General features: G+C 43.0%; 4 protein-coding genes across 4 annotated transcripts; 1 reads left to right on the top strand and 3 right to left on the bottom strand.

Moving 5' to 3' along the window:
* The first annotated feature begins 15180 nt into the window (after positions 1 to 15180).
* On the top strand, positions 15181 to 15627 carry LOC136463073 (RING-H2 finger protein ATL32-like). Its single transcript, XM_066462115.1, has one exon. It carries the CDS (start codon positions 15181 to 15183, stop codon positions 15625 to 15627), a length of 447 nt encoding a protein of 148 aa, XP_066318212.1.
* Positions 15628 to 42066: 26439 nt separating this feature from the next.
* LOC136465394 (uncharacterized) lies at positions 42067 to 53060 on the bottom strand. The gene is made up of 4 exons (XM_066464142.1): positions 52806 to 53060; positions 42621 to 42803; positions 42430 to 42523; positions 42067 to 42140 (listed from the first exon to the last, which is right to left on the bottom strand). Exons 1-4 carry the CDS (start codon positions 53058 to 53060, stop codon positions 42067 to 42069), a joined length of 606 nt encoding a protein of 201 aa, XP_066320239.1.
* A 5399-nt stretch (positions 53061 to 58459) lies between these two features.
* Positions 58460 to 59053, bottom strand: LOC136465392 (putative RING-H2 finger protein ATL69). The gene has a single exon (XM_066464141.1). It carries the CDS (start codon positions 59051 to 59053, stop codon positions 58460 to 58462), a length of 594 nt encoding a protein of 197 aa, XP_066320238.1.
* A 3227-nt stretch (positions 59054 to 62280) lies between these two features.
* Positions 62281 to 62838, bottom strand: LOC136464941 (E3 ubiquitin-protein ligase EL5-like). The gene has a single exon (XM_066463879.1). The coding sequence runs from the start codon at positions 62836 to 62838 to the stop codon at positions 62281 to 62283; it is 558 nt and encodes a 185-aa protein (XP_066319976.1).
* Positions 62839 to 72089: the final 9251 nt, after the last annotated feature.

Raw genomic sequence — 72089 nt, 5'->3', positions numbered from 1 at the left:
TTATATATTATTTAACTTCTCTTTTGATTTACAGAAGAGTTTTTTCCTGACCCTTCATCTCAAAAGGAGACAATTGTGCATGTTGGAAAGATGAAAGATGTGGTTCAGGAGCCTGCTACTCTTGCTGAGGCCTTGGAGACATTTCCTGATGGAGTTGATCGTGAGGCTTACAAGCGGTGCCTGGAATATTGCCAAGCTCAAGGTGTGAATTTAGATACTTTTAAATTTGTTAGGATCGGCTTGGACAGATTTCGCATTCTGCCGAAGAAATCAGAGCTTAGATTATCAAGGTTCCACTACATTGATGCACAACGTTGGACCGAGTTGCTCCAATTATTCTTTCACTATGTTGCTCTTCTAGTAATAACAATCTATCTTCTCCTACTTGCATGATATCTTGGTTGAACACAGTAGATTTATTTATGCTAGTGTAGCATACCCATTGTCCTTTAAGTGGCCTTTCATCGCTAGGCGTAGGACAAAATCCCCAGTAATCCTAACAATTAGGGAGGTATGGAGGGAAAGAAATTATAGTTTTCAACCGTAAAAATCAAACAGTGTATGAAGTCATCAACAACATTATACAGGGTAGGCAAGAACATGGTACGCAGATAAAAATATTATCAACTACAGACTTATAGATCATGTTGAGAGCTACAACTTTGATGTAGACCACATCAACATCTGAGGTTGTTCGAAAAATTCAAAATAAATTAAATTCAAAACTAGAGAACTTAAAATGAATATTTACACTTGTAAATGATTTCAAATAAAAACTGTAAACTACAAAGTTGTAGATCTTATTGAAAAATACAACTTTGATATAGACTATATCAACATCCGAGGTTATTGGAAAAAATAAAAAAATCAAATAAGTCTGGTAAATTAAAATGATTATTTGAGCCTCTTAAGTATATTAAATAAAAAATTTATGAACTACAAAGTTGTAGATCGTCTTGAGCTCTATAATTTTGATATAAAGTATGTATTCATACAACTTCATTATGTTTTTTAATAAGAGAAAGAGAGACCAAATGACATGTGGGCTGCACTGCCACGTCAACAACCACCCAAGAAACCACATTGAAATGGTGAAAGGGGCATTTTGTCTGGTTTTAAAAGTTCATATGTGTATATTGTCTAGTATTGAAGTTTGAGGGAGTCTTTCAAATTTAGCGGCTAATTCACGGAGTGAATTGAACCATCTTTTTTTATCTTGTGTTTTCTCTAGTTTTCCTGTTGTTTTGTTTAATGCAATTACTATTGTAAGGGTTCAAAATCTCTTATGTACCCTTATACGTATATAGCTTTGGTAATGCTACCACTCGGATGTCTAGACAGAGCACATACATTGGACGTTTAGTCCACCGTACAAAAAAGTTTTCCCCATAGGTGCCCCCGTTAATTATTAATTTCTTTTTAATACCGCACTTTGCATATCCGTATAGTCGCTTCTGTCTCTTTTACTCACCTCTGTGAGGAAAACGCTGTTGGACAACTACACGTCGCTGGAAGAAGCAACACAAGTCAAAGGTGCAACAACAACTTTCACAAGAGATTAAATCAAAATAAAAACCTCTGGAAATCTTTTTCAATTCTTAGATTTAACGAAATGTAGCATCAAATAATCAATTACTTCAACAAAAAAGAGATGAAACATCTCAAATCATATGAGAAATCATATATTACCTCAATATTAAACATCATGTAGTGGAACATCTTAGTTTTGTTGTTGCAACACGAGAAATGATCTACTAAAACATCTCAGTTTGTTGCTGCAACATAGGAAATCAATGAAGTGAAACATTAAACATTCAATTAGTGCAACATTAAAATAAAGCAGATGGGACATCCTTAATCTATAGGAAAAACCATATGTTCCTGCAACATCAATCGTTATATAGTGGAATATCTCAGTTTTGTTGCTGCAACATGTGAGGAATTATCTACTGAAACATCTCAGTTTGTTTGTTGCAACATGGAAGGTCAATAAAGTGCAACATCCAACAACTAGTTACTGCAACATGAAAATAAATTAAGAGATGAGGCATCTCTAATTAACATGAGAAATAAAGGAGATGAGACATCTCTAATCAATATGAAAAATCATCGCTTACTACAACACCAAACATTTATGTAACTATGTTAGTTTTGTTGTGCCAACATAAGAGATCATCTGCTGAAACATGTAAATTATTTGTCATAAAAATATAAGAAATCTTCTAACGCAACATTGGAAAATAATAAATGCAACATCCAAAAATCATTTGGCAAGCAACCTTAGCCCTAGAGATCCAAAGAGGAGGGTGCAGATTTGGGCCTCTCGGAGCAGGTGGGCAGCACAAGTTGTTAGACTTGGAGCACGAGGATAGCAGCAATTGAGTCCCCAAAGCCAAAGAGTGAGGTGCAGAACATACTTTATAAGGCCAATCAATGGAAGGTAGCAGAGGTTGGTGGGACCATCGAGAAGGAAGATGCACGGACATGACGACAAAGAAGATATGCGGGTAGAGGTGGCGGCGCATAGAGCAACTGGGTGAAGGAGAAAGATGGATGGACACGATGATGAGGAAGGAATGTGGGTGGAGGTGGCGACACAACGAGCGAGCCCTCACGGTGGACAACGAGCGAAGTTGAAGTAGACCATGACGCCTAAGAGGAAGGGTGAATTAGGCAACTTAAAATTCTACTTCTAAACTATGGCCACTTTTTCTAACCTTAGCAAAACCTATGCAAAAGATAAACTACCTAAATGTGCAACTACGGTTTTGCTAGTGTGTTGCTATCTCTACCGCAAAAGAAGTAATACAATCAATGTAAATGCAGAAGCTAAAGAGCAAGGTAGAGATATGTAAAGTCCCATCGACGACTCCGGTATTTTTACCAAGGTATCGAGAAGCACGCGAGCTTCCCCCTAGTTCTTGTTGGAGCCCCTCACAAGGAATCCCTCGCAAGGGCCAAGCTCTAGGTCGGGTAACACCGTGGATAGCCTTGGGCCTTCCCCACGCGCAAGTGGGTCTCCGACGTGCCTTCCGACAAGCCTCTCCTGGATGCTCCCCGCCATCTTCACTATCAAGCTTCCGGCCAAAACGCCATGGGCCTTGTTCCCTCCGGTACACAGTGGCGGCCACACCACAAACACAGTTGGTGTGATCTTCCAAGACTACAAGCCCCTCCGATGTACAACAATGGTGCGCGCAAGCACTGAGTGGTAAGAGGTATGCAAACTTCATTAAACACTAGGCCTAAACCTAGAGCAAGCGCATAAGCGGTGGTCTAATCAACCTAAGCACTTCGCAAAGTACCTACGCTAATCACCTAATGAAACACTAAGCACTATGCAAGTGGAGATCACTAAAATAGTGAATCAACACCCTTGATATGTTTCCTCAGCTCCACTCTCCTCATTTGGCTGGTTGGGGGTTGTATTTATAAGCCCCACTGAGAAACTAGCCGTTGGGGATGAAGTCCCGCTTTTCTGCTACTGACCGGATGCTGATCACGTCCTTACCGGACATGTCCGGTCGTCTCGACCGTTGGAGCCACGAACAACTGATCGGACACTGCCAGTGTCTGGTCACTTGCCACCGGACGTGTCTGGTCACAAGTTCGCCGCTCTAGAACCTCTCTATACTTGATCGGACGCTACTGTCCTACGTTCGGTTGGTTTGCCGCCAGCGTCCGGTCCAACGTCTGGTCGCTACTGCTGTTGCCGAGCCTCTTGATCGGAGCGTCTGGTCGCTTTCCGTCAGCGTCCGGTCCAACGTTCGGTCGCTGCTGTGAGCTCATTTCTTCGTGATCTTGCGTGCGGCTTGGTTCCTATCTTCGTGCTTAGACTTTACTTGATATCTTGGGTCTTTTCTTGTGCTCCTAAGGTCTTGCTTAAGGTGTTGAGCATCGGATCATCACGTTGGCTTTGTCCAAGTCACGTCTTGCATCCTATTGAACTACAAAACAATCACTTGCAAATTCATTAGTCCAATTTGGTTGTGTTGGTCATCAAACACCAAAATCCAAAGTAAATGGGTCTAGGGTCCATTTTTCTTACAATCTCCCCCTTTTTGGTGATTGATGACAACACGACCAAAGCAAGCAAATAATATAATTTTGAAATTTAAAAACTACCTACTTGCTAGGATGCAATGCAAGGGGCAAGATTATATGATGCTAAAAGATACTACTTGTAAGACTATATAAAAACTTATCTTGCCCTTGCAAATGTCCCAATATGGTATTATGGATTTAAGCCTTGCTTCCTATAAATTTTTCACATTACATAGGCTAATCCATAATCCACTATCCTCCCTTTCTCGGACCATTACCACTTGTAGACACCACTTGTAGACCATTACCACTTGTAAATGATCTAGCTTTTGGTCCTATAAATTAATGCTTGCTTTTGGTCCTCTAAATTCTCCCTCTTTGGAATCAAACACCGAAAAGGAAGACATTGGTAGCACAAGGGAGGGTCAAACTTTGTGATCCTTTGTGTGTAGAGTGAAATAGATCACAAAATTTGACTCTCACATTATATAGATTAAGCTCTCCCTAAATATATGCATACATATGATAGAAGGCAAAGCATATGGATAATTGGCAAATTATTGCACAAGGGAATTTAATCTATATAATGCATGGAGAAAAGCATGTAAATATCAAAATGAAATCAACATGATGATATCAGTTTAGAAATACCACATGTGGAAGCCAATTTGAATTCTACCACTTGCAATAGGTGGTGGATATTTGAAGTATGATGCTTAATTCCGAGGACTCCATTTTCCTTGCAATAAGACTACTACACACATGATAAGCTTGAAAAGGTGTTAGTCTCAAAGCATCCAACTTGTAGAGTAATCTCCCCCTAAATTTGTGCACACAAGTATGGAATACTTGTAGGAAACATGCACATTGATTTTAGAATAAAAATACCACTTGAAAGATGACATCACATAAACATGAGAGTCATTTTCGAAGATGATATTTGAGAGAAAATATTTATAATTTGGACTTTGGCACATATTAGATGAACAAAACAAAAGATAAGCTATGTGCCGTGCTTCTAAACAATTTTAAACCATGTAGGATTGCTCCAAGAAATAAGAATGAAACCGAGCAAGCCTACCATAAGATATACCTAGTGTATGTATGACAAAAGATATAAGCATGCAAATGCAAACATAGGCATGAAAAGTAACTAGATGCTTAAAGATACCAATTTGTAAGAGATACCACTTGTAGGAAATGCAAATTGATACTACTTGAAGGAAAATGAATCTAGTTACCTAACATAGGAAGGGGAATTTGGGTCCATAGTATTCACTAACCCACTTGGCAATGATTTTGTCCATCATGATGCACCCCATGAAATGCACCCATACTTTGCCAAGTCTCCAAATTCCCTGGCATCCATTGGACTTCTCACTTCCCTTTCGGGATCCAAACCTTTTTGGTGCTCTTCATGTTTGAAATAATCTCCTTTGGCACCCAAAAGTGTTTGACCCCATTGTTGGCTTGCTTGTTCACCTTGATGGCCACCACCTTGTCATTTTTCTTCTTCTTCAAGAGATAAGGTGTGGAGGCCTTCTTGTCCACCTTGTTGGTGTAGGTATTGGAGAGCTTGCTTGTTTGCTTTTTCTCTATCTTCTTTGCTCCTCCCCCATTCTTCACCTTGCACCCATAGGACTTGTGACCTTCCTTGTGGCACACGTAGCAAACCACGGTTTGTCCTTCATCAAGCTTCTTCACTACCTTGATGGTGTTATCTTGATGAAGTTAGGCTTGCTTTGCCTTGCCTTTAACTTGAGTCAAGTCCTTCGTGAGGTGAGCTATTTCTTGCTTGAGTTGCTCATTCTCCTTTGCAACCTCTTGTGTGCATGTATCTACAATAACTTTCTCAACACACACTTGGTTGCACAAAGATGAGTCTAAACATAAATCATTACAAGAAGTAGAGGCATCCTTTTTAGACATCTTAAATATAGAGCTTTTCTTTTTAGATGCCTTGATGGGGATTGTACTAACGGTTTCAAGATTAGCAACTTTATTAGTTAGCTCATCACAATGTTTGCACATGGTTTCCAATTTAGCAAGCAAACTTTTATAAGCATCTTGTGAGCTAGCTAACTTCTCTTTTAATTTTTCATTTTTCTTTACAAGTTACTCATCATTGATTGTGCATGCATTTGTTGTTGCACTAGCCTCAAGTTGCTCAATTTTAGTAGATAGTTCAACATTTAGATTAGCAAAGTTCTCATATTGTTCAAGCAAAGTTTTGTATTCTTCTTGTGAACTATCTAGCTTTTCTTTTATTTTTCCGAGCTTCTTTTGTTGACTAGTGCAAACTTTAGCATAATGAAGATTTTGTTACACAATTTCTTCATAAGAGGGCATTTCATCATCACTATCACTCTCACTAGAGGATGAGCTTTCGTTACCTCATGCCATAAGGCACACACGAGAAGAGCTTGATGATGAGTGCTTACGCCCTTGCCTCTTGTGATGGTGTTCTTCTTCACTTGAAGAATCATCCCATGACCTTATTGATGTGAGGGCTTGGTTCTTGCATGCCTTCTTCTTTGTCTTGGGTGTGGGCTTGTTTGGACAAACTTCCACAAAGTGCCCCAACTCGCCGCATCCATAGCATCCTCTCTTTCTTTGCTCATTTCTTTGATTGGTGAAAATGAGGTCTTGGATTTGGATGGGCACACTCTTGACATTGAGCTTTTAGATCATCTTCTCCACCTTATTGATTAGTTTGATTGATTCTTCATTAAGGTCGGAGGTAGAGGAGGAAGATTTATCATCATCACTCGAATCATCATCATCATCATCATCATCATCATCCTCATCTTCTTCTTCATCTTCACTTGAGGAGCTTGAGCTTGAGCTTGTCTCAACTTGCTTGCCCTTCATCTTCTTTTTCTCGCTACATGCGAGAACTTTGCCTTTGCTTGATGAAGAGGCTTCTTCTTGACCCATCTTGCATGACATTTCAAATGCCACTATCTTGCCAATGACTATGGCCGGGGTCATGGTGCTTAAGTCCTCCATGTTGTGAAGGATGGTGATGATGTTTGCATATTTCTTTTGTGGTAGCACGGAGATGATCTTCCTCATGATGTCTGCATCATCTAGCTTTGTTAGTCCTATTGAATGGAGCTCATTGATAGTTAGATTCAAACAAGAATACATATCATGAACAAGCTCATCATCATTCATTGTAAAGGAATCATAATTTTGCTTAGCTAGACAATGCTTTTGCTCACGAACATTAGATGTGTCATCATGGAGCTCATGGAGCTCTTGGAGTTTTAACCATATTTCATGTGTCGTATTTAAAGTGAATACTTGGTTAAAAACATCCATGCTAAAAGATTCAAACAAGCAATTCTTAGCTCTAGCATTAAAATGAATTTCCTTTTCATCACTCTTTGTGGGTTTATCAGGATTCTTAATGGGTTTCATTCCATCACGAGTGACTCTCCAAACTCCCAAATCAACCGCCTCAAGGTAGCAAACCATTCTAGCTCTATAATAGGGGAAGTTAGTGCCGTCAAAGTGCGGAGGCCTAAAGGTATCCATCCCAACCACTCTAAATAGCGTCGGCTCAATGGCGGTTAAGCCAAAGGTCCAAATTGAGCCAACCGGCTCTGATACCAATTGAAGTGGACCGTAACACCTAAGAGGGGGGTGAATTAGGCAACTTAAAATTCTTCTTCTAAACTATGGCCACTTTTTCTATCCTTAGCAAAACCTTTGCAAAAGATAAACTATCTAAATGTGCAACTATGGTTTTGCTAGTGTGTTGCTATCTCTACTTCAAAAGAAGTAATACAATCAATGTAAATGCGGAAGCTAAAGAGTAAGGTAGAGATATGCAAACTCCTGTCGACAAATCCGGTATGTTTACCAAGGTATCGAGAAGCATGCGAGCTTCCCCTAGTCCTCGTTGGAGCCCCTCACAAGGAATCCCTCGCAAGGGCCAAGCTCCAGGTCGGGTAACTCCATGGATAGCCTCAGGCCTTCTCCATGCGCAAGTGGGTCTCCGACGTGCCTTCCGGCAAGCCTCTCTCGGATGCTCCCCACTGTCTTCACTATCAAGCTTCTAGCCGAAACACCGTGGGCCTTATTCCCTCCGATACACGGTGGCGGCCACACCACAAACACGGTTGGTGTGATCTCGCAAGACTACAAGGCCCTCCGATGTACAACAATGGTGCGCACGAGCACTGAGTGGTAAGAGGTATGCAAACCTCACTAAACACTAGGCCTAAACCTAGAGCAAGCGCATAAGCGGTGGTCTAATCAAACTAAGCACTTCACAAAAGTACCTACGCTAATCACCTAATGAAATACTAAGCACTATGCAAGTGGAGATCACTAAAATGGTAAATCAACACCCTTGATATGTTTCCTTAGCTCCACTCTCCCCATTTGGCTGGTTGGGGTTGTATTTATAAGCCCCACTGAGAAAGTAGCCGTTGGGGATAAAGTCCCGCTTTTCTGCTACTGGCCGGACGCTGATCACGTCCTTACCGGACACGTCCGGTCATCCCGACCGTTGGAGCCACGAACAGCTGATTGGACGATGCCAGCGTCTGGTCACTTGCCACCAGACAAGTCTGGTCACAAGTTCGCTGCTCTAGAACCTCTCTATACTCAATCAGATGCTGCTATCCTGTGTCTGGTCGGTTTGCCGCCAGCGTCCGGTCCAGCATTCGGTCGCTGCTGCTGTTGTCGAGCCTCCTAATCGGAGCGTCCGGTCACTTTCCGTCAGCGTCCGGTCTAGCGTCCGGTCGCTGTTGCAAGCTCGTTTCTTCATGATCTTGCGTGCGGCTTGGTTCCTATCTTCATGCTTGGACTTTGCTTGATATCTTGGGTCTTTTCCTGTGCTCCTAAGGTCTTGCTTCAGGTGTTGATCATCGGATCATCACGTCGCCTTTGTCCAAATCACGTCTTGCATCCTATTGAACTACAAAACAATCACTTGCAAATTTATTAGTCCAATTTGGTTGTGTTGGTCATCAAACACCAAAATCTAAAGTAAATGGGCCTAGGGTCCATTTTCCTTACAGAAGTGATGAAACTTGTTAACACTGGATGCAACGTTCGACCAATGGAAAGTTGATCGTCCGGATGCCTTTGCCAAGTACTCCCTCCATTGCAAATTATAAGTCATTCTAACATTTTTTTGGAGAGTCAAATCATCTCAAGTTTGACCAAAATTATTGACAGAATTACCAAGATTTATGACATCAAATAGGTACACTATGAAAATATAATTTATGAAGAAAACAATGATACTTATTTAGTATCATAAATATTATTATTTTATTATATAAATTTGGTCAATGTTATGATTTTCCAAGAAAAATTGGAATGACTTATAATTTTGGGATGGAGGGAGTATTTCCGTTTTATTATCATGGGCTTCTTCTCTTGAAAAAAACATTGGGCACCTCTCCTGCTCGAGTGCCCGTTAGTTGAAAGAAAAAACAGGAAACAGGTAATTGTCCGTGTTTTGGAGAAAAAAGCCACATCAAACCCTCAAAAGTTAAAGCCCGTGTCTACTAAACCCAGGCCACTAGGGCAATTCACGGTGGCCCTAACTATGGTGCCTCACCAACCAACAAGACCATGAAGCACCCAAAGTTAGGATTGATCTCATCCGACTTAGTCCAACGACTGAGTCTAACCCCTTGACTGCATCCTGATCGAGGACACACAACCAACCACTGGTCAGTGGGCCCCTATCACACAATGCTATAAGAGATAGGTGGGGGCTGGGGCACTAGACACGAGGTTTGACGCCGCCACTGGCCCACCAAAGTAACCCTAGAAGGTCCCTCCGATCATGGGCAGCGCTGCAAGTGATGGGAAGCCCCACCAGCAGTGCCCCCGTCCTCTAAACTCTACTGTGCTTCCTCCTCTATCTCCTCTGTCAATCTCGAAGGTATGGGTCTCTCTCTTTCTCTGTCTCCCTCTCCCGATTCATGTTCTAGATCAATTTGAACCAAATAGAGATGAATCCACCCATGAATCTACACCTAGATGATCCTAAGAATCTATCAATGGTATTAGAGCCATGGTTGCTAGTGGGTAGATCCAGTTTGGGGTAGAAAAATGAAAACAAATCGAAGAGATAGAGAAGCAGAGGATTCGATCCAGTTCAGATTGAAACCCTAACCCTAATCGGGGGAAGAAACAAAGATGTAGAGGGTTCAACCAAACCCTAACCCATTGGGGAAGAAGAATGATGTATCAACCAAAACCCTAACCATAAGGGAAGATGAACAATAACACAAACCCTAACCTAACCCTAACCCTAGATCGGACTAGCTCCGAGAAGAAGAGAAAGAAGAATCAAGTAGAAAGAATAAGGGGAAAAGTTTTAGGGAGGCACCTTGCCGGACTCCACTCACCGGAGCACTTCGGCAAAGACTCTGTGCCAGCGCACCGCGATGCGTGCTAGGGTGCCACCGCTAGACCGCTCGACAGCGGAGCGCTCACCCGCTGGGGAGCGCACGCGCCAGCGAGGGGGGCGATGACGGCACCACCACCCCTCTACTAGCTCTGGTGGCCGCTGCCGCTCTAGCACTCGGTCGCTACCGCTAAGAGAGAGAAAGGGAGAGAGAGCGTGGGGTCAAGGGCAACGGGACAAGGCCGCTCGACGATGGTGTGCTCAGCCTCAGGCGAGCGCGCTCACCGGCGAGGGGCCCCATGGTGGCGCCACCATCTCCGACCATAGAAGTTCTAGAGTGAGAAGGGAGAGAGAGCAGGTGATCATGGGTGAAGAGAGAGAGAAAGGGGAAGAGGATGAGCTAGGGTTCTGAGGGAGTGTCGCCGTCGCCGGTTTTGATAAGCCGAGACACGCGTGTGGCCGTCTGATCTGCATCAACGATGCAGAGGCGATGGGCCGGAGGCTGGCCTAGGCGGGCGTGAGCGGGCAAGCCACTTTCTTGGCCTAGGCCCAGGTTGTGGCCTAGGAGGGAGCCACGCGCGCGTGCAAGGCAGGCTAGGCCAGTTTTGCTGTCGGGCCAGGCAACAGTAAAGAATTCAGTCCATTTTTCTTTTTTCTTTTTCTAGTAAATTGTTATTTCTTGGAAAATGATTAATGGCTCAAAGAAAATTAGTAAAGATAATTTTCCTATGGGTAAAATTCACTAATTATGTTTAAGTTTTCGCTACAAAGTTTAATGTTGATTATCTTCTAATTAAATTCGAATCAACGGGAGAATTTGATTTGAAGAGCAGTTATATTTAGTAAATTATGATTACGTTGATCCTCTAATTAAATTGGTACCAACAGGAAAATTCAATTAGAGGAGTAGTCCATTTTTGTTTATGTAATATTATGGTATTGTCATTTTCTGACCAACGTTGATGATGATAATATTATAATGAAGTTAAGTTTGAAGTTTAAATCTCTGATAAATTTTGCACCAACGTGATCCATTTTTCAAAGAGTAGATAGGGACCAAGAAATGCTCCTAAACTAATAGAATGTATTTCATTATCAAGTTTCCACTGCCATGATATTGATTATCTTCTAATTAAATTCAAACCAATGGAAGAATTTAATTTTAAAGAGTAGTTATATAGATTTCAAGTTAATTTATGAGTTTTATGTATTAATTCTATTTTCTGCCCAACAGTGATGTAGAATTGATGCAGAAGCATATTGTATGTTTTATTTTAACCGACGAAATCATTCGGCTGCATGTCAACGAGATGCAATGCTAGGGTATGTGGATGAAAAAGGCTTGAGTCAAGCCAGTTCACGATAATTTTTTTGTTAGTTTATTAATTTTTTGATTAAATTGGAACCAACGGGAAGATTTAATTGAAAGGTGAAAGTATAAGTGAATGTTTTAGTCATCATGACTAAATTTTGAATAGATGTATCCGACATGGGGAGAAGTTTAGTATAATCAATCCTGCATGGCGGGAGAAGTTTTGTGATGATTCATATGTTTGTATCCCGCATAGCGAGAGAAGTTTGGGTAGCTCTTATGCTGTTCTAGTATTGACCGTGGCATAATAGAAATGCATCGTCATGGTCAATACTGACCAAAGGATAAGAAAAAGATGCAAGTGTGACTTGCAAAAGTACTGCTAATGAAAGACCTCGTTGAGTTTTTAAAGTGAATGAAGGAAAGTGTACTCCTAAACAGATCAAGAAATAACTTTGTTTACATGACACAATCATGTGAATGAAGTAAGTTATATATGTCTCCTCGTTCACAGTTTTTCTTAATGGTTCTCGAAATTATGGCAGTAAAGTTCATGCCATATTTCGAGGGGCAGAATATTAAGATTAATTAAGAAAAATACTCTTTATTAAGAGTGAGATAAAGATTAATTAAGAAAGATACTCTTCATTAAGAGTGAGATAAAGATTAATTAAGAAAGATACTCTTCATTAAGAGTGAGATAAAGATTAATTAAGATGTATGCGACCGTCGGAGGAGTACAACGGTCACAACAATGATACCCCTATGCAGAGAAATAGCTAAATTCCTAGACCTTTTAAAGTTCCAACAGGAAAATAGCGCAGTCAGCCTCAAAGATGTTAAGGCGGTGCTTAAAGCGCCATATGAAGTTTTTAACATATTAAACCCAAAATAAGATATTTAAAGATACACTATCTTTAGAAAAAATGGAAAGATCTAGGAGAGCATAGTATGTAGAGGTCTGAAGAGACCTAAGACTTGAAGAGAAATAGGACTGCGTGCCCACTTTAGTGATTCAAAACAACAAATTTCTCAATACCTGTTGATGTTGTATGACTTATACAACACCCATTGTTGGCTCTTAAAAGAAGATGAATAATGTAAACAAGGATCTTGTGATACAGGAACCTATATAATCAATTGCCTCTTGGCAATGAAGAGCAACAACAGCCTCATATGAAAGTGCTAGTAGCTGAGGCCCCAGAAGGTCTCAAAGAATTAGTAAACCAGTTTTTCTAATGACTATGAAGTCTATGTTAGTAAAGAACTTCAAATGGAGGGTGATCCTACCTCATTTGAAGAAGCCATGAGAAATGTTTACTCGTTTAAATGGCAAGAAGCTATGAAAGCTGAAATGAATTCGATGAATACCAACGATGTTTGGGACATAGAAGTAATTCCTAATGGAGCCAAAATAGTGGATTGTTAATGGGTCTACAAGACAAAATGTGACTCCAAAGGGAATGTAGAGAGATATAAAGCACGACTTGTAGCAAAAGGCTTTGCGCAAAGAGGATAAATAGATTACAATGAGAGTTTTCTCTCCGGTCTCATATAAGGATTCTTTAGAATCAAAATGGTGTTATTGGCATATTAAGATTTAGAGTTACATTAGATGGATGTAAAGACGGCATTTCTCAACGGGGATTTGTATGATAAATGTTTACATGGCACAACCCAAAAGGTTTTATCATGGAAGAAAAGAACATATGGGATACCACCTGTAAAAATCATTTATGGATTAAAAGTAAGTCTCTAGACAGTAGTATTTGAAGTTGATGAAACAATAAGAAATTTTGGGTTTTATAGAAAATGAGAAGGACAATAGCATTTATGCGAAGTTCAAGAATGGAAAGTTTATTTTCCACATCCTGTGAATAGATGACATTCTACTTACTAGTAGTGTTGTTAATCTATCATTGGAGAAGAAGAAGTTTTGTCCTCAAGTTTCAATGTGAATGATCTTGGTGAAGCATCATTGGTTCTAGGAATCAAAATTTATCGAGATAGAAGAAAATGGGGTATTAGGACTATCGCAAAGGCATACTTAGAAAAGATTCTAAAGAAGTAAAGTATGCATGCGAGTAAACCTACGCCTGCTCCTATAGTCAAGGGTAATAGATTTGGGAACTTTAAGTGTTCAGGAACTGATATGAGATCAATCAAATGAACATGGTTCCATATGCTTCAGCTGTTGGAAGCTTGATGAGTGTACAAGTATGAGTAAGTACTTACCCTGACGTAGTTTACGTATCCAGGATATTTTTTGTAGAAGTCCAGTCCAGATATGGATCACTGGAATGGAGTAGAGAATGTCTTGCAATTTAGCAAAGTATCATAGGTCTCATGCTGAGTAAGAAAGAATAAGTACTGTCAAATAGTTGAGGGTACAAAAGTTAAGTCTTGGCGAGATGTGTAGTGAAATCCACAACAGTTGCTAACACTCGCAATTGGAGTATTATTGTGGAAAAGCTCCAAAGAAATAGTTGTGGTGTCATCAGTGATGCATACCATAGTATAGCGTGACATGAGGCTTAAGGAACAGGCAAAAGGAGGTTAAGGGAATTTGTACTCGGATTTAACAATGGTAGACAACAGCAATAACCATTTAAAGTCAGTTAACTCCTAAGACAACAGGTCAAGTGTGCTGCCAAACAAATTGACACTAAGTTATATGTTGTAAAGGAGAAAATCCAGAATCATTTTAAAAGCATTGAGCATATAAGTATCGAGTAAGTACTTGCAGATCCGCTTACCAAAGGCTAACCACCCAGTGCGTTCAGAGAATACACGGTCGACATAAGTTTATGGGAAAGCCTATGATTTCTGAATACTAAGGACCTAGTTGAGTATCTGTTTCAAAACAAAGAGGTGCATTGTAGCTGTTAAGTCTAATGGCAACTGACCATGATAATGAGGCACGCTCTATGCACTGATCTGTTATAGAATGGGAACAAGATAAAGTAAGTAAGTTAAGTTTAAGTCATAAGGTGATATTAAAGGGGAGAATGTTAGGATTGATCTCATCCGACTCAGTCCAACGACTGAGTTGGACCCCTTGACCGCGTCCTGATCAGGGACACACTACAGACCACTAGTCGGCGGGCCCTTGTCACACAACGCTATAAGAGATATGTGGGGGCCGGGGCGCTAGACACGAGATTCGAAGCCGCCACTGACCCACCGAAGTAACCCTAGAAGGCCCCTCCGATCATGGGCAGCGCTGCAAGTGACGGGAAGCCCCGCCGGCAGCGCCCTCGTCCTCTATACTCTACCGTGCTTCCTCCTCTATCTCCTCTGTCAATCCTGAAGGTATGCGTCTCTCTCTTTCTCTGTCTCCCTCTCTAGATTCATGTTCTAGATCGATTTGAACCAAATAGAGATGAATCCACCCACGAATCTACACCTAGATGATCCTAAGAATATATCACCCAGCTGCCCGGCCATGTCTTCCTACGGTCCCACCGGTGCACTGGCAGACGTGATGGAAGCTGCTGTCGCTGCCGTCGGCAGCTACCGGGTGTGCGACACGGTGGTGCTCGTCTGCCTCGCCTCTGCCTCCACCCTCATCATCCTCACGGTGGCCTTCTTCTTCCGCCGCGCCTTCGCCAACGGGTACGCAGCCGCCGCCATGGCCACGAACGGCGCCGGAGCCACCGCTGCCAACGGCAGAAGCCGGTGTGGGCTGGCACCATCCGCGCTGTCCGCTGGCGCCTGGTGGGCGCAGTGCGCCATCTGCCTCGCCGTGGTGCGAGATGGGGAGACGGTGCGGTTGCTGCCAGCATGCGGGCACCTATTCCACGTCGAGTGCATCGACCTGTGTCTGCGCTCTCACGCTACCGGCTCGCTTTGCCGGCGTGACGTCGTCGAGGCTCCCGCCGAAAAGGTTTGAGCTCACCGCTGGTGGCCCAAGATGACATGCCGGCTACTAGTTCAACTTGTTTCCTGCCATGATATTGGGCATCTATACCAAGAATTGTACATGCTAGATAGGTCTTAGGCGAAGTTTCAATATTTTTGTCACTGGAAATCGAAACTTTTGTTTCTGCCATCTAATTCTGACTGGGGAAAACCCATCTTTTTATGATACACTTGGTTTTGTGCTTTTTATAATCTGCAATCATGGAGGCAAGATGCTAATTGAAATATTAAACATGTCTGTCAGGGGACTTGGCAAGGGCCTCTGATAAGGATTGGATTAGATTTGAGTCTAGACAGACAGTAGGATGATGAAATAGGTGGCAACATTGGTCAACTCTGGATGTATATTTTACGAATCTATGCCTATCATAACGATAAATTTATTATAAGAACAATGATTTGCTTTATCGTGCATGCTGATTTGACGGTAGGCAAGTGAAATATTGTTTGAAATGTATGCTTCTGTCTTGCTACACGCATATAGTGATGCTATTTTATTTCTCTAGAACTTCTGTCCTGCTTATACCTCAAGGACTCAGCTGCCAAAAATATAATGTTATCATATAGGACAGACTATGAGATAAAGGAAATGATGGATACAATAATCCTTACTTAACCTTAGAAGATATTTTGCTTACCGTATTTTGAGCCTGATGGTTGGGTTGATAATAGACTTTAATGATCGATACATATGTAATTAGGGCATCTGGACTTTAACAAATAAGTAGAGGAATTAATTCACTTACAATCTCTTATAATTCATGGTGTCTCTATAGATCTCTTATAATCCTAAACCTCGCTATAAGTCAATCTGAACATGCAACCATCCACATCAGCAACCCACTAGCACATGGAACTATGACACATATCTATTAATGCAAGTTATCCACGTCATCAAGCCACATCATGCACTAATTTGTCCACACCAGCATATCGTACAATCCACCAAAATTTATACACGATCCCCAAAGCAACACGCGAGGCATGCTTCTAGTTTTAAATGTTTCGGTACCTTATAATTTAGGACTGGGGGACTAGGATAATCTTGACAGCTCTTCGATATTTTAATTTGTTCCCATTACTATTTTTGGCCGAAGAAAGAGCGTGACCTAAGGGCCGGTTTGGCAGAGCTTCAGCAGCTTCAGATCCATCCAAATCCATCACATTCACCCAGATCCACAGAGGAGCAGCTCCACCATGGATCTAGGGTTCATCGAAGTATTTGGCACACCTCCAGCTCTAAGTCTCCATCCTCTCATCTATCCTCACTGTCACCTGGGGCTCGCATTAGCTCTTCATTGTCTCATCTTTCTTCTCCTTCCTACAGATCGAAGTAGAGCCAGGGCGGGGCCAGCGCTCGCGGTCACGGGTCGAGGCCGGCATGTGCAGCTGAGGTTGGGCCCGAGCTCGCGGCACACTCGACCGGAGCTCATGGCGCCAGTGCACGCGACTGGTGCAATGCCAGATCTTGCGGTCCGCGTGGCCAAAGGTCATGGTCCTAGAGCGGCAGTGTGAGGCGCGGCTGTAGCTTGCAGGCCGACCCACAGTGGCGGCAGCGATGGGGCGGCTCCAGCGTGACAGCGCAGGGCGTGCGCAGCGGAGAAGACAATCGAGCTTGGGTCTGCACGTGCGGAGAACTCCACCATGGATCTAGGGTTCATCGAAGTATTTGGCACACCTCCAGCTCTAAGTCTCCATCCTCTCATCTATCCTCACTGCACCTGGGGCTCGCATTAGCTCTTCATCGTCTCATCTTTCTTCTCCTTCCTACAGATCAAAGTAGAGCCAGGGCGGGGCCAGCGCTCGCGGTCACGGGTCGAGGCCGGCACGTGCAGCTGAGGTTGGGCCCGAGCTCGCGGCACACTCGACCGGAGCTCATGGCGCCAGTGCACGCGACTGGTGCGATGCCAGATCTTGCGGTCCGCGTGGCCAAAGGTCATGGTCCTAGAGCGGCGGTGTGAGGCGCGGCTGTAGCTTGCAGGCCGACCCACAGTGGCGGCAGCGATGGGGCGGCTCCAGCGTGACAGCGCAGGGCGTGCGCAGCGGAGAAGACAATCGAGCTTGGGTCTGCACGTGCGGAGAAGACGAGAAATTAGAACGTATCGTTTTTGTGTAAGCAGTAATTGTGGTGGGTAATTTTTATAAACTCTAGCAAACTTGAATTGGTGGCTCCATGAATTCCATGGATCTAGGGGCAGATTTATGGATTTCGTGGAGCTGATCCATGATGGAGCTGCTGGATCTAAAAGCATTTGGCTTGCAAAAGTAAAACTAGATCTATTTTTCATGAATCCGGTGGAGCTCTGCTAACCAGAATCTAATTGTGTGTTTCCTTGCTCCAATAAACCTCGACAAGGTTAGGGTTCGGCTAACCTACAAACTTGTATATAGACTTAATTTTATAGGTTGCCGTGCGTCTCTCCTCGGCATGGCATGGTTAAGCTCTGCCGGCCGAGCAGGGTTGGAGACGGCCCCCTGGCCTGGCCCGATGGGTTTCTTAGCCGTGCTATGCCGGGCTCAGGCCAGGTCATCCTATGCCGCACATCGGGCCATCCATGCTAGCGTGTCATTAACAAGCAGCGTGTCAGGAAGTATACAACTAATAGGACGAGGAGACGTGCGTGGGGATTCAAAGATATCAGTCATTTTCGTGGAGAGAAGTAAATGGACCACGCATTGCCGTGTAAAATATCTCGTGTCACTGTTACATATTCCTTGTCACGGTTCAGTAAGTTGTCTCAAATTGATAGAACAGTTCATTCGTGCAGAAACTCTAGCCAGCTTCTCGGAAATAAATAAACCATGAGGAAAGGGCCAAGTTGATAGAAGGCCCATCACGATGTGCCAACTGCCAAAGGATTCGCTACTAGAAAGCGACATAATTAATATCTTACTAGTAATTGTTAAATCCACTAAAAAACTAGTAATTGTTAAAGAGATCTTGCATAAGGCAAGGGATCTACGATACTTGGACGAAGCAAATACTCCCTCTCTTCTAAAATACTCGATCTTATAGCATTTATAAATTTTATCCTATGCCATTCTCACTTCCTAATGTAGTTTTCTCTTCTCTCAATACACTTTTTTATTTTTCTAATACAATTCTATCTCTATTTTTAAGAGATATTTTAGTCTTTTAGCTTCTGCACTAGGTAGCGTGCCCGTGCGTTATTACAGGATAGCTAACATTTTATACTAAAATACACGGATCGCACGATAAGATAACAATACTGTAAAAATTAAAGAGTTAAAATTAAATATCAACGTTAAAGTTACAGTTAATCCAAAAAGCAAAGTTTGTGAAATTAACAGTCACGAAAAACACGGCGTCACAGGCTTACAAACTCTACTTTATAGGCCTCGTTCGCTTCGCTGAAAAAACAAGCCGAAATACTGTTTCGGCTGATTTGTTATGAGAGAAAAATATTGTTCCGACTGAAAAAAACAAGCTGAAAAAGGCGGATTATAAGAGAAGCGAACAGAGCCTATGAAAAACACTGTTCCGTGATGCGCCTAAGATAATGTTTTATATCGGCAGAAAGAAATCTTCGTATCAATTTCTTTTGTGCGCCAATAAATCCACGAATAAGTTCTGTTGCATCTTCATACCGTCATGTACACAGGGTCGAGTATATATGTCAATATTAGTGCCTGTCGCATGGGTAATACCGTGTCTCTTGAAAAATCTTCCATAAAACATAAAACAAAGTGTTATACTCACCATATAAATATGTGTGACTTTTAGTCTATTCCACGCAAACATATACTGTAGAATAAGATATCCATTTAAGTGTTTGTGGCAAGATTCACGATCAATGATATATAGAAATAGTTAAATCATAGGTATTACTATTGCAAGCTATAGTGACTCTGCGTTAGTTACCCATCTATGTCCTCTGCAATGTTTTCTTTCCGTCTAAATTTTTATTTGAAAACATCCTCATTCCATCCAGGAATATATACATTCACCGTGTCCGTGTACTGCAAGGTAAATCCAAGAGTGTACCTGACATACATCAGCGCTGGTGTGTCTTTACACTAGTCTTCAATAGGTCTATGATCAATCATGATAAGCATATTCTTCTTCTGATCGAAAACTTAAAGCATATACTTTTGAACGTGCAGCCATGACAAAAGAAACTGCAAACATGGTAGCGTTAGAATAGTATATAGAAAATAAATAATAAAAGCAGGAGCAAGCGACTTACATATCTGCATTGTGCTAAGCTGTATTCCATATCCTCACATACACCAATCACAGCAGCCATTTTTTTCTTAGTGTATTTTTTATGGTATTCTGGTATTTTTGTTAAAGCACACATTTTCTAGAAGAGAAGGATATCGAGAGTCAGGATTAGTATAACTTGGCCTACTTTATACAATTAGGAGAACAACAGATAAGATAATATAATATAACATGATAAGAATTTTAAAAATGTGCTTACACAGAATCTTAGGTCCATGTAATGCTTCATAATACTATTGCATTTTTTCATTGTATTGTACTCTCGAGCTGCCTGAAAACAGACACCTAAGTTGAAACAGTTCTCAGAGATGTCTCGATTGTTCATTAACAACTCTTGTAGGTCCTACACTTAGAGCAATCATGGAGGGATGAAAACCTTTAACCCAAGGCTTCCTGCAAAGCATTAGACACATATGATGGTTTTCGTTATATAAGATAGCACACTATTATTAATAAATAAAATAATTAAAATAAGCATATAGCTTACTTCAACGTCGCTTCATCCTGAATTGCCATGACGTAATCACACAGTAACTCAGTCATCTCTTCCTTGTTCATTGGCATGTCTTTCATGGTCTCAAATGCCCAAAACTCATCAGGGTCTAGGTTGGCATGAACTTGTGGGAATTTATTCTGAGTTCGTATGTGTTGAGGGGTACCCGTTTGAACCACTAAACATTTGACCTCCTCGTAATGTTTTCTCTTTTTTGTGGACACTTGATCAGCCATCTTTGGATTCTCTATTATGGCACAGTCGCTTGGGCTTCCAATATTTTCATCCCTATCAAGATATGGAGCACCCTTTCGTTTGTTTAACTCTGACGATAGCAAGATTACCGTAAGCTTCAATCCTAATTAATTATTAATTAAAAACGCACAGCTAGTGCACACTCATAACTTGTGGTAAGATGCATAGTTTACCTGATTGAACTCGTCTGACAAATCGTTCCCAGTCCAATACTCCATAAAGTTTATTAAGAATAAATCGCATGTAAAACTACATACAACATTAATAGAGGTTCAGGCTCACATTAGATCAAAAAGGCAAAGACACATAAAATTCAACTTATATGACATGCCATTATTTCTGACTTACCCATCTGTTTGTAATAATTTGCCGCGGAAAATCTCCCTAACCAGCTAGGTATCAACCTCAACATCTAGCCATTTGTGCTCTTTTGGGCCTCCTGTAATATGAAATCTATCTATTTCCGCAATCCACCTCGCTATTTGTTCATAAAAGAATGAATCAATTAGCATTTCTAAAATATAAAATGTGTACAAATAGTTGTGTTAGGAAATACCCATAATTTTATTGAGGTCAACACGTCCGAACATCTCGTCCAAAGAGTCTAGCACCTGAACCTCACATTTGTCGATGTTTATAACAGCAAGGTAGCAATGTGTATTTGTAACATTTATTGGAAGGAACACCTATCAAATCAAAAATAAACATTTTGCCAGGCATAAATAATTGATAATGAAAGACCAATAGATTGTTTAAAAAATTGCTACCATGTCATGCTTCAAGTAAGTTAGCACCCTTTGAACTAAACAGGACGCTGTGAAGTGCCACGGTTAGGGTAATTGGCTTTAATGGTCTCATCATTTTCTGCATCCCGCTTCATGATTGCAACTAAGCAAGCAGTTTCAAGATAGACTGTACCTCCTTGTCTCTTGTTCAAACCTTTCTAGGCCTTCAGCAGTTTAATATAAGCATCTATGACATGCATACATTTCGCCATTAGAGAGAAAGAGCATTGAAGTTGGCAATGTTTGATTGAGTATTATGACTTGCATCTGTTACCTCATCAGACAATTATTCATATGGCAAAAAAAGACATTCCATGTGGTTTCTCGACACCAGAACATCATCTATGAGCACAAGCTCCTCATTCCCAGGTGAAGATGGATTTTTTTGATAGATTCAATTATGGCTCTATCAGTATTGGTACAAACATAATCTGAAAAAGAGGATTAAATTAAAGTATACAACAATAGTTAGCAGTTTTTCTAGGTTAATCCATCAAAGAGAAAATATCAATACCTTCTGGGGCAACCTGTGAAGACATAGATTTTTTGGGTTTATTTTGTATGATTATGATTTCCAAAAGTCCTTTTTCTCTCGTCGGATCTACCCTAAAAGTTGATAGGGCCTTTTCATCATGGGCCGTGCTAAAGCCCTGGTCAACTGGTAGAGCTTCGTGGGTAACTTCTGTACTCATGCTTTCTTGCAACCTTCTAGAATCATCCATAGGCTCACTAGAATTTTCTGTTTGTACAATATCTTCTAAGGGCCTCCATTTTTCTTCGAAACCTTTGCATCTGAACTGTCCATCGAGACCTAAAAGCCGTACATATTAATTTTTTTTAAATAATTAAGGTATATAAACTTGGATGTCATTAATTCAGAACTAAAATGATATATAGCTATATAAAATTGTATTGTCTTTGTTCAGCTTTGTTTTTAAAAAAGTATTATATACTCTCAGATAATGAAATCATTTAGATTTGTTCCGTTCAATTGAATAACCAAACAAAAATAGTGATAATTATTTAGTTGATTTAATTAAATCCTAATTATGATGTATTTTTACATAGCTATATATCATTTCAATGCTCACGCCAGGTAGCTTTGCCTCGGTGTAAAGCAGACATTAGTCTGAACATAATATACTATTATTCTATAGAGATCGACAAGCAATTAAAGATTTAAAGTTGTCCGCGTGCTCTATGCCTCTGTCGTGTTATCTTGATGACGTCATGTGAGGCCTCTGAAATAACTATGACACCTATATTGTTAATTTGTTTGCATACACGACCGCAAATTTGATGTCCATGCGTGGCCACGTGCCAACAAAATTTGAACTGCAGTATACGGTGATAGATCGTGATGCAAATCAAACCACCAAAATGATGTTTTGGTTGCTATCATGATGCCTTAGAAATATTTTTTGGTTTATGATTTATTATTGGAGTTGTGTAGCCTCCAGAAATCCAATCCAAACAGGGTCATGAAATTTTTAGGATTTACATGCTTCAAGAAGTACAGGGAATAAATTTTATAAAGAGATAAAAGGAGCTAAGCCTTGCATTAGCTAGAGATCCCAACACGCATCACATAGCCTCTGCACGTATCTATCCAAGACTCTTAAAGAGGCAAGATTTCAGATCACACAAGCACTAGAGGCAATAACAAATAAAGAAACGCATCAGGGCAGGATGGGATTCACTAACAGGGTAGACATTTGTGGAAGACAGAAGATGTTGGAAGCTCCTCGTGGCAGTCTGCAGTCCTTCGAGGGTACAGCAAGACGGCGAAGGCGATGGCAGTAGGTGACGATGATGGCGACGCGCTATGACGAAGCACAGTCAGTGCGCAAGGGAGGGCACGAGGGCGGAGGCTGGTGCGAGCGAGGGCGAGCTCAGCTGGTGAGGGTGGGCACTATGGCGAGGCCACAGGATTTATAGCAGAGGATGGATAGCAGTCTCTCTCTTTCCTTTTGTCTTAATTCTCTTTTCTTCTGTGTTCATTCTCTTTCCTTGGAGCAAGGTGCAGGGGAGCTGAGAGAGGCTCGTTGCCATGTATGCCAAACATGCAATTAGATCAGATCCGAATACAAATAACTAATTAGCTTAAATTAGGGTTGGGTCCCTTAGATATGTGACTGTATATATAACTCTTTGAAAAATCAATTGTGGCTGCTAGGCACCTATCGTTCGGACTTCTCTAAAAATCTCTTGTGGCTGCTAGACACCTATTGCCATATACTGTACAAGAAATGTGGCATGAGACAAAGAAGAGAAAAAAATATAGTATTAGTGCATTGTTCGCCAACTCTGAAGTAAATATATGTAAATACAACAGAAATGTGGTAGTACCTGAACTGTTCGTCAGTCGTCACCCAAGAGCCAGTAGAGATAACGGGAAGGTATACATTAATCGGAATGATCAACAAGTTATCTTCAAGAAATTTTGCAAGCTAAAATGCAAACAAGTATAAATGAACCCACTTACAATTTATTTGTGCACAATACAGGCAGAAAGTTCAGTAAGTGGGAAGTATACCTTGAGTCTTGCTTGTACTGATAGCGGGCACTATTTACTGAACCACAAACACATGTCATCAGATAATAGAATATTGTCGGGCATATTTGAACAAATATGTTTACTACTAAGATAACATATTATGGGTGCGCATGATCATGAACAATAAGACATGCTGAATGCTGAAAGGTAGGGAGCAAAACCTGGATCGCTACTAGGGCGGTCTGCAGCAGTGTGTCAGCCACATGATGGACAATCAAAGCTACAGTAGTCATTATCAACAGAGAAGTCAAAGAGCAGATCCTTGTTATTGAGAAAAAAGCTCGCTGAAAAATAAATCTATATGGCTAAATTTTTTTTGACACAAACCTGAATACATGCATGTCAAAGCTAAATTTCCAGTGACTGGACAATACAGATACAAACTGGGAAAAGCAAGTGCATAGAAAATGGATATGTCAGGGCAGCTTTACTGATTATACCTTGATCGCCTGAAAAGCAATTTTACTGATTATACTGACTCCAGGTTTAGCGAGTCCTCTACTCAAACCAAAAATGATCTGAAGATTAAAAGAAGCGCAGAAAAAGTTAATTTGTGAAAGGACATCATCTCAGAGTACATAGCACACATGTGAAACCAAACTGATGAGAAGCTTATATATACATAATTTGGCAAGATTCAAATTGCTCTTGCTTCCTGATGTTAACTACTATGAAGGATAAAATTATTTTTTGCATTACACCGATCTCCAGGTGCATTGCTCTTTCAAGCACCTAGAATTTAGTGTACCGAACAAAAAGGTTTCAGTTTTGTGGTTAGATATTTCATATCAGGAAGCACATTTGGTTTGAATCACGTTTCACGATTCAAAGAAATTGACGAGACAAACCACTTGACGACGAACAGCGACCTGTCCACATCCTTCCGGCTCGGCATAAAACATGCAACATGAGTGTACAAATGAGGCCTAGCCAGCTAAATTTTTTACCCACAAAAACCATGTAAGCTTTATACTTATACTGTTATCCTAGAGAATAGAGAAATGTACAAAGCACAGTGCCATAATCTCAGGAATTATACAAAATTTGTTTAGAAATCAGTAATTAATTCGATACAGAGCCTGACCAATTACTGTTTCCCATTGGTATTGGCTGCCTAATCTAACCTATTCACTAATTATTTTCGTAATTACAGAGGAAGGAACTGACTTGTGTTTTTGCTCAGGTATATTCAGAATTATTAATGAAACAGTATGTAAAGATTTGATGCCACTGGGCAATAGAATTTTGAAACCTTATATTAGCACATAGCACCTGACCACTATATCTGATTGCTAAATTTCCAATCATTGCTAAATATGACAATTAAAGAGGATGTGAGACTGAGTTGCTTCTTCTTCTTGTACAGCAGGCAAAAGAATTGTTCAAACTGCTTCTATTGACGCACATGGAACAATAGCAACCGGACAGACAAGATGCAAAAATGAGAACTCGAGAATGGCTGAACATTACTGAGAATGTCAACTATAAAATAGATTGCATTGAGAACTACAACTTTGGGTATAGACCATGTCAATATCTGATGTTTAAAAAACTAAAACTTTAGATATCAAAATTTGAGAACTTGACATAGATATTCAGGGCTTTAAATAGCTTAAAATAAAAAGCTTCTCAACTACAAAGTTATAGATCATGTTAAGCTCCACATTTTTGGTATAAAATTCATCTTCATCCAACCTCATATTGAAAGATTGTAATTTTTTTAAGACAACTATGTCCATTGGCAGATCTCTTAGAGTGTGCTGTTGTTGCCAATTAATTTCTAGAGGCGACATTCTTCAGAGGCCTACCCGCCACTAAATAGTTAATTTACAGATGTGGCCTCCTTAATTAGGATGCCCGCACAAATGGTTAACAAAGGCGAGTGTTTGCCTTGGGTCCGCTTTGCCATTCTAGAGGTGTGCCTAAAAATACTCACCTATGTTCTTTAGAGAGCTTTAAGCTAAAATATTCTTTTGTAGTAGTGTGTTTTAGATGTAATATACTTGGATGTGGTTCAGTCAATTTGAATTTGGATATATTCATTATAGACCCGCTACCTCACCTTTCAGGCTCCTCTCCACCACCACCTAGGTCCTCTCTCCTTCTTCCTCTCTGATGACTTTGCCAATGGCAAGGAGACGGGGCCCATATCTCATTTAGCATTGTTATTTAGATCTAGCTTTCTCGGGTTTAGTTGAAATAAATGCATCGGCTAAATCAGATGATTTATGGTCTAGAGCTTGTTACCTATGATGATTTTGGTGATAAGGTCAGGGTTGCAAGCGTCGATTTCATCGGTAGGAGGTTACTTTGTTGACATTATCTGCAAGGGGGAGAAGATGCTCCTGGGCACTCCTCACGTGGAAAGAAAATTAGGCATTCAAGATGACAAATCACGGGTTGGAGGTGTTGAATCTGCAGGCCCGATATTTGAACTACCAATGTTCTTTCATTGCTTGAGGTGCACTTTTTGGAACTTTTGGCATGTCCAATGTTTTGGTGTTGACTGTTGGATTCGACTTAAGGACTACACTCTAGCTTCAGCGTGTAACGAGGCTTTGTTCATTTAGAGCATTGGGTCAATCGAGGAAAGTCACTATAAAAGAAGGCGATGAAAGAATCTATATAGAATATTATATCTTTTTTATCTCCATAATTGAGTAGGTCACATGCACCTTCACTAGAAAGGTGGGACTAAAGGATTCCATCATCCTCCATTTTCCATATATGGATAGGCCTTTGACATTTATTTGGAATTATTAGAGTATTCACATGGGTTAAGGCCAATTATTCCAACAATCCCCAACCATATCTCAAATACCATCTTAGAGATTTGCCTTCCCACAACTAGTGTGTCAGCATAGACTATCAAGTTAGATTTCTACCTACACCTCTAAGCTAAACATATCCATATCTTGAACAATGGACTATGATAGGAATTGCAAGCTTTGCATGAATAGGTTTCATAACCAGTACATGGTTGCTAGTAGCCTACCAATAATCCAGGGAGCATATATGTCATACACCTTGGTCTATTCATGAGCTTACTAGAGATCACCCAAGTCTTGTAGGAATGCAATACTTAACAATTAGGATCATATAGGTGTGCTCTTTCAAGAATGTTCTATCGGACAACACTTACACTAATTAAAGGCAATAGAAACATATATAGCAAGGCTGTTGATGGTGAAAATGTCATAAATATACACACTCAAAACAACATCAACAACCTTGGATCAAAGGAAGAATAACATGACATGAACATATTTTTATCAATAACAAGTTCCAATTGTACTTTAGGTATTTGTATATAGGAAATTGCAAACTGGAGAAATCAGAGCCTGTAGACCCACCATAGGGTGGTCACTCGACACTCTTATAGGCCCACCAAGGTATGCGACATTGCCACAATCCATGTCATGAACCCCCAAACCAATGTCCACCCTTGGATGGATGTTGTGTTTTCTCTCAATCGCTCAAGATCAAGTCACATGGATCCATGGGCCCACATTCAAGGCAAACCAAGGTGAGAAGTGGAGATCAAGCATCCTACACACTCTATGATGTGTGGGACATGCTTCTAGAAGATGGAGGGAGGCCCCACCTGCCATAAGGGGTTTGATCGACTTGGCCAATGGGCCCAAAGGCCTCCATCACCTTCTAGCATGCTTCCATGCATCCCCTAAATCTCCATCCTTTATCAATGACAGTTCCAATGACGGTTTGATCCAAGGGATGACATGAAAAGGCACATGGATTGCTGACGTGGCAGTGGAGTGACCCCTACTCCACTCCACTATAAATACAGGCTGCTACCCCCTCTTCATTCATGGCGCATTCAAGCTACAAGTGAAGATTAGTGTAGTTCCACTCTCTTATTAGTGTAGTTTATTGTGGTAGTTAGAGTCGAGTCGAGCTTGCTTGGGGTTTTCAGAGTTGTCTTCTGGAGAGTCTGGTATAGCTCGTGTACCTTTCCTTTCTTAGTAAGACTTTGCTTTATTTAATATATTACTCTTTCTTTACTTTACTTAGTCTTTACTTTGTGCAATATTATACTTGTTATAGTGTTGTTATGCTCTATCTTTAGCATATACTTGCTGCATATTAGATTGTGATCCAAGTCCACACCTGTATTACGATCACCACCTATCATAGGGTGCTCTAGTTGATCTGTGCGTGCACAATTAGAGTAGTGAGAGAAGGTGTAAGCGTGGTGCTTATACATTATCTTGCCTTTGGTTACGTTTGTCGCACGGATTGTTCATGGTAGCTAGCAAGTGGTGACAGCCTTGTCTAGCTTTTGTATTCCACCACGTGTTGTTAGGGAAGTTATTAAAATAGTGAGGCGCCAGAAACATGGTAGTTGCTTCTGGTAGAGGTTTTGTCTCCTATTGTCTCACCTACCGCCTAGTATACTTGTTGTGTGGACTCAATCTATGTGTTGCAATTATATGATTAAGGTAGAATCATAGAGGTAGAGTTTGAATCACCGGAATCCTTTACTCGCTCGTCGTCCTCCCACCTAGCTATACTTTACTAATTATCTTTTAGTTATATTTAGCTTGGCTTGTTACATTATCCCTTCCTATCATATTTCGATTACCCCCTGGCGGTATATTTTGTGCGCTTGCGGATTATCCAATAGACATAAGAAATACCAACAAAGGCATCTTGCCAACCTAACTTATACCTTTGAGAGCATCTTCACTTAGAGGGTACAATACTACTCTCCTTTATTAACTAATTTCTTATTTTCCTAGGTCTCTGACTCAAAGGCTCTCTAACCATAAAGGTTGGGTTACTACTATAGTGTAACTCACATGAGCCTTATAACCATGTCTCGATACAAATAGCATCGTGATGTGATCCCATTTATGTTGCCATTTACAACATGGAAAAAAACAACACCTATGGCTTATTCCATGTAATCCTAGCGATAAAGATGGAAACTAATCCTACCATACCAAAATAACTTGGATGCTTGAGATGTACTATAACATATTGCCACAATTATAGCATGAGCAATATGGACTCTTAGACATACTAGAGCGGGAGGTCGCTTGCTAGTGATGATGATCTAGCAACTAGCATGATGACGACTAGGTAGACATGTACTCCGACCGGCACAAAGGACACTACCATGCCGATGAGGATCATGTTGTGCCGCTATCTATCAAGGCTAGGAGTCACTGGTGTAAGGACCAATGAGCGGTCAATGCCTAAGAGGAGGGGATGAATTGGCTCTTTAAAAACTTGGGTCAATACCTAAGAGGAGGGGGGGTTAATTGGCTCTTTAAAAACTAGCCTAGGTATATACTTGGTTTCTACCTATGTTTTGTAGTGCTCTCTGTTGACAAAAACCCACAAAGGTTTAGGGGAGCCAAATCTGTAAACTAGCATATGCTAATCTAGGAAAAGTAAAGAGCACACCATCAAGCACAATGAGAAAGTGTAAATCTGGTAAGTAAAGGATCAAACAAGAGTGTAAAACTCCCAATCATGCGGTGATGTATCCTCTAGTGTTGAATGCGAAAACACAATCTCTAACCTACTGTTAGAACTCCACTGAGGTATGTTCTAGACTACCAAGCCTTCCCCCAATCAAGGTGTTAGGTTCTCCATAAAGAATTGCACTAGCCCAAACAAGTTGGGGGTTTAGGAGTGCACGTAAGTCTGAATGTGATAGTCTTGCGGTAGAGTGGGAGTGCGCGAGGCCATGGTGGGTTGCTAGACTAGGATATTGGGTAAGGGGGCCGCCAGGCAGGGGTGTATTATTGGCTTTTTTAACAAAAACAGGAGGGGTTGCCCCTACTGGATGCATCTCCTACAACTAAAAAGAATAAAGTGTGGACACCGTTTTGGTGCGACAATTGCCTTGGTTCATCCGTCTGCCACCCCATGCGATCGATCCCACCTCCCACGTTGTCCAACGGGTGAGCGAGAAAAGGAAAGGCGCGATAGAAAAAGAAACTACCATCCCTGCGATCCCCGCCTGCTTTGAAGAAAACAAATTGATCACCTGAAGCCACATACATGGAAGGAAATAATAATCATGCATGGAAGAAAACAATAATCATGCATGGAAGGAAACAATAATCATGCATGAAACAATAATCATGCATGAAAGGAAACAATAATCATGCATGGAAAGAAACATGAGTGGTGCCAAATAAAAGATGTGCATGTTATACATGGTGAGACTGTTGAACCTTCTGCAATTTCCTAAATGAATATTCCCACCATTAGTATATAGGTCCATTCCCCTGCGTTTCTTCGTGCTCCCATTAGCATATAATATGAAAGTATTGTTATGTTCATCACCACTTCCAGTTGACTACTCCCATTAGCATATACTTCCTCTACCCCAAAATATAAGTCGTTATGGGATACGTGCAGGTCAAACTTTCTCAACTTTGACTAGGTTTGTAAAAAAATACGTACAACATTTATATCTCCAAATAAGTTTATTATGAAAATATATTCAATATTCTATGTAATGATACTAATTATGTATTATAAATATTAATATTCTTTTATATATAATTGGTCGAAGTTAAAAAAAGTTAACTTCTCGGAAAGCGAGAATGAATTCTATTTTGGGACAGAGAGAGTTTATGAAAGCAGTGTTGAAAATATTTTAACAATTAAGTTCGTCTCTATCTGATTGGTAAGCTTAGACATCATAACGGCATCAAAAATTTCAACTCTCATGGACACCCTCATGGATCAGTGCAAAGCATCCCAATCCTACGGCATACACAAATGACAACCTTAAAGTTATGATATTTTCAAAGAGTGGACAATAAATAACATCTTAGACGTTCTGGCATTAGAGTATATACGTGCAGACACATAGGCATGGTGGTGCAAGTGAGCAGCCAGCAGGAGTCGAGAGTCAGGGGTGTTTGGATCTAGGACTAAACTTTACTCCCTGTCACATTGAATTTTTAGATATCAATTACGAGGACTAAATATGAGCTAATTATAAAACTAATTACATAAGTTGTGGCTAATTCGCTTGCCAGCGCCAGGATGGTATGGAGATGTGGTGGAACTTATTCGTGGACTTGTTGGCGCACGAAAGAAATGGATATTAGAAATCTCTTCCTGCCGGTATAAAAAATGATCTTAGCCGCATCACGGAAAGATCTACACAGTAGAGTTTGTGAGCCACAACGCCACGCTCTCTGTGACCGTGTAAATTTCACGAACTTAGCTTTTTAAATTAAATGTCACTTTAACGTCGGTCATATACTTTTACAGTATTGTTATCTTATCGTGCAATCCGTGTGTTTTTAGTACAAAAGTTTAGCTGTCCCGTAGCAATGCACGGGCACGAACCTATTTGCATATATATTCGTACCTATGTGTACATGATTATATGGAGATGCAGTGGAACTTATTCATTGATTTATTGGCGCACGAAAGAAATGGATATCGTAGAATTCTTTTAGCCGATATAAAATATTATCTTAGCCGTATCACGAAAAAAGTCTATACAGTAGAGTTTGTGAACCTACGACGTCGCGCTCTCCATAACTGTATTAATTTCATAAACTTTGTTTTTTGAATTAAATATTATTTTGACATTGGTATTTAATTTAATAGTATTGTTATCTTATCGTACGATTTATATGTTTTTAGTATAAAAGATTTAGTTGGACGCTACCTAGTATATTAAAAAAAAGGGTAAATCCAGCGATTGCTCGAGTGTTTCGGGAGACGCGCATACTCGATTTCTTAGCTATCAGATACGCACAGGCGTGAGACAGTCTAGTGCCGCGCCCGCACATGCAGATGGGTCCACACGTCGCCCATGCATGTATCTGCAACCCAGTGCCCATGCATGTATCCTGTTGGAGATCCGGTCTCTGCTGTGCCCGGGTCCACATGCCGCCCACCTCGGCCCGTGCGCTGGGTTGCATAAAACAGCAACCGCTGGGCTCTACCATGAACTCATGGATGAATGCAGATTCTTTCCTTGCCCACAGTTATAGATTATTGAACCATATATTACTATTCATGTTTGGATGTAAATTTTATGTTCGATTGGTGTACATTGATCGTTTGTAAACGAGAATGGTAACAATTACTTGAACAGTATCTGCTCTTTTTTTCTATGTTTATTTGGTTCTCCTTTGAAATCTTGGCTTCCGTAGAAATAATCTCTGGCTAATTTTTTTGTTTTATTTATTTAATAATTTGGCATTATTTATATAAATTTTATTTGGTTTATTTGATATGGATCCGATGAATTCTACTACAAATATGACTTTCACTACTGGTTGCATCACTACCGGATTTTAAGAAACCGACAGTGATAGCCCATCACTATTAGTTTTTGGCTAAAACCGGTAGTGATAGGACCAACCGACACTGATATTCGGGTCTTCACTATCGCTTCATATCACTATCGGTTTTAGTCAAGAACCGACATTGATATTGGGTCATTATTGTAACACCCTGTCGGTGCGGGACCCATGGGATACCCCGCAAGAAAGGGAGAATAACTAACCTAACTAGGATTCTTCCCCTGTAATCTTAGTACTAGTATTATTCTGTAATCCTATTAGGAACTCTCATTGTAAACCGACTAGGACTCTGGTCTCCTGACTATATAAAGGAGGGTAGGGCTCCTTGGATCGGGAGTGAAGACAACAATTGTACAACACAACATTTTACAATCAATCCAACGCAAAGGCTAACGCCGACTGGATGTAGGGCTATTACTCGATCTACGATCGAGGGTTCGAACCAGGATAAGTCGACTGTCCCTTGCGTTAACCGTCGAGTTCCGCATACGCTGAACCCCGAACATACTGCCCTGAGGACCCCGTGGCAGGCTATCGGTGGTCAAACATCGACAGCTGGCGCGCCAGGTAGGGGCTTTCGGTGACTTTGCATCCGAGAGCTCGATGGACCTCGACAGCATGATCTTCTCGACAGGATCAACTTTCATCTTTGGTTCATGGATCTGCGAGGCAGGCGACGATGGCAAGCTCCAAAGCCGTCTCCTCGAAGATTCAGATCATCATCAGAACTTTTCTATTTCGGCGACAACAACAGATCAGCTTGCCGAAAGATTCACACAGCTCGTGATGTCCAATCCAACTCGAATTTCGCGACTTCACACATCCGATTCAAACTCAAGTTTCGTTTCCGAGACGAAGTCTTATCCGAGTTCTTTCGGAAAACCGAGTTCTTTTCTAACAAAGCTCTGGAACATGACGTCAACCTATCAAGAATATTACTCGGAGTACACTCAGAGTACTTCAAAGAAGTCGGGTCCTCTTCCGTTTGGACCCCACAACATGACGACACCTTATCAGACATGGCACGAAGGATCCACCTATCTTGTGCTTAGAATGCCACTGAAAGGAGCCCAGGAAGGTCTCGTTTTAACTATAACATCTCAAGACTGCATCATTCACTGGCCAGGTACCGTTCCTGAGGATGATGGCACCCAACTAGTTGATGATACGACAACAACAACTCTACCCTACCAAGAAGGAGATTCGATCTATGACCTTGAAACCTCTACTGAAGTTATCAACAGCTCTGGCAGTATAGAAATCAACGACGATGACAGAACAACTCACGCTAGAGAAGTATTCATGATTCGCCATCCTCGATCACCATTGATCCCCCCAAAAATACCCGATGTGAGGTCTTCAGATGAATCTAAATCTAACATATCACCATTTATCCAGGGGCACGATGGTGAGACTGAGAGTCAGAAGCAAGCGAGAGAAAGAAAGAACAAATTGAAACAAGGATGTCAACGCCATGCTAAGCAGCGAAAGGACACTTGGATAAAATATGAATCAGACCTAGCCGAGTACCATAGAAGAAAATCAAAACAAGAGGTCGAAGAAGGGTGAGCAGTGAATACACCCTACGATAAGATCCAAGAATCACTAGAAGAACTTAGAGCGACCTTATATCCCAATGAAAAACAAGAACAGCTCCGAGACTTTCTTCGATCAACAGTCTTTAGGACACACGACGGAAGGGCAATATCTCATGAACAGGAAGATCAAAATCAAAGGAAGTCTGCTTTCGAAAGACTTGGACCAAGCGGAAGTCACAATGGAGAGAGCCGAAGAAATCATAGTCAAAACAACCGAGTCGAACAACCAAGAAAGGCCAGAAGCAAAGCACCTACTCGGACAGCTACACAAAACTACTCTCACCAAGATGACAGTTGGCAAGAAGGGGGCGCCGAATCGGAATACACAGAAGTTGGAACGCACGACAGATTCTCTTATTTCACAAACAGACTTGCTTCAATACGACTACCTCGCAAGTTCAAGCCGTCCAACCACTCCAAATATGATGGCAAGATAGAACCAAAACAATGGCTCAGGATTTACTCACAATCAATTGAATTGGCCGGAAGAGACGATGACATCAAAACCTTGTTCTTTCCCATGGCCCTAGAAACCATGCCACTTCAATGGTTTGACAAATTGAATCCAGGATCAATCAGAAACTGGGAGGACTTGCAAAGAGCTTTCTGTGAAAATTTCGCGGATATTATTACACATCCAATTACCCATGCAGAGTTAAAAGGACTCAAGCAAAAAGGAGGTGAAAGTCTCAAAAATTACTATCGACGATTTAGCGAACTACGAGCTCAAGTACATGACATCACACAACGAGAAGTAATCGAAGCTTTCTCTCACGGAATCATAGCTAGGTGGCAATTTCAAGACTTCTACAAAGAAAATCCAAGGAACAACGAAGAATTCAGACGAACAGTAGAAAAGATGATTACTGCAGAGGAGAAGACAGGAGAAAGATTCCCGGATAGAAACAACAGAGACAACCCGGACAGGCAAAATCCTCGAAACAACCGACATCAGGAGAGAAAGCGAGGTCCAGACAACACAGTAGCAATGGCTGACAAATCAATGAAATTTACCAAGCCTGGAAGATATGACAACATTGAGAACATATGTTGCCCCTTGCACCCTAATGGAAAGCACGCCATCAGAAATTGCTACACCTTCAACGAAAGATACACTAGAAAAGATAGCAAGGGAAACAATAAAGAAGACAATCAGAAAAAGGAGACAACCATGAAGACAAAGGACTCCAAAAATCCAGAGGGACAGTGGCAGTAATCTTTGCCAGGGTTCCAGATTCTAGAAGCAAACATCAAGAAAAACTAGCATTACGAACCATCATGGCAGCAGAACCTGCTACACCAAGATATCTTAATTGGTCAGAGTATCCAATCCAATTTTCAAGAGAAGACCAATGGACCAGCGTAGAAAACGCAAGCCATTACCCACTGGTTCTAGATCCAACCATTGCTGGTATGACTGTTACGAAAGTACTAATCGACGGAGGAGCCGGACTCAACATTAATTTTTTAGAAACTCTAAGGAAGATGGGACTACAACTCGCCGGGATGATCACACCAACAAGCACACCTTTTTATGGCATAGTACCCGGCAAGGCAGCCATGCCACTCGGACAAATTACTCTACCAGTTACTTTTGGAACTCCCTCGATCTACCATACAGAGTTCATCAAGTTTGAGGTTGCGGACTTCGATTCATCATACCATGCAATCCTCGGGCGCCCAGCGCTAGCAAAATTCATGGCAATACCGCATTATCCGTACCTACTGCTCAAGATGCCAGGGCCTAATAGTGTCCTTTCTCTCCGAAGTGATTTAAAGCGTGCATTTGACTATGATGTTCAGGCAATCCAAATTACAGCAAAAGCATAGGCAAATGATGGAAGAAAAGAAATAGCCACTATCGTCGCAGAAATAAGCCAAGAAGAACTAGAGATACCGGCTAAAAGACCAACCATCCTAGCACCACCAAAAGAAGCCAACGTCAAGCAAATCGACCTGGGCACCGGTGATCCCTCAAAAATGGTAACCATCAGTGCACACCTATCAGCAAAATAGGAACTCGCAACAAGGATATCTTCGCTTGGAAGCTGGCTGACATGCCAAAGGTCCCAAGAGAGTTGGCTGAGCACAGAATTAATATCAATGAAGGCTCCAAGCCTGTGAAACAACGACGATTCTCTCCCAACAAGAAGGCAGCAATTAAAAAGGAAATTACAAAACTAATGGTAGCCGGATTCATCAGAGAAATCCTTCATCCAGATTGGCTAGCAAACCCAGTTCTAGTATAGAAAAAGAATACGGATGAGTGGCGCATGTGTGTCGACTACATAGATCTCAACAAACACTACCCGAAAGATCCGTTCGGGCCACCACGCATTGATCAGATAGTTGATTCAACAGCAGGATCTACCCTATTATCCTTTCTTGATTGCTATTTCGGATATCACCAGATCGCATTAAAAGAATAGGACCAAAGCAAGACATCTTTCATCACTCCATTCGGCACCTACTGCTACAAGACCATGTCATTTGGACTCAAGAATGCTGGAGCCACTCACCAAAGAGCTATCCAAACATGCCTTGGTGATCAGATCGGCAAAAACGTAGAAGCATACGTGGATGACGTGGTTGTAAAAACAAAGAACTCGGATGCACTGATTGAAGACTTAAAACAAACCTTCGAGAATCTGAAAAGGTGGAGGTGGAAATTGAACCCAAACAAGTGTGTATTCAGAGTTCCTTCAGGACAACTACTCGGATTCTTGGTCAGTCATCGCGGAATCGAAGCAAGCGCCAAGCAAATTCGAGCCATAATAGAGATGGGCCCTCCTCGAAGCGTCAAAGATGTACAAAAACTAATAGGCTACATGGCGGCACTCAACCATTTTATATCAAGACTCGGCGAAAAAGGGTTACCTTTCTTTAAACTACTAAAGAAGATGGACAAGTTCGAGTGGACGGAAGAAGCCAATGAAGCTTTCAAGAAACTTAAGGCATACCTCACCTCCTCACCAGTCCTCACACCTCCAAAGAAAGACGAAGACATGATGCTATACATTGCAGCAACTTCTACTATAGTCAGCACGGCGATAGTAGTAGAAAGAGAAGAAGAAGGGTGCATGTATAAAGTACAACACCCAGTATACTACATCAACGAAGTACTATCAGAATCAAAAATTCGGTACCCACATGTGCAAAAACTACTCTACGCACTACTGATCACTTCACGCAAGCTTCATCACTATTTTGAAAGCCACAAGATTACCATAGTGACAGATTTCCCACTCGGAGACATCTTACACAACAGAGACGCAACAGGGCACATATCTAAGTGGGCGGTTGAACTCGGTGCTCTCAACATCGATTTCACCCCGCGGAAAGCCATTAAATCTCAAGCCCTTGCAGATTTTGTTGCCGAATGGATAGAGATTCAACAACCTATGTCAAATACAATCCTTGACCACTGGAAAATGTACTTTGATGGATCACTCAAGCTAGGCAAAGCCGGTGCGGGTGTTCTCCTAATCTCTCCGGATGGAAAACAACTCATGTATGTCCTTCAGATATTATGGCAAGCTACCAACAATGAAGCAGAATATGAAGCTCTCGTCCACGGGCTATGAGTGGCAATTACCCTTGGAATCAAGCAATTACTCGTATACGGCGATTCGGTAGTAGTCATCAACCAAGTCAACAAAGATTGGGATTGCACCAAAAAAAACATGGGTGTTTACTACGCTGAAATCAGAAAACTCGAAAAACATTTCCAAGGATTGGAAATTCTACATGTCCTGTGCGATTCCAACATTGCAGCAGATATCCTCGCCAAGCTCGCATCAGACAGGGCAAAGGTCCCACCCGGCGTATTCATAGAGGAGTTATCAGCTCCTTCTATCAAACAACCAGGTGAGACAACCTCAGAACTCATAGCAAAAGGCAACCAAATTTTGGTAATCAACACTTCATGGACACAGGTTTTATTGATTACATCAAAGAGAATAAGTTGCTAGCGGAAAAACAGGAAGCCACACGAGTTGTTCGCAGAAGCAAGAATTACGTCCTAGTAGGAGACAAGCTCTATAGAAGAGCCGCATCATCAGGAGTACTGCTAAAATATGTCTCATTTGAAGAAGGCAAACAAATCCTAGACAAAATATACTCAGGTTGCTGTGGAAATCACGTCGCTTCAAGAACACTAGTTGGCAAAGCTTTTCGCACCGGTTTCTACTAGCCAACCACTTTGAAAGACGCAGAAGAACTCGTCAGAAGATGCAAAAGTTGTCAGATGTTCGCAAGACAGTCTCATGTGCCAGCCCACAACCTCATCTACATACCACCTGCTTGGCCCTTCTCCTGCTGGGGGCTGGATCAAGTAGGACCTCTCAAGAAAACAAAAGGTGGATTCGAGTACATCTTCATGGCAATTGACAAGTTCACCAAATGGATTGAATTTAAACTACTAGCAAAATACAACGCAGCCAAAGCAGTTGAGTTCATCCAAGACATTATGCACCGCTTCGGCATGCCCAATCGAATCATCATGGATTTGGGTTCTCCCTTCATGGCCACAGAATTCAAAAGTTGGGCATAGGACTGCGGTTTCAAAATAGATTACGCATCAGTCACACACCCAGAGGCCAATGTATAGGTCGAAAGGGCAAACGGACTCATACTAGCTAGATTAAAACCAAGACTGTATGAAGAACTAGTAGACTATGGATCAAAATGGATTGAAGAATTACCCAAGGTTGTATGGGGGCTACGGACTCAAATAAGCAGAGCCACCGAATACTCACCTTTCTTCCTAGTGTACGGATGAGAAGCCGTACCACCCGTAGACTTGATCTGGACGTCACCAAGGATAGAGCAATACGACGAAGGAGAAGCAGAACACACCCGAAGATTAGAACTCGATAGTATAGAAAAAGTCAGAGTAAACGCTATCCTGCAATCAGCAAGATACCTCCAAGGACTAAGGCGCCACTACAACAAGAATACCCAGTCCCGATCATTACAAGTCGGAGACCTAGTACTAAGAAAAATACAAAAAATTGACGGACGCCACAAACTACTCAGTCCATGAGAAGGTCCTTTTATCATCATAAAAGTCATCGGACCGGGCACATACAAGCTCATAACTAAAGACGGAAAAGAAGGCAACAATACATGGCACATCAGTCAGCTACGAAGATTCTACGCATGAAAACAACTCAAGGAAAAATACGTATACAAGACACAAGAGATCAACGTTCATGATCAACAAAGATAGTGCTCACCAAAAACATATGTATCATTCTGACACATCAATATTCAAGATCAATAAAGATGATTCTTTCTCGACAAACATATGTCTCATCATGGCTTTCCCCGAGTTGTTTCTTAAAAGCAAAATGGCTGAAAAGACGCCTGAGCATCTCGACCGAGAGCAAAATAGCTAAAAAGATGCTTGAGCCCACCGATGAGGGTAGCTAACAAGCTAATACCCGAAATAAAAAGCAAAATGGCTGAAAATACGCTTGAGCATCCCGGCCGAGAGCAAAATAGCTGAAAAGACGCTTGAGCCCGCCGATGAGGGTAGCTAACAAGCTAAAACCCGAAATAAAAAGAAAAATGGCTGAAAATACGCCTGAGCATCCCGGCCGAGAGCAAAATAGCTGAAAAGATGCTTGAGCCCGCCGATGAGGGTAGCTAACAAGCAAACACCTAAAATAAAAAGCAAAATGGCTGAAAATACGCCTGAGCATCTCGGCCGAGAGCAAAACAGCTGAAAAGACGCTTGAGCCCGCCGATGAGGGTAGCTAACAAGCTAACACCCCAAATAAAAAGCAAAATGGCTGAAAATACGCCTGAGCATCCTGGCCAAAGCAAAATAGCTGAAAAGATGCTTGAGCCTGCCGATGAGGGTAGCTAACAAGCTAACACCTGAAACAAAAAGCAAAACGACTGAAACTAAGCCTGATCATAGACCACAGCAATTTCAAGACAAGACCCTGCACCTACTTGTTCCAAATAGCAAGAGGCTCGAGGGCTACACTAGAGATACCCAAGAACACAAAGATCTACATATAATGAGTTGTTTACATGGCACAAAAGAAGGCCAAACAAGCACTCGACAGATCAAGAAAGGTTGTCAACACAAAGATCTACATATAACGAGTTGTTTACATGGCACAAAAGAAGACCAGACAAGCACTCAACAGATCAAGAAAGGTTGTCAACACAAAGATCTGTATATAACGAGTTGTTTACATGGGATAGAAAAGTACTCGACAAATCAAGAAAGTTTGTCAAGATAGCGCGCAGAGTTGTTTACAAGGCAAAGACGAAAGCAAGACAAAGTACTCGTCAAGTCAAGTAACTCTGACCAATTGGACAAATCATCCAAGGAATAAACAAGGCATCCAGGCAAAGAAGACATCAATAAAAAATCTTCATTCAAAAAGAAGTATAATGTCATATTACAGGGAACAGGCATAAAGGTCAAATACATCAAGCGTCATCATCAGGAGAAGAGATAACAATATTAAGATTATCTACAATTCTACTAGCTAAGTCTTCAACCTCAGGCTCCATCCTCTCGACAACATCAATGTATTCTTGACTATCGGCTTCCTCTGCTATCTTGGACAAAGGAGCCGCTGGAGCAAGAACCCAGACCTGGGCCAGGATATTCTTGGTACACAGTTGGGCGCACCTCTTCACGAACTCTTAGAAACGAGTCGGAATTCACGGAATTAACTATGCCCAAGATTGCCCATCATCCGCTGGAGTTCGGAGAACGTCGGCTACTGAACGAAAGGACTTCCACAAAGCTTTCTAGTTTTTAGTAGCCATCGCCAACTTGCTAGATAAGTCTTCAATAGTTTTTTGGGCCTGCACAAGATCTCTATCAGCTCCATGCCTAATCAACTTAGCAAGTGCAAGTTCTTCCTCAGCATTAGTAATTACCTCCTCAGCCTTGTTGTGACTAGAACGAACAAGAGTCTTCATTTCATCAATGCCCTCCGAGAGCTTCTGCTTTTCAACTCGGAGAGCTAGACAAGGCAACAAACAACAAGTCAGCAGAAAGGAGAGTTTGAATGCAGAAGGAAACAAAAAGAACCCGCAATACTGTTGCACTCTTTCTTCACGGCCTCCAAGTTCTTCATGGCCTCCGAATTCTTTAAAGCCTCCTGAATAGCAGCATCCCTCTGCTTCTTGGCCTCAACAACCCGGGCACGAAGACCTTGTTCCTCCTTCTGATGCGTTTTACGCTCAGCCTCCATCTTAGCCTGGCAGAGATCCAGCTCTGCCTTCAGGGCACTCAACTTAGAAGACAACTTCTTCTTGGTTTCTAACGAGAAGAAGAAGCTGGTATGGTCCCGAGAGAAGGACTGAACAAAAAAGAACGAGAGAAAGAAGGCATAAGAATAGGAGAAAGACGGACATCCAAAGAAAGAACTTCAGAAAACTTACTTGGAGTTTTTCTCCAAAAGAAGTTGCAAATGTTGTGAAGTCTCCCCAAGAGGCGGTCAACTCTGACAACCGATGAGTGGCATCAAATTGATGAACAACATCTTTAGTAGAAAGAGGAGCGAAGGGAGAAGACGGCCAATGCAGAGAAGACAAGGCCAAGGACACATCATGGGAAGTCTCGGCTGCCTCCCTAGATGAGTCCACCGCAATGGCCACAGTCACCTCTGGGGCAACCAAGATAGCAGCAGCATCGTCACCAGAAGGCCTTGTCACCCCCACAACCACTTCACTAATAGTGCGCTGTGAGTCCTAAGGTTCAGTACTCGGTGGCACAACAGAGGGCTGGCAAGAAGTCAACGGAGGGACGAGAGAAGACGAAGGCCTGAAAGTTGATAAAAGAACTCACCAATGAGAACAAGAGAAAAGGAGAACAGAAGCAAAGAGACAAAACCAGAATTGACTCACCCAGATGTCTTCTTCTTCATAAAACAAAAAGAAGACCTCACAGGAGGAACCACGGCAGCAAAAACATCCCCGCCACTAGGCGGCAGGAGTGGTATAGCCGGTACCAGAGCCCCGGAAGAACTCGGTACCAGAGCTATGGAAGAACCCAGCACCAGAGCCATAGAAGAACCCAAAGTAGGAGCCTCAGAAGAACTCGTACCCGACGACTGCTTACTACAAAAAGATCAAGACCAAAGTCAAAACAAAGAGGAGGGATTCAGCAGCAGCAAAATAATAAAATAACTCACCACCGTGTGATAAGGGGTGCATCATCGCCCTCTTCTTCCTCAGTCTCGATGAAGGCCACCATAGCACCAGCTAAAAAAAGAACAAAAGTACTCGGTTCAAGACAAAAACAAGAAGACAAAGGGACAAAGTGTATTAATATGCTCACCTAAGAGCATGCTAGCTATAACTAGAGTACCTGGATGAGTACTGGGCTGGCGAGACTTCTTGGAAGTAGGTAAACCAGATGAAGAACCATCCACTCGCCCCCTCTTCGAGACACTATGAGGACCTCGAGGGACTGGACAAGGAACATATTCTTCATATACATCAACAACTCCGGAATAAACTCCAGGAAACACTATGGTGATTGGGAACTTACTGGTTACAGAAGCCCCAGCAAGGTTCTCCCCAGTATTCGCTATGGCAGGGAGGACATCAAGTGGAATAGGGTCAACAAAGTTGTGCCCCAATTCCTACGAAAAGAATAAAACAACAAGACAAGGAAAATTAAGCAAAAATGGATATAGCAAAAGAAATAGAAAGTACCCGCACGAAGAGAAAACGACTTACAGTTGGAGGCGGGTTGTTAGTAGAGAACTCAGAGACAGTAAGCGGGACAACACTTGCTCCTTTCAGCATCTTCTGGAGACGCTCGAGAACCTCCTCGTCTGTCAACTCAAGGGCAGGGACCATGTGTGAAGGATCCTCAGCCCCAGAGTACTCGAAGCCAAGGTTCTCTTGCTCCTTCAGAGGCTGAACACGGCGACGAAGAAAGCTCGAGACAATACCAAAGCCAGTCAAACCCTGTTGTTTCAGAGTACTTATCCTATCGAGAAATGGCTAGATCGCCTGAACCTCAGCCGGCGTCAGGGAGTTCTTTTCCCACCGGTCGTTAACCGAGGGACCAGATCCAAAATGTACGACTAGAGAAGGAATCAAATTGGCGTCATCAAACCAATCAGCACGCCAATCCCTCATAGAATCAACCAGGTCATAGTTAAAGAACTTGCTTTTGAGACCCTGGCGAAACTGAATCCCACAACCGCCAAGAACGTTGGTGTCTTCACGGCGGGGTTGAGGCTTCAAACGAAAGAAGTGACGGAAAAGAGAAAGAGAAGGAGAAATTCTAAGGAAAGCTTCACAGAGATGTATGAAAACAGAAAGATAGAGGACAGCATTGGGAGTTAGATGGTTCAGACTAACCCCAAAATAACCAAGAAATTGGTGAAGGAAGGCAGAAGCAGGAAGGCAAAGACCGGCATGGATAAAAGAGACAAAAAGGATAATCTCACCAGGACCTAGAGCAGGGACCCGATGCTCGCCTGGAACTCTCCATTCAGTAATGCCCTTGCTCTGGATCAGACCATCGTCGGCAAGCTCGCGGAGCTAGTCTTTAGTTGTTGATGGAGCCAGCCAAGCTTTCTGGGCAGCCCTCATGGCCACGAACTCCTGGTTCTCGATCACGGAAAGAGACGACTCCTCATCCACGAAGGTTGCGTGGGACTTGCTCGTAGCTTTCTTCCTACCCATGTACTAATGGAGGTAAGAAAGAACTAGGGGAAGAGAAGGTTTGGATGGCGGCGCTAAGATGGCGGCGGCAATGGCGACGGTGGATTTCTGAAAGCTAGGGTTTCTAGGCAAGAGAAGGGCAATAGAGAAAAGAAGATGAAGGGTCTTTAAATAGATTTTACAGCGATAAAATGGCCCACCAGGCCCGTTAAAGCACCGTGTGAGAACGCAATGGTCCATTTACTGACATAGCTAAAATGACGGGGGGCACAAATCCACACAATGGTACAATTCAACGGGCAGATTTTAGACTTATCCATCTAGCATTACGGTGGAGTTATCAGATTACTACAAAAAACAACCCATCAAACATGAAGAAAAGGAGGGTTACCTCACAAGGAACATAAGAACTCGGTTCTTATGGAAAGAACTTGGGAATCTCATGAACAACCAGGACTACAATAGAAAAATAAATGACAACTCAGAAGACAAGATTCTTTCCATTGCAAGCGACTTCAAAAATAGAAGATTACAAATCTTACAAGACCCAACGGGCTCGGTACCACAAAAAGCAAAGTAGCAAAGAAGAACCTGGACACGGCTAGGCTCTGGAATGACTACGTGTCCCAAATTGCTACTCGGAAGGACAAACCGCCCTCGGCTATACTATTTTCTTCAAAGGACGGACACAGTGCATCCAAGGCAGAAATCAGTAGCACGGCGGGTGAAAGGTCCTAATATGGCTAGAGGGGGGGGGGTGAATAGCCTATTTAAAAATCTACAAATTAACTAGAGCAATTTGATTAGTATGACAAATAGCGTAATACAAACTTGCTCTAGCTCTACAAGGGTTGCAAGCCACCTATCCAACAATTCTAGTTGCAATGATTACTTAGGCACACAAACTTGCTACTCCAAAGAGCTCAAATAGATGAATGTAAATAATAAAGCAAGCTCTCAATTCTAATTACACTAAAGAGCTTGTATCAACTAGTTTGCAAGAATGTAAACAAGTAAGTAGGGTGATTATACCGCCGTGTAGGGGATGAACCAATCACAAGATGAAGATCAAGCCAATCACCAGGAGAATGCAAATGACAAGAGACAACCGATTTTTCTCTCGAGATTCACGTGCTTGCCAACACGCTAGTCCCTGTTGTGTCGACCAACACTTGGTGGTTCGGCGGCTAAGAGGTGTTTCACAAACCTCGTCCACACGATAGGACACCGCAAGAACCAACCCACAAGTGAGGTAACTCAATGACATGAGCAATTTACTAGAGTTACCTTTCGGCACTCCGCCGAGGAAGGTACAACTCCCCTTACAATCACCGAAGGTGGCCACGAACAATCACCAACTCATGCCGATCCTTCACCGCTGCTCCAACCATCTAGGTGGTGGCAACCACCAAGAGAAACAAGCGAAATCCGCAGCGCAACACAAATACCAAGTGCCTCTAGATGCAATCACTCAAGCAATGCACTTGGATTCTCTCCCAATCTCACAATGATGATGGATCAATGATGGAGATGAGTGGGAGGGCTTTGGCTAAGCTCACAAGGTTGTTATGTCAATAAAAATGTGCAAGGGTTATCCCTTGAGCCGACCATGGGGCTATAAATAGAGCCCCCATCAAATAGAGCCATTATACCCCTTCACTGGGCAAAACGCGCTCTGACCAGACGCTCCGGTCATACTGACCGGACGCTGGCCCTCAGCGTCTGGTCGCCCAATGGACACCACGTGTCACCAGCTTCAAACGCTGTTCGTCAGATTTCAATGGCTACAAAGCTGACCGGACGCTTCGGTCAAAACTGACCGGACGCTGAAGCCCCAGTGTCCGGTCGTTTCCAGTAAGCTCCCCGAGGCATGTTTTTCCGACCGGACGCGTCCGGTCCACCTTGACCGGACGCAGCCAGCATCCGGTGCTCAACCCTTAGCCACTGTGCAGACCCGTCAGTTTGACCGAACACAGAAACCAGCGTCCGGTGCATCTCAGGTCCAGCGTCTAGTGCAACACCGAAACTGGTGACCTCTCTGCCAGCTCGATCGGACACAGCCTTTTAGCGTCCGGTCGCTGAGTGACCCAGCGTCCGGTCAGTAGACCGACGCCAGCATCATTTCAACCAACTCCATTTCAACTCTAACTTCTTCACCCTTGCTCAAATGTGCCAACCACCAAGAATTTTGCATCCGACATAATAGAAAATAGACATTTCATTTTTCCAAAAGCGCAGAAACCCAAACCATGTGCACATGTGTTAGCATATTTTCACAAATATTTTCAAGGGTGTTAGCACTCCACTAGATCCTAAATGCATATGCAATGAGTTAGAGCATCTAGTGGCACTTTGATAACCGCATTCCGATACGAGTTTCACTCCTCTTAATAGTACGGCTATCTATCCTAAATGTGATCACACTCACTAAGTGTCTTAATCACTAAAACAAAATGGCTCCTACATTTTATACCTTTGCCTTAAGCCTTTTGTTTTTCTCTTTCTTCTTTTCCAAGTTCAAGCATTTGATCATCACCATGCTATCACCATTGTCATGATCTTCATCATTGCTTCATCACTTGGAGTAGTGCTACCTATCTCATAATCACTTTAATAAACTAGGTTAGCACTTAGGGTTTTATCAATTAACCAAAACCAAACTAGAGCTTTCAGCGGGACAACATGGAGCAGAGAAGGCCGGAAGGCATCTGTCTACCCAAGACTGATGTGATGTTGGATATGGTGTTGATCTGCACCGGACAGTCTCAGGACAGGCGACGAGGATCAACCTAGAACTACTAGATGAAGGAACAAAGCCCACATCACAAGACTTCCTCCAATTACCGCCACGTACATCCTAGTACATTGCTGCTGCGAGATTAGCCTATCTCTAATCCTTATCACAAGACTTCCTCCAGCTACGACAAGACACACAGGAACTACAAAACACGCTCGAGGGCTGCTCTACTTCACAAACTACCATATTCATGACTACGAAGGTTTCAACAGAATGTTCAATGGATGGAAACAAGCACTCCAGGAGGGTATTTATAGATCGAAGGAGCGGTGCACATGGACTAGGAGTACCAACGAAACAAGCCTAACAAAGGACACAGTGAAAAGATAGGGCTTAATAATGAAGACTCAGGCGAGAGGGAACAGTACTCGAAGACGAGCATATTCGGAAGAATATACCAACATAGTACAACCCATGAACAAAAGGCATTTACACTCAACCACCACTATACAACTACATCTGACAACAGGAGACTACCAGAAAATACGCCAAGACCCTGCATCCGAGTTCTTCCTGAACAAAACAACCCGGATATATGCTCGGGGGCTGCAAAAGGAAAGGTATACAGTTCTTTCGAACAACTCAGATTCAAGACCCTCCAACTTTTTGTTCCAAATAGCAAGAGGCTCGGGGCTACACTCAGTGAGTGCACTTTTTCCTTAAAAAAGCGCACGTCACTCAGAACACTTCTTCAAGACAGACGACTTCAAGGCCACAAGATAAAAAGAACCTAGACATAGCTATATCCGAGCTCTTTTCGACAAAAAGAACCTGAACATAGCTAAATCAGAGCTCTTTTCAACAAGGAAACCGAGTATATGCTCGGGAGCCTTTTAACAAAGAATCAGGAAGATTTCAAGAAAAGACCCTCAAGCTCCTTGTGCCAAACAGCAAGAGGCTCGAGGGCTACATCCAAATGGGGGTAATTTTTTCTTCAAAAAGGTACACACCACGCGAAGATCTCACAAAGCGCTGCATGGTTTCGCTCAAGAAAGCACTCGGATGACTCTTGTTCCTGCTCGACAAGACTTGAAGGAACAAGACGAGGCTTCCAGAACTCAACCATGAAGTGCTCGGGGCCTTGTCGGTGCGGGACCCACAGGATACCCCGCAAGGAAGGGAGAAGAACTAACCTAACTAGGATTCTTCCCCTATAATCTTAGTAGTAGTATTATTCTGTAATCCTACTAGGAGCTCTCATTGTAAACCGACTAGGACTCTGGCCTCCTGACTATATAAAGGAGGGTAGGGCTCCTTGGATCGGGAGTGAAGACAACAATTGTACAACACAACACTTTACAATCAATCCAACACAAAGGCTAACGCCGACTGGACGCAGGGCTATTACTCGATCTACGATCAAGGGTCCAAACCAGGATAAGTCGACTGTCCCTTGCGTTAACCGTCGAGTTCCGCATACGCTGAAGCCCGAACATACTACCCTAGGGACCCCCATGGCAAGCTATCGGTGGTCAAACATCGACACACCCCAGGTGTTTGTCGCTAGTTAAGCAATGGGTTTGAACTCAAACATGACATGTTAAGTGTTGATGAAGGTGTTAAGATCAAATCTACAAGAGTGAGCTCCAACTTAAACTTGGACAACACACCCTTACTTACATGTGGACCCTTATTAAGATTATGCAAGAGTAATGTTAAACATGCTTATTTCATGTACATTACATCAACATGCATCCATCTTGACTGGTAGAAAAGTTTCATGAAGTTTGGAATCAAGAAGTCACATGAAATGATAAGTTATAATCTTTCTTGGATTGCTTTATTAAGTAAATGGGAATATGAGATTTTGACCAAACCTTGCTACCTTGCCCAAATGACTCTAATTGAACTCTACAACAAAATTCATGAAGGATTCGGGTTGAGCAAACGTCAAGAAAGGGCCTCAATTGGTCGAAAACCCTAATTCCAGGGTTTCACGAGATGCTGCTTTGACCAAGATGAAGAAATGGTTTCTGTACCAGATATGAAGTTTGACCTTTAATAAAAGTTAAAGTTTGAGTGGAGTACAACAAACTTTATTTTTGGACCAAGACCAGATTCAATTCCTAAGTGCTCAAACAAAGTACTCAAGATTGAATTAGCTGCTGCCTTAGGCTCCTAGAAAATTTTTCTAAGTCCCTGAAGTGACAGCAGCAAGTTAACTTCTTTGCGACATTTTATCGCCAAATTCATGTGGTAGCTCAATTGGATTCCTTAAAATGAGTTGAATTATCTATCATGGTGAAAACAATAAATCAAGTCTCATCAAATTTGGAGTTCATTTGGATCTTCAAAAACAGTTTCCAAAACAGCAAAAGTTACTTTGTCAGTTAACTGACATTGATAGGTCAGCGTTCCGCGTTCTCCAAATTTTGCTAAACAACTTGATTTGGTACCAAAATAAAAGTTGGAGTATACATGGTGGAGAAGAGCATGTAAAAAGATGGCACTTGTTTGACTTCGTTTTGACCATCAATTCAGATTTTTGTTTGTCGTTGTCAATACGTTGACACTGTCAATTTCGGGCTTAATTAGGTGCTAATGGAGAGCTCTAATGGCCAGACACCCTTAATTAGTTTTGTAGATCATTAGGTGGGCTGCAACTTTGCTTTTGAGCCCAAGGTCCAAATCGGCCCGTAGCTAGCCCAAAAATGACACCCACCTTACCCACATTGCTGACGCCACCTGTTCAGGGAATTGCCTCAATGGGCGATGCGTTTCCGGGACATGGCGTCCGTGCCTGAGCGCGCCCGCGCCTCCTTGCCGCGTGCGCATGTCTTCTTTGCCGGCACTGTCGCTTCGGTTTGGATGCACCGTGCTCCCTCTCAGTCTCTCCCTCCCTCGTTCCACTCCCTCACGCACGCCCTCACCCTCCTCAGCTCTGCTATCACTGCGGACGCCATTGACGGCCAGGCAAGCTCGTGGCACCACTGCTGCGCTCTCCCTTGCGTCCCACCACGTGCACCATCGCCTTCGCCGTCATGCGTGGCAGCCGGCGCATCGCTCATCTTCGCCTGGAGCAGCCAGCCGCTGTCGCCCTCTACCACTGCTCTACCATCGTCCTCGCCGTCGATGCCGCTGTGCATGGCCGGCTGGCCTCAGGCCACCGTGGAGTGAGCCAAGGGCACCCGCGAATGCATGCAGGCACTCTGAAAATTACGTTTGATTTCTAAAATTTAAAATTTGAAATTTTCAAACGACCTTGGATGGAGAAACGCCCAAAACAAAAGTCGTAGATCTCGAAAAGTTATGCAACTTTGTAGTTGACAACATTTTCATTTGAAATTATTTACTATTTAAAAATACTGTTTGAAAATTAAATTTTGAAAAAGAACTATGATTTTTCTTTTTAATATTTGTCTAAAATTTGTAACTAGTCCTTCTCCCTCATACTAACTTTAAATTTGATAATTTTTTTTAAAAAAAATTCTAAAATCATGTTCTATCAATTTATTATGTTCCTACAGCTATTATTTTATCCATCTTTTCATGTGACTGCGTTTAATTTATTTGAATTTTGAATTTCAAAAAATAGCAACTTCAAACATTATTTTGGAAGACTAAATGATTTCAGCTAAAAAAGTCATAAATATAGAAGTTGTAGAACTTATCAAGATCTACAACTTTTATTTTGGTTATTTCTTCATCCGATAAAGTGGTAATAATATTGTTCACAAAATTTATATATCTCTCTTATAAACTATAAGAGGGATATGTAATATTTGTGAACAATGTTACTACCAATATGTTGGATAAATAAATGATTAAATGATCAAAATAAAAGTTATAGATCTCGAAAAGTTATGAAACTATGTAGTTGACAACTTTTTGATTTAAAATCATCTTGCCAAGGAAAACTACGTTTGAATTTCTAAAATTTGAAATTCAAATTTTGTAAATGACCTCAGATGAAGAAACTACCAAAATAAAAGTTGTAGATACCAAAAAGTTATAAAACTTTGTAGTTGACAGCTTTTTGATTTGAAATCATCTTGTCATGGAAAACTGTGGTTGAATTTTCAAAAATTTAAAATTTGATTTTTTTTAAACGACCTCGATGGACAAACAGCAAAAATGAAAGTTGTAGATCTCAGAAAGTTATGAAACTTTATAGTTGACAACTTTTTATTTGAAATCATCTTATCAAGAAAAACTACGTTTAAATTTCTCAAATTTGAAATTCAAATTTTGTAAACGACCTCAGATGGAGAAAATACAAAGATAAAAGTTGTAGACTTCAAAAAATTATAAAACTTTGTAGTTGACAACTTTTTCATTTGAATTCATTTAAGGTTCCAAATACTCATTTTAAAATCAGATGATCATAAAATGGCTAGGACGAAAATCTTATTTGGACACAAATAGCTTGCAGGTGAAGTGGTTAGGGGCCGAAGACGTGAAGCAGAAAGTCAGGAGTTCGAGTGCCGGTGGTCGTGAAGCATGCGTTTTTCGCGCGAAAAATCGCATGACTTGAGTGGTTAGGGGCCGAAGGCGCGAAACAGGATGTCAGGGGTTCGAGTGCCAGTGGCCGTGAAAAATCACGTGACTTGTGACTTGCGACTGTGTGGCTGTCCAGTGGGGCCTCTCCCAGAATTAAAAAACAAATCCTATTTTTCCGGCCTGTCTGTTGGATTTCCTGAAAATCACATCACCGTCGGTTTTTTATAACCGGTAGTGATGAGCCCCATTCATCACCGTCGGTTATCACTGTCGGTTCAAAATCTAATAGTGAAGGGAATTTTTGAACCGATAGTGATATGAAGATCTAAGGTAGTGATGTGACAATCGAGTGTTCCATGCATTAGAAACACTCGATTTTATTTGGGGTTACAAATTGAGTGTTTACGTGGCATGCAACACCCGAGCGTGCAGTAGACATTCCCTTAAAAAAAGCGGAGGAAGGCTGTTCCAAAGTACAAAATCAGCAAACAAAAAAAGAAAGGAAAAATATCAGGGCAATTACGTATGGGAGACTAGCCATTCGGATGTATCGGTGTTCATCGATTGTTGTCATAATTAGGGGTGATTGATTCAGCTACTAAAATTTAGGAGGTTTGTTGGAAGGATGTTGCATGGGGTGTTCGGATATAAATAAAAAATAAATTACATAATCCGTCAGTACTCCACGAGATGAATTTCTTAAGCCTAATTAATCCATCATTAGCACATGTTTACGGTAGAAAAAACATTGTCAAATCATAGACTAATTATGTTTAAATGATTCGTCTCGCAAATTAGTCGCAAACTATACAATTAGTTTCGTAATTAGTCTATATTTAATAATCCATGTATGTGTTTAAACATCCGATGGGACAGCGATTAAAATTTAGGAGGGCTAACCAAACACCCTCCACTACCGGACACGGCCGATTTGTCGAGTGCAAAAAGCTTTGCCGAACGCTTTCTGTCGGGCACTCGGCAAAGGCAATCTTTGCCGAGAGCCGGACCCAGCGACACTCGGCAAAGATAGGCCGTCGGCAAATATGCCTTTGCCGAGAGCGACAGTCGGTAAAAAAAATCTTTGCCGAGTGCCGGGCACTTGGCAAAATTTGACCGTCGGCAAAGGTGGTCGGCGTGACGGCGGCCACCTGCCGTCAGCCTTTGCCGAGTGCCCCGACGTTAGGCTCTCGGCAAAGGGTTTTTTTTTGAAAAAAATTCTTTGCCGAGTGCCCTGTGACCTGCACTCGGCAAATTAATTTTTTTTTGTTTTTTCGCCCCATTTTTTTCTGGGGCCTTGCTACAGTAATTAAAACTTCATTTCAAAATTTGGGACAATTTTGAGTTTTTTTTACTATATTTCCTTAAATATTTTTGTTTCGTTGAATTTTTCTGACTATTTCAAATTTGAACTGCATGTACATGAAATAATGGAATTTGGTCATTCAAAAAATGGTATTCATGATGTTTGGCATATGTTGAGGCCGTATCCAGGAACTCGCATGAAATTACGAGCATCTTGTTGTCATAATATGACGATGTACTTGCAGGAAAAGTGTATTTAAATTATATAAAATCCAAACGAAGTCCGAAAATCACGAAACTCATCGAGGTGTCTTGTTATCGCATGTGGAGGCCATGGTAAAAACTGAGAAAGTTTGAAGCAAGTTGTGACATCGGATGCCTAAAAGCCAGATATCTCCACATTTGAAATAGTCAGGAAAATTCAACGAAACAAAAATAATTAAGGAAATATAGTAAAAAACTCAAAATTGTCCCAAATTTTGAAATGGAGTTTTAATTACTGTATCAAGGCCCCAGAAAAAAATAGGGCGAAAAAAACAAAACAAAAAAAATTTAATTTGCCGAGTGCCAGGTCATAGGGCACTCGGCAAAGAATTTTTTTTAAAAAAATAAAAAACCCTTTGCCGAGTGCCGCTGGGCCCGGCACTCGGCAAATCTTTTAACCTAAAGGCCCAGAACGGGCCGGCCCAACCCCACCCCCTCCTCACTCCTCTCCCACCCGCCCCCGCATCCCTGCCGCGCCGTCGCCGCCCCCAGCCACCCGCGCCACCCCTGCCGCCGTCCCCCTCCACCGAGGTCCTGCCGGGCCCGCCCCGGCGCCCCCGTCCCACGCCCCTCGCCCCCGTCCCGGTGGCGCTCGCCCCGGCGCCCGGCCGGCACTCTCGCCCGGCCCCGCGCCCGCGCCCCGGGTCCCCGGCCACCGCCCCGAGCTCGTCGGCGCCGAGCTCCACCGGCCCCGCCATGCCCTACGGCCGGCCAGCAGAGGGAGAAGGAGAGGAGCAAGAGGAAGAAAGAGAAGAGGGAGGAGGAAGAGGAAGAAAGAGAAGGGGAGGAGGAAGAAGAGGAAGAAAGAGAAGGGGGAGGAGGAAGAAGAGGAAGGTGCCGACCCGACCGCCCATCGATCCTCATGCTGTTCTGACCGCTCGTTGATCCTCGCGCTGCTGCGGTCATCCCCGCCGTCGTCGCCGGCCCTCGCTCTTGCCGTTCTTGCCGCCAAGGTAAGCCCTACCCTTGTAGGGTTAGTAGTAGTAGTTAGTAGTAGTTAGTTGTAGTGTTAGTAGTAGTAGTTAGTAGTGTTAGTTGTAGTGTTAGTTATAGTAGTTAGTAGTGTTAGTTGTAGGGTTAGTAGTAGTAGTAGTTAGTAAATAGTAGTAGTTAGTAAGTAGTAGTGGTTAGTAGTGTTAGTTGTAGGGTTAGTAGTAGTAGTAGTTAGTAAATAGTAGTAGTTAGTAAGTAGTAGTAGTTGTTGTTAATAGTTAAGTAGTTCTTAGTATTAGTACTGTTAGTAGTTAAGTAGTTGTTAGTAGTAGTGTTAGTAGTAGTTGTAGGGTTAGTAGTAATTGTTGTTGTACTACTTCAATACTTTCATCTGCATGGAAAGAGAACTAAAGTACATGGCTCCTCTTGATATATTGGTGGTTGTTGGCCTTTGTGCCCATGTTTGGTATATATGTGGTTGTTGGCCTTTGTGCCATGTTTTTTTGCAGGTTTTGGGAACCTCCCTGTGCAGGGGAGGTGCTACCAAAATTTTGAGTCGACACTAACCATTTTTGCCCTTTTTTGTAGGAGGACCTATGGGAGGGACTCGGCGACCCTGATCGTCTTCATCGGCGCTGCGGGTCTTCCTGCACCGCGTTAACTCGCCACTGCACCGACTCTCCACCGCCCCGCTACCCTGACCTCACCGGCACCCTAGGTATAACCCCTCTATCCGTATGTGGTCTTTGGTCGCGTAACCTAGTTAGGTGTCTCATCTCGTCATGTTCAAATGCCACTGGTTCAATCCTTGACTAACGAAATGGAGCCCTAATATTGGTCAAGTCGAGATTCGACAAGATTTCGTCTATCAAGAAAAAGATGTCTTTATTGTGGCTCACCAGGCCGTGCAGGTTTATTATTTGCCATACGCGTGCCAAGGCAACAAGGCTCTTAAGGGTTTGGCTATTGTGAACCAGGTATCGCCACATGGTAGACTAGCTGTCCCAATCGATGAAGATTAAAACTTCAACCCAAACACATATGAAGGAGAGTTCTATCAAGAAGATGGGCTACTAAGGAGGTTGGTGACAGACTTAACCGAGGTGATCGAAATGGAAGTAGACAATGGAAGGGTCGATGACGAGGAAGAAGGAGATGAGGTGCAAAATGCCAAGGACATAGAAATGCTAGAGCGATTACATTTAGACGATGACGATGAAGGCAACATTGAACCTTCGGATAGTGCTGTTTATTTGGACAATTTTGATAGTGATGACGAGACATATGATCCAGATAATCCCAATAATGATGATTACTTCTAATACATGTAATACTATGTTATTTTGTAATCGTGTTTTGTTTATTTATTTACCATCTATTTTTAACACATGTACTAATATGTCTTGTTTGTTTCTTTTTAATTGCAGGTGATTGAACAAAGATGGCGGGCAGTCGTGTGCCAAGGAACGTGAACTCGAGGTTCATGAGGGCACGCAATGCAGATCCGGATGTAGAAGAGGGGTCGTCGGATGGGAGGAGGCAGAGGGCCAAGAGCAGCGGTAGCGGCAGTGGCGGCAGGAGGGGCCAGCCTCCTCTAGTCAGGCCGCATGACGTGCCGGAGGAGGAGCGCCGTACCCTGGACTCCTCGGACGAGGAGGAGCTGGTTCAATAGACGGACGACGAGGGAGATGAGGCATAGCAGGGCGGCGAGGCTAGCGGCATAGCTGGTTCGGACTCCTCTGCTGTGGCTAGGATCTACTTGCGAGGTCCCTCAAAACTCCCTAGGCCTCCGCTTCTTCCCCTATGCCCAGTGATCCGCCCCCAGGAGGACAGGTAAGTAACTTTAGATTTTATCACAGCTACTTCATATAACTTGTTGAAAATTGTCAGAGAAACTAATAATGTTTGTTAATGACTTGTGCAGGCACTGGCTGGTTGTGTCGCCTGGTGACTCACGCAACCCCAACCACATCCTGGGTCTTGTGTGCAGGCACTTTTACCCTAGCATTGTCATGCACAAGGGGAACACTGAGCTGGCCAAATCATGGGACCACTACAAAGATGCCCCCGACGCATGTGGAGATAAGTAGGAGCGGGTGAGGAGAGAGTTCTGGGTAAGTCTCGCTCGCACAACTTTGATCAATACATCGCATTCATTTGACTTTTTTGACATAATGAATTGATACATTGTGTCTGTCTGCAGACTTTTTTCAGATGCGAAGAGGGACAGGAGGACAGGGTGGAGAAGGTGATGGTGAAAAGTGCCAGGAAACGAATCACCGACATGCACTACGAGGAGCGCCTCACTTGCATCGTCAAGTACTACGCCACGCACCTTGGTGAGAAGATCACCATGACACAGGCAAGATAGAGGACACTGACCCAGGAACAGTACCTTGAGGTAAATGAAAAAGAAGAATACTGATTCGTTTTGAGATTAAGTAGCTTTAATTTGGTCTTCTTACATCTCAAATTCTTTATGATATGTAGACAATTCCATGGTGGTGTGAGTTGTATTGAGACTGCTGGGAGATGATCATGGACAGGTGGTTCACGGAGGGTTATATCCAGGACCACGAGGCGGGGCGGGAGCGGCGTATGGCAGCGATAGGCCCCACACACCATCAAGGCAGCCGTAGCCTCAGCGCGTACAAGCAAGCATGGGTACGTGAATTTTTAGTATTCTTACGCTCCATTCTGCATGTTTTTTCTAATCATCTTGTTATCTTTCTCGCAGTCGGTGTCACATGGTGGGCAGTCCATCTCCAATTTCATGGCATATGGTCTAGCCCGCAAGGGTAAGGCGACGTCCGTTGTCACCTTCACCTCGGATGACCTGCCCGAGTCCTACAGCAACCCGAGCATCCACACCCGCATCAATTCGTACGCGTCGGAGGCAAGGTCGGTCCATGGGCTAGACTAGGATCTGAGCACCGACAACATCGATGGGATGATGGTCATGAGGCTTGGACAAGGCAAGAAGCATGGGCGGTACTAGATAGGCGATGGCACCCTCGAGCCCAGCGAGATTCCCTCCCTCTCCCAGATCCGAGCACAGACCCCGAGCGGAGGCCCGGCCATACGCCAACGGCTGTCCCCTTCACAGCAGTAGGTCAACGCACTCCAGGTTAGTCCTGTTTCTCTTCGTACATTGATCTTTAAATAACTTAGTTACATTTGCATTACTGAAACATTCGATTGAAATGTTACAGGCCGATAACGAGAGGATGGCTCAGGAGCTGCGGGACCTGGTGGCGAGGACCGAGCAGGTCGAGCGGGAAAGACAGGACGAGCGGGCCGAGCGGGAAAGGCAAGCCAAGCAGCTGGCGGAGATTACGACGTTCCTGAAGAACTTTGGGCAAATGCACAGTGTAGCTGTGCCGCAGTTCGCTCCACCGTCGCCGCCAGTTATAGCTAGTCCTGTGAGTATGAAACCAAATTGCTTCGACTAGTGCTTTCATTAGATGACCACTCTAACAGATGCAATCTCTTGTCCTTTATGCAGCCTCCGTCGGCGGGTTCGAATAACCCATCTCAGGCGCAAGCAGGCGACGACACTTTTCCTTCACCAAGCACTCAGTTTCCTCCCCACCGGTAGTTTGTATCTCTTTTTCACCGCTTAATGGACATGTGATGCACTGTGATCAACTATCGACTTGTTTCGATGGATATTTGACCTATTATGCTTATGATGTCGTGTATGTGAGATATTGTGTGATCGACATGTGATATATATGTGGTATTGCCTTTGTGATGAGATGGATGTGATATATATGTGCTATATTGTGTTTGTGATGTCACAGATGTTATATATATCTCTTATATGCTGTGTTTGTGAATATAGAATAAAAAAAAAATTAGCCTCTTTGTCGAGTGCCCTGACCCTGGCACTCGGCAAAGCTGGGAATTATGCATTTGCAGAATTCCCAGCTTTGCCGAGTGCCAGGGCCAGTGCACTTGGCAAAGAAATTACGAAAAAAATAAAAAATATTTGCCGAGCGCCGATCTGGCAGGGCACTCGGCAAAGAAATTATTAAAAAAGAGTTAAATACACCACAAGCCCCTGAACTTGTAAGCGTGTGTCACATAGGTCTCTGAACTTGGAAAATGCATTTCTGGCCCTCTAAACTTGTTAAGTGGTACACATAGGCCCCTGAACTTTAAAAATGCATTTCTGGCCCCCTAAACTTGTCAAGTGATACACCACAGGCCCCTGAACAGTAACTTTTGATATTTTTCCAAAACTTTTTTAGAAATCCATTTGCAACGCTCCGTATACACAGTCATATATACGGAGCGTTGCAAATGGATTTCTAAAAAAGTTTTGGAAAAATAGCAAAAGTTACTGTTTAGGGGCCTGTGGTGTATCACTTGACAAGTTTAGGGGGCCATAAATGCATTTTCAAAGTTTAGGGGCCTATGTGTACCACTTAACAAGTTTAGGGGGCCAGAAATGCATTTTCCAAGTTCAGGGACCTATGTGACACACGCTTACAAGTTCAGGGACCTGTGGTGCATTTAACTCATTAAAAAAAATCTTTGCCGAGTGCCTCCCCGGTAGGGCACTCGACAAACAAATTTTGAAAAAAAAATTAAAAAATCTTTGCCGACCGCCTCTGACATGACACTCGGTAAAGCATGTGCTAACGCAACCGGTGCCGTGACGGTCACTTTTCTTTGCCGAGTGCCCAATAAAAGGCGCTCGGCAAAGAATTCTGTGACGACGAATTTTTCACCGAAGGCTCTTTGCCAAGTGCTGCCCTCGGCAAAGGCTTTGCCGAGGGCAAAGTAGCATTTGTCGAGTGCATTAGACACTCGGCAAAGCGCCTGAATACAGTAGTGCCCTTAGTTCGTTTGATCGGTTCTTTAGTTCGGTTTGAGTAAAAAACCGAAGCTGCAGCTGAAGATCAAACTTACGGGTTAAAATATTGAAACCGAAACCAATAGCCGAACAAACGGATTTATCGGTTTGGCTCTACTCGGTTTGGTTTTCGGTTTTTTGGCAGTTGAAAAATGAAAAACTGGACACGCCCTCAATTATCACAAGCCTATTGATTGCCACAGTGCTAGTAGTAGTTCTGGCTTCACATTTCCTACCTTGCACAAACTGATCAAAACGTACGCTACTATTCGATAACATTTTTAGCCCTTCATTGCAGCTCGACTACAATAGCGCTACTGCGGCGACCATGTCAGCCTGCGATCCTACCGGCGCGGCCGTCGTAACCCGTCGCCGCGGCGAGAGATCAGACCTGCACAGCGGGCACGTCACGTGCATCTGCAGCCACGCGTCGATGCAGTCGACGTGGAATTGGTGCCGGCACTCCGGCAGGCTCCGCACCATCTCGCCGCCGCGAAGGTCCTCCGGGCCGTCTCCTCCGGCCGCTGGGCCGCCGGCAAGGCGGTGCTGGTACCGGGACTTGGGCAGCGCGTTGATGTCTATTTCGGCAAGCCCGCACACTCCGCTGGCTCTGGCTCTGGCTCTGCCTGGCACGGCGGTCGTGGGAAACGCCGTGCCGGCAGCACGACCCGCGGCCGTGACGCTCACGCACCAGGTGACGCCGGCGACGAGCACTGCGGCCAAGGCAGCGAAGGCGCACGCCTCCCAGATGACGACGGACGCGGCGAGCACGCAGGACGCGGCGAGCAACGAGCAGGACTCGCCCGCTACGGTTGCCAAGACGCCGTAGCCGTCGCCGATGATGTCGTCGACAGACTCGGCGGAGAGCACCGAGGGCCTCGTGTACAACCTTGGCATGATCGGTAGAAACGTGCTTCGTGCTATGCTGCTTACTTGGCACTTAGCTTGCGGCCAAAGCTTTTAGCGCGCGGCATTAAGTAGTCCGTCATCGCTTCATAAGAGACAGCGTCGAACCACTGCAGTTTAGTATACCAGAGAGTATTTATTAATCAAAAAATTCAGGAGCGCATCAGGTTCAGATTACGGCGGAAACGGCAGTAACCATGTGTTCCTTGGCATGTTTATCACCGCGTCGAGCCTGAAGTCTGAACTCCGGTTACAGCACGCTCAAGTTCTTGTGTGCTTCTAGAACTTGCTGTGTTAATGGCAGGGACAGGGCGGATACTGAAAATTGCATATACGCAGCAACGAAAGAAAATCAGTTCGGTTTATTGGATCTCTCCCGGTCATTCTTTTTGTGATAGACAGGGCCCAAGTGAACAATTTGCTTATCCACCAATGCGTAGTTGAAAAATTGTAGATTTAAGGGTGTTATTATTCTTTTGGTGATAAGACAACGTACCATTTAACACTGCAGTATCTGTTATAAGTTTGTTATAGTTAAGGGCACTCTCAGCTTAAAAACTGGATGGTTTCTGTGGCTATTAATTAGTGTGCAAACTAAACAAATTAGTGACATGGCACCATAGTTAATAAAAAACTGAGAGATACTCCCTCTATTCCAAACTAAGTGTCATTCTCGCTTCCCATCTTCCCAAGTAGTTAAACACTTTTAACATTCACTAAATATGTAAAGGAAATATTAATATTTATAGTAAATAATTAGTATCATTAGATATATCGTTCAATCTATTTTTATAATAAATTTATTTGAAAATACAAATGTTGCTTATATTTTCTACAAATCTAATTAAACTTAAGAAAGTTTGATCGGTACGAATACTATAGCGATACTTATTTTAGGACGAAGAGGAGTAGTTTCTAATATAGAAAACCATGTCTAAATGATAACCAAGATACCAAGAGCTATGACTGGTACATGATACGAGAGAGAGGGCATTTGATTGGACATAATTTAATTTTGAATATACTATCCATCGGAAATGTGATTTCTACGGTTCAACTTGTATCAGCCGCTGCTGCCGGCTGCTGCTAGTGCGAAGCGTCTGGTCGGTTTCCTTAACAAGGGGGCAGCACTCACAGTAATGAGGATAAGACCTTAAAAAAACTTCCTTTTGTTCTATGAACTTTAAGGTGTATAAAGTCTCAGAGTAAACTCTTGCAGCGGAACCGTATAGACTCCATTTCACTTAGGTTGATTTCATTTAGACAGGAGGCAGACCTAAGTCAAGATAATCCTCCTTTGAAACACTTGGGGTGTGAGCTTTTAAGCAGCCATCCTTAGAAGAAAGCGTAATAGCTGTACTGGTCTAGCTCCATGGCACCGAAAATGTCTCAGGGCAAGTGATTCACCGAACCGACGAGACCTTGAAAGCTGCTTTTTCAAGTGTCACTAGCGGGACGTTCTGTCAACAGGGGAAGGTTTTTGGTGACTAAGACCTGGAGAGTTCAGCGCTACAGTAAAATATGAGGAGGCAAACAGCCACGTTAGCAACAGCTGCTGCTAGAACAGCCTGCCGAAACGGGCGCCATTCCTGCCCGCGTCATATAGCGCCTACTCGACTTGGTAATCAAAATGGGCGCCATTCCTGCCGGCGTCATATCTCAGCAGCTCAGCTACCTTCACGCAAGAGCAGGACGACATACAGTGAATGGACGGATAGATTTGAGTGACGTGGCAGCCTTGAGGATTGAGTTTTAAAAGAATTTATTGTTTAGTGGGGTATGAACTATATAGATATAGCAATAGTTTAGTTTCTTAGGCCCGTTTGCATAGCTTAGCTTCACTAATGAAGTTGTTTTCTTTTGTTTCAGCTCATCGAGCAGCTCTATCGATGAAGCTGAGTTGTTTTCGTGACTTCGTTTAACAAAAGAGCTGACGACAAAAAGAATAAAATTAAAATGATGCCCACAAGCCCATGGTATTTCTTTCCGACACACACGCCCACAAAGCCCGGCAACCGGCCATGCCTCTCATGGCAGCGCCTCTCGGCCACCCGCACCTGACGGTAGCGCCTCCGATCCATGTCGCGCGTGCTCGACGGCGGCGGCTCCTAGGCGCGCGAGCCTGATGGTGCGTCCCAGCCGCGCCCCACGATGGCTCTTCCCAGGCACCCGCGCCCCATGGTGGCCGCTCCTCGTCGCGTCGCTGCATCTTGTGCGCCCCGGTAACCGCGAGCCCCAATGGCCATACCCTGGAGGGCGCTCGATCCCCGGTGGCAGCAACCGCAGCTCGGCAAGAATGACGCCCGTGCGCCCATGCGGCGGTGGCCGCAGTCCCGGCCGCGCCCATGCCGCAGCAGCCATGTCCGCGCGTGGATAAATCTAGCATCCGTACGAAATAGGCCCACAAGTGTGAGATGAATCTGTGAAAAGTTATTATTTTCAGCTTCATCCGACTAGAAAGATTTAAGAAGCCTCATATGTGAATCTATTTTCAAAAAACCCATTTGACAAAAAAAAAACTCACAACAATTTATGAAGCCGTTGGCAAAGTTGTGCCAAACAAGGCCTTAATGGATGGGCAACAGAGTTTGCCACAAAAATCCTTGTCACTGTGGTGTATGTGCACGGTTACTTCAATTGATCTACCAAAGGGAAATAATGATGTCATCGGGGATATGTAATCATGTTTGGACGTTGAAATACTCCTTGCCAAACGGCGAGTTGATAGAAAAGGTGTATGATTGAGTTGACTTGAGGATGATTTTGTCCATATTGTATCATTTGTCAATCTCAAGAACCAATCAGACAGTTGCGACCGATTTCTTGCTACCAGGTCCATCGTATCTTTTAGATAAAAAGAATGCATGGTCCCACAATACTTAAGCATACGTATAGGTATAGGGATCATAAATAGACAAATGCAGTCTGCACAAAACTAGTTCAAAGGCATAATTGAGTCATCATTATATTTGTCCAACATTATCGTCCTGATGAACTATAATCGCAACCTTCTCCATGTAAAAATAAGTTACATTATATATACTCAAATATTAACATTGATTGTTCAGGGTATAGGTAGCAACTCTATAAAAATAATATGTGACAGCTGAACTCTCACAAACTTCGTTATAAATATATAAGTAAACATCTCTCATATATAATTTATATATAGCTATATACTATACATCAACGTAGATTAAATTACATTTTATAATACGTTACACCGGAGGCTGATCGTCTTTTGTAGGGATCTCCTTAATAGGCAAAACCGTGGCCCTACAGAGAGGACACGTGGAGTGAGAGTGCAGCCACATGTCGATGCAGCAGACATGGAACAGGTGCATGCACGCCGGCAGCCGCCTGACCACCTCACCTTCCTGCACAAGGCTCAGGCACACCGCACACTGCGCCCACCCGCGCCCGCTGCGGCTGCCGTTGCCGCTGCCCTCGCCACGGCGGCCGGAGCCGCCGCCATCCGACAGGTCCCTACGGAACACGAACGACGGCAGCGTGGACACCGCGGAGGGGCTCAGCCCACCGTCGCCTTCGGTGGTGCCGTGCAGGAAGAACGGCCGGGCCGCCGCCACGTACACGACGGTTCCCCCCGCGCCGCGGCGGCGGCGGCGGCAGCACAGGCACTCGCAGCTGACGATGATGAGGATGGAGACGGCGGTGGCGCAGAAGCCGATGCCGAGGAGCACAAGCGTGTCGTGCGTGCTGTAGCCGCCCTTGTCCGTCGAGTAGGGCAGCGAGTTGGTGTTTGACGACAGCGACATGGCTCAAGGCTGTAGATCTTGCAGTGCAAAACTGCAGGCGGTAGCTAGTTCTGTTTGAGAGCTATGGTAGTATGGTCGCCTATGAATGGTGCCGGTCTCTTTATATTCTTGGAGTTGGAGGGGTGACCTTGCCTTGGAGCTGGCTATGCATAGAGTTGTGCAAGTTGTGCGTAATATTTTTAATTTTAGCGTTGAGATTCATAGATGTGAGTATATGACAATAGCAGATTAGTTATAGAACACAAGTAAATTTTGTTTATTGGTTGAGAATTAATATACCTTGCGGCGCGCAGCTTGCTTGCCAATGGTATTGGAAATTTCGAATTGGTCTCAGAGTTTGTAATCTGCTGAATTGTGGTGTGAAATGGATTATATAAAAAAATTAGTAGTTTTTGTTCAGTCAAAGAATTAGTGATCGCGATGAACCAAATTTGTCATATACTTATTAAATAATTTCAGGTGTATTTCGCTTTCGTTTCAAAGAGCTAGCAACCAAAAACGTATATATATGTATGTTTATATAATCTATTTTTACATGGAAACAAACATGACCACTCACTATTCAGTTTGTCCACATAAATTGCGATCATGGCGCCTAGGCCACTATATATAAATCTCAACATAGCAGCATGCATCTAATTGATCCGAGCTTATAGAATCATAAGAAAAGCTTCCCACAAGTGCACAACGGGAAGGTCAAATTCACTTTCCATTGCATGTATCTGGCCTGTTCTTGCACCATTGCTCTAGTTTGTGCGTCATCGATAACTCAGCCATCAACTGATGTAGATATATATGACAATATTGACATATGGGCAGTGCCTGCGAAATCTCACGAGATCTAAGTTCATGTCACTCGTTCTGTTTGCGCTGCACAACGACATTGTTTGGTAGAGAACCGAGCTTTACTCCCGGTGGAGAACCCCCTCTAGTCCCGGTTCCCCACCCGGGAGCAAGCATCCGGGACTAAAGGGGGGGTCCTTTAGTCCCGGGTCAAGAACCGGGACTAAAGGAGGACCTTTAGTCCCGGTGGGTAACACCAACCGGGACTAAAGGTGTCTCCTGACATGCCACGAGGGCCGGCACCTTTAATCCCGGTTGGTAATACGAACCGGGACTAAAGGTTTTTTTCTTTTCTTTTCATTTTTTTGTTTTCTTTTCAAAATAGGTTTTCGAAGTCATATTGTACGCTGCTAATTATACATTTATACGCGCATATAGTATGTTTCGGTTCAAGCACAATGAACATATTAAATCACACAATTCAAGCATAGAATATATATATATATATATATATATATATATATATATATATATATATATATATATATATATTTACATGCATGCATGCATATGTGTATTTTACATTATATTATTTCATGTGCATATATTACAAAAGATTGCATTATAGTTGTTGTGACATAACAAGTTTCCTCTCATCCTCTAGCTTGGCTTCAATGGCAGTGTTGGGTCGAAGTAGAACTCGCCCTTGGAATCGATGACCTGCTCATTAAAAAATCCGGCTATAGACTCTTGAATTGCTTTGATTTGGTCTTGCCGTATGACCTTTTCCTCCAACCATCGAGTCTACAGGTTTGAATTAAAGGAAAATAAATTAATATATGTACATATATATATATATATATATATATATATATAAAGATATAGTAACACAATCAATAATAATAATTAAATGAATATATAGTGTATTTTTAACGTACTTTGAGTCTCTCTGTAGGAGTTCTTTGGGAGAGCACCTTGATAAACTTGCAAACATAGTAACCACAGTAGTTGTTCCCCTGTTCCTGCCTCAGACACCACTTTACGAGAAAAAGATTTGTCATCCAATCTGGTGATCCGGTGAAAGCTATATGTTTAATTAATAAAGATGATGCGATTCAGGGGACTTACTTTCAAAGGGATTACATTCAGTGGCGCTTTGCATTTTTCCATGTGTTGCTTCTCAATAAAGGTTTTCTAAACACTGCCCAATAAAAAATTTGCCACGTCATCAGATATAGTTAATCATCATGTTTGTGTGTATATATAGTTACTAGAGATCCCGAAATTACCTCTGGATAATATCTATCATATCTTGGTAGTCTTGTTGTGGTTTTCTCATCGAGTCATAGATTATCAAGTGACTTTTCACCAGATCGATGTCCATCAATATCCAGTGATTGCTGCATGTGTTTATAGGATATAACGCATAACACTCATTAATTAACTAGAATCAACATATGAGCCATTAAGGCTATAATCGACATGATTAACACTCACTTGAAGTTATAGGGAAAGAGTATATCCTTCTTGTGGCGTTGGTTCACTAAGAAGTTCATGATGTTACTCTCTGACTCAGACTTCCAATTAGTCTTTGGAGTAATTGGGTCTTTGAATACTATATGGGGATCAACAAAACCAATTTCATTGCAGCCTTCCTTTCTGAGCTCTGTCATTGTAAATCTGCATATATATACACATATGATGAGTTTAATAATAGATCGAAAGAATTATTACTTACAGGCAATAGCAGCTAATGATAACTTTGTCCAGAGAGGTCAGGTGGCATAGTTGATGAAATTCTGCAAAGTCAACATACATAACATCATCGCCACGGAACCAATGTTCGTCTCTAATTCTGACACCAACGCAGAAGTCTCCACTGGTAGACGCCTGCATGTACCACTTGTTTAACAGGTACATTTGCGTCCCCAGATCAGATAAGGCTTGAGGGTTGTATAGACTCTGGCCTAGTACAAATTTTTTCTTCCAAATATCAACCTCCGCCGCACTCTCAATGTTTCCATCACCAAACATCTGGTAAAGGTCGAGACCAGTCTCATCAAGAAATTCACCAAGGTGATCCAAATCGACATCCGAAGGTATGTTTGCCTAATGCATTAATCCTAAATTCGAACCATATTCATTACCAACAACTAGCGGGGGGATTGATTGGTGCGCTTGTTGTCCGAGTTGGGCAACTCCTTTCCCTGCCCGCTTCTTTTTCTGTGCCGCCTCAATTGACTTGGTGAGAGTGCGGTCATAGTCTGATAACGTTGATTTGGATGGCTTACGAGATTCCCGCTGTTGTTGCTGGTAAGAAGTCACCTTTTTTCTTAGAATATCTGGAGCTACGAAGAAGTACGGTTTCTCCTTGCTTCTTGATTCATTTTAAGTTTGTCATAGAATCTAGACATGTCTTTTTTATATGCATCAGTTCCTTCTTCCTTCTCTTCAAATATTATTTTGGGAATAGCCCTTGGTTTCACGGTGGCTTTCTTTGCAGGCGGGGACTGGTTCTTCGTTTGAGGGGCTGGCCTCTTGCTAGGCTTCTTAGTAGGCGGGGGCGGGGGAGGCGTTGGAGACCTCCTTGGAGGTGTTGGCAGCGGCGTTGGAGACCTCCTTGGAGGTGGCGGCTGCGGCGTTGGAGACCTCCTTGTAGATGGTGTGGATGCAGCCTCGTCTTCCAACACAATGTCATCGTACAGAGCACTATGATGATCTGGCGATTGAACAATTGGATTTAGGTTGGGGGAGGATCTGCTACAAAAAAGGAATGACATATTATTATGAGCAGATTGTTAATTATTTAAGCCAATACAAATTAATGATGTAGTGTTTTCATCCGCACGTACCTATGGTGAGGTAGTTCAGGAGGAGGTGGAGCCGACATCCCTGGAATGATGATGTAGCGCTTGCGCCATAGAATGAATGTCTTCTCCGCTTCTCCTAGAGTCTTCTCGCCATCACCTCCAGGAATGTCAAGAGGCAAATCACTAAAACCTTTTTCAGCTTTATCTACCGAGATGGTAGCATATCCTTCTTGGATTATATTCCCATGAATCCTTGGTGTCTTGGTTCGATCGATAGGATTAACAAGACCGATAGCCACCTTGATTGTGGAATTCTCCTTCGGAATGTGTAGCTCACACGTTGTACAAGGCTCAGTGACGTCATCCATAGGGAAGCGCAGTCCTATGTCCCCTTGATTTGGTATCTCCGTGGAAGCGCAGCTGCTTTTCAACTGAACAGATTGGCTAATATTGATTCCTGACTCTGATGCCTGCTTGCTTGCACTCACTGCTATTTGCACTTGCCTTCTGATTTCCTCCTGCATTCTCGCTTCAAGGTTTTTTTCCCGCTCCTGTGCTTCACGCACCGCTTCCTCCAACCTCTGGAGCCGCTGTGCCTCTTCTTCCTTCTTTCTCTGGCGACTTCTGTAGGAAGGTCTGTCCTGAGGGAATCCATGCTCCCACGAGACACTTCCTTTGCCTCTAGTTCGGCCACCATGTTCAATAGTCCCGATGGCGTATGTCAGCTCATCCTTCTCTCTGTTGGGCCTGAACGCACCACTAGCAGTAGCTCTCTGAGCATAAAACAATCTTTCTGCTACTTCTTGCAGTCTTGCGCCATAAACACACTTCCCTGTCTCCTGGTCTAGTGTTCCCCCATGAGCGAAAAACCAATTCTTTGCACGTTCTCCCCACTCGAGTGATTCTGGTCTGATACCCTTGGCAAGAAGGTCTGCTTCCATTTTGTTCCACTTCTTAATGGCAGTCGGGTAGCCACCTGATCCCAAGGTATGGTGGTATGTCTTCTGTTGGGCATTACGTTGGTTCTTTATCACCCGACTCACACCCTCTTCCGAAGTCTTGTACTGTACAAACTCATCCCAATAGGGCCTCTGCTTTGAGATCGGGCCTGGGATAGTAAAATCTGGTGCTATGTTCTTCTTGACATACGTCGTGTATAGGTGTTTCTTCCAAGTCTAAAACTGGGTGGCCATCTTCTTCATTGCCCAATCCCTAACTCGCTCCTTCAATTCATCACTATCTATTATATCATCATAACCATCTGTTTGGAGCGTGAAATGTACCAAGACATCATTCCAAATTAACGCCTTGTCACGATCGGAGACAAAACTGATATGAGGAGCATTGGTCTTCTTCTTCCATTCACGGGTACTAATCGGGAGCCGGTCCCGTACAAGGTAACCACAGTGGTGCACAAATTTCATTTTATTCGGCCCCCCCGGTTCTCCTATATCCACATTGAACTCCGAGATGATGAAGCGACCCTCCAATGGCTTTTTGGGACCTCGAACATTTTTACTCTTTGTTGTAGTTGTTGATGTCGATCCAGAGGGCTACAAAACATAAACATTATTTTTAATGTCATGAGCACACATAAGACATATGATAATATATATAGCTAATAATAAAAAATATATACTTGGCCAATATGTTGTTGCTCATTTTGTTCAAGAGCTAAGTACTGACTCCCGTCATCTGCATCCTCTTGCACGTTATTTTTAGCACCATCATCGTCGGCAACTTGAGTGCCAGTGTTGATCAAATTCATCATCAACTCCTCATCCATATTTCTCGGGTCGGCCATCTAGCTTCAAAAAACAAAACCAATATATAGTACGTCAAATCTTTGCTTATTACATGCGTAAAATCTATGAACAATATGCATTATTAAATCTTGCCCCTCGGTCACGGACGCAATTCGCCACACTAGGACGAACTACGTCGGTACTAGGGCGAATTAGGGCTATACATAAATGGCCGAGGGCAAATTGCGTCGGTGACTAGGGCGAACCACGTCGGTGACATCAACAGCGCGGTTTGCCCTGGTGTGATTGTTTAGCATTAACGATAACGATAATACGAATGTTGATCAACTAGGCCACGAGAAAGGGCGGTGTGACAAGAGTGGCGGTGCTCCACTCCGCCGTATATATGTCTGTACACATGGGTGAACGAGGGCGGCGGTGCTCCGCCGTATACATAGAAACGCATGGACGAAATGCATATGAATACAAATGACGTATATATACGTGTCGGCGCGGTGGCCGGTGTGCTGACGATGATGACGTGAGGCGGGCCGGCTTGCTGACGACGACGACGACGTGAGGTAGGCCGGGGCGGTGTCGGTGCGTGATTGTCTGTAGCCATGCATGCAAATCCAACCAAAACTGCTAACATCATCACATGTGATATTTTTGATAAACTAAAAAACGCTTAGTTTACAAACTGGGTATCAAAATTGAGTTCCTATTTGACCATTATATATCCTACAACAAATCCTTCAAAAAAAGACCCTACATGAATATATTTGGATAAAATTTCGTTAACAAACATTGATCTATGAAGATAGAAAAAATTCTTCTATTGAAACTGCATCTTGGAATAATGGCATATCATATAGTGATGAATATATGGCGGTTGATGGGCTGGATCATTTTCAGCTTTAGTGACAACGACAATGGTTGCCATCCTGAGGAGTTTGTAACGAAAGTTCATTAGCGGATGGTTCGTAGCGTTGTTTCCAAATAATATATAGCGTGTTTATTATACAAGCCATGGATTTACATCGATCTAATTAATTTCTAAAGTAATTTCATTGGTGGTCCTTAATTAAACTTGTCATGAGTTCAGGTCCCAGTGATCTTAAAATGTATTTTTGTACCATAAAATGCAGTTTTTGACACTCTAATTAAACTTGCTAATTTATCCATATAATATCCAAATATTCAAAACTTGCGTTAAGATATGTTTTTTATTTAAAATCATTTAGAGTTCCAAATATTCATTTTTAGTTCCTAGATTTTGTGATTCAAAATTTGGAATTTTCAATCGACCTCGAGCGTTGACATGGCTTACACCAAAGTTGTAGTTTTCGACGTGATCTATAACTCGACAGTGGAGGGCTCGGACGAATGTACAAAGAGATCGACGAATATATCACCTCGATCGAGCTCGGCAGTGTGGAGGGCCTCGGGCGTGGTGGGGCAACGCGCGGTGGAGGCCGGCCTCAGGCGCGGAGGAGGGCGCGGTGGAGGGCCACGGGCGCGCGCGGAGGAGGGGCACGGGCGCGCGCGGTGGAGGCCGCACGAGGAAGAAGAGGGCGGCGCCGATGTCACGGAAGGCGAACGGACGCGGCGCGAGGAAGAAGAGGGCGGTGGTGTTCGACAAGGAAGAAGACGAGCGGATCGATCTGCGCCAGGCGCTGGAGGTTATATACCAGAGAGAATTACTCCCGATGCCAGCCACCAACCGGGAGTAAAAACCCTTTACTCCCGGTGCGTATTACCAACCGAGAGTAAAGGTACCTTTACTCCCGGTGCGTGTTACGCACCGGGAGTAAAGGTACCTTTACTCTCGGTTGGTAATACGCACCGGGAGTAAAGGGTTTTTTTGGCGGGCCACGAAACTGTAGCCCACCTTTACTCCCGGGTGGGCTTCCCACCCGGGAGTAAAGGTGGCCTGTAGTTTCGTTTCCCGCCTGTTTTAAGCAATAGTCTTGGTCAGGTGGTCTGCCTTCCCTTTAAAATGCTTGCCTTTCTTTCTTACGGGGTGATTTGCAGGAAGAAATCGACGATGGCCAAGGTACACGACCTTTCGACATTTTTTCAAGAATACACCTCTAATATCACCGAAGCAGTGTGTGCATGCATTATATCCCTTGTTTGACTGTCCTGAAAGATTACTTAGAGCAGGCCAATCATTGATTGTTACGAACAACAATGCTCGCAGATCAAAGTGTTCCTGTTTGTACTCATCCCACACACGTACACCTTCTTTATTCCACAAAATGAGAAGTTCGTCAATAAGTGGTCTCAGGTACACATCGATGTCATTGCCAGGTTGCTTCGGGCCTTGGATGAGCACAGGCATCATAATGAACTTCCGCTTCATGCATAACCAAGGAGGAATGTTGTAGATACTTAGAGTAACAGGCCAAGTGCTATGACTACTGTTCTGCTCTCCAAAAGGATTGATACCATCTGTACTTAAAGCAAACCTTAAGTTTCTTGCGTCATTTGCAAACTCCAGGAATTCTCTGTCGATTGCTCTCCACTGGGACCCATCAGCAGGGTGTCTCAACATATTGTCTACCTTACGGTCTTCTTTGTGCCATCGTAACAATTTTGCATGTTCTTTGTTTCTGAACAGACGTTTCAAGCGTGGTATTATAGGAGCATACCACATAACCTTGGCAGGGATTTTCTTACGCGGACGTTCGCCCTCAACATCACCAGGGTCATCTCGCCTGATCTTATACCGCGACGCATGGCATACCGGGCATGCATCCAATTTCTCGTACTCTTTGCCACGGTATAGGATGCAGTCATTAGGACATGCATGTATCTTCTCTATTTCTAGCCCCATAGGACAGACAACTTGTTTTGCTTTGTAGGTAGTGGCGGGCAATTCATTGTACTTCGGAAGCATCTTTTTTTGGATTTTTAGTAACTCTCCAAATCCCTTGTCAGATACACCATTCTTTGCCTTCCATTGCTGCAATTCTAGTGTGGTTCCCAACTTTTTCTGCCCTGCATCACAAGTTGGGTACAATAATTTCTTGTGATCTTCTAGCATCCGCTCGAACTTGATCTTCTCCTTTTCACTTTCACATTCTCTTTGTGCATCACGAATGACCTGACAAAGATCATCAGCCGGCTCATCTTCTGCGGCTACCTCTTCTTCAGCTTCTCCCATTGCAGTATCATTGAAGCACGCACCATCAGGAATAATATCATTGTCGTCCCATTGTTCTTCTTCACCTTCTTCCATTACAACACCGGTTTCTCCGTGCTTTGTCCAACAAATATAGTTTGGCATGAAACCCGACTTGAACAAGTGTGAATGAAGAGTCCTTGAGCAAGGATATTCCACCGTATTCTTACATATGGCACATGGGCAGCACATGAAACCGTCGCGTTTGTTTGCCTCGGCCGCACGTAACAAAGAATGCACGCCGTCAATGAACTCTTGGGAGCGGCGATCAGCATTATACATCCAATGACGGCTCATCTGCATTACATGACATAAATATCATATTAAAACCTAGATCATAATTAATTATTTATACAACATGCGTGCCACCACAAAAGATACAAATTTATGAAAGCATCGCTACAATGTAGACAATCCCAACTACCACTAAAAGAACTAAAGCTAAAATACATTTTAGGAGCACAAGGATTTCGCGACCAATCTCAACTAAAACAGACAGATCCCCCGATTGTGCAACATCTTTGGGCTTCTTCGGCTGGATCACTGCCTCATTAGCCGCCATATCTGCCTGTTGTGCAAGATATTTTTGCACGAGTTCAACATACTCTTCCTCCTAGTAGAAGCCTGAACATCGTCCACTGCCATCCCACTGAAATTAAAACAAAAAATTAGAACTTTAATCACAACCATCATGAAAATAGGTATAAACTAACCATAATCATTAAA

This window comes from Miscanthus floridulus, chromosome 7 (assembly GCF_019320115.1).
Source record: "Miscanthus floridulus cultivar M001 chromosome 7, ASM1932011v1, whole genome shotgun sequence".
In the NCBI taxonomy this organism is placed as follows: domain Eukaryota; kingdom Viridiplantae; phylum Streptophyta; class Magnoliopsida; order Poales; family Poaceae; genus Miscanthus; species Miscanthus floridulus.
This window is presented reverse-complemented; position numbering and strand designations above follow the sequence as displayed.

What these genes read in the sequence shown, in the direction of transcription:
- LOC136463073 (XM_066462115.1), top strand. Translation starts at nt 15,181, where the DNA reads ATGTCTTCCTACGGTCCCACCGGTGCACTGGCAGACGTGATGGAAGCT.
- LOC136465394 (XM_066464142.1), bottom strand. Translation starts at nt 53,060, where the DNA reads ATGGCGGGGCCGGTGGAGCTCGGCGCCGACGAGCTCGGGGCGGTGGCC. An exon ending in CGGGGGCGGGTGGGAGAGGA is followed by an intron (nt 42,804 to 52,805) that starts GTGAGGAGGGGG and finishes CGCCGTGTTCAG; the next exon opens with CCTCTGAAGGAGCAAGAGAA. An exon ending in CTAACAACCCGCCTCCAACT is followed by an intron (nt 42,524 to 42,620) that starts GTAAGTCGTTTT and finishes TTCTTTTCGTAG; the next exon opens with GAATTGGGGCACAACTTTGT.
- LOC136465392 (XM_066464141.1), bottom strand. Translation starts at nt 59,053, where the DNA reads ATGCCAAGGTTGTACACGAGGCCCTCGGTGCTCTCCGCCGAGTCTGTC.
- LOC136464941 (XM_066463879.1), bottom strand. Translation starts at nt 62,838, where the DNA reads ATGTCGCTGTCGTCAAACACCAACTCGCTGCCCTACTCGACGGACAAG.